We start from the raw sequence: 60948 nt of genomic DNA, 5'->3' as shown, positions 1-60948 counted from the left end.
GATACTACCTACCTAGACTTTATAGAGCCTTCACTTCCTAAGATGTAAGCAAAGAGGAGGAGTCACGCCGGGAATAAGTGTCGCAATTATAGTAATAGTATTGAAATGTATAGTTGTCAAGCATTTCTAGAATGCCTATTATTATTTCAGCATTAGAATGTATATTGAAAACAAAAATTTAATTATTCTAAAATACAAAATTAAATGTAATGTTACAAAATAAATACAAATTTTATTCTTGGTATAATTTTCAGGCACGACATAGACATTAATATGAAAAGTATCTCTCAGATACATTGTGCCTGACTGTGTAACAATAGGGATTACGCTGACGAAAGGTTAAAAACAAAATTACACTTTATAAGATATTAATAGAAACACAGTATAGTAATTTTTCATGGTAACAATTTATTGTAAATATAAACAATACAAGAAATTAGAGTATAGTACATAAACAAAACCTATAATATAATATATTGATGCTATAATGAACTGTTTGTCTATTACAGTAAGTATTCTAATGTTAGACAAAATTAAAAAGCATTATTATTATTCTTTCTTAAACTGTAAAAGTTAATAGACAGTCATTTTACACCAATAAGTAACACTAAGTATAGTAACAAGTATTTACTTTTCTGGCACTTATGTTCACTTTCATGTTATGAGAGACTTCTTCTCATACACATATAAGAAAGAGTAAAAATAGTATGAGAGTGAAAATAACATTGTGCAAAGCACTATCCCTTACACCATGATATTTGAAATAACTGTCTTTGGTCACTACATACACACACAGTTTCAACAAAAATGATAACATTTATCTTTGATATATTAGGTTATCACAAAATTTACGTGCGACATATATGATCACAGATTAAAGAAGAGTCACGATAATAAACACAGAGATTAGTATATATTTACAATGTAACAATTCGCTCATATGCATTCTATCTTACAAGTGCTTGGCCAAGTCGCTTTCATTCATAATCATAATACACATCGGAATTACCCTTACATGAATACTTGTCATAATACGAGATGGAGTACACAATGGTGTGTCCTCAAATCTTATTTTAAATGTTACCATACTACTGCCAATGGTAAAGTTGATTAACAGGAATCTTTGGTTAAATAATGACAATATTCTTAAAGCATTTGTACACAACACTTCATAGGGTATCTTGAAATAAATTGACAAACCATTTAAAAGCAAAGAAATTTGATTTGGAGGTTGATGGTCCTCTTGTGGACTTTTAATTGTTAAATCTTTGGCAACTGTTGAAATCATCATTATCACGGTAACAAGTTTGTATCAGTTCGTAAAAATATTGTACTGGAATTCATGAAATTTCAGTAGAGGATATGATTAAATACGTACGTATTACTTTAAATGTCCTTGAGTGTGTTGGTTACAAACATAACAAAAATCGTCAAACTTCAATAGACGATATGAAAATAAATCTTAAAAATATCTCCTTATAGAGATAGTCAGTACAGGGATTAAAATACATACATTGGCTATTTTTACAATTACGGATACGTAACTCTGATTCATTACATTAATTCTACATCTTAAAGATTTCAGTCAAACTCCCTGGTATTGAGTACTTGTTTCAGAGACGCGAATATTGTACCAATAACAGGATGTGGTGTCTCGGTGGTTTAAAGCAATGTACAATTCAGGCGTGAAATATATACAATTATGTTCAACATTCTTTATGTTGATTGATATAATATAATGTAATATACTTCCACTAGAATAGGTAAACAAAAGTCAGGTATATAATTAAAAATTATTCCATCTTTGATCTTTAATTACATACTTGAAATAAATATGGGGGGAAAAAAAAGACATACAAATTTATATTGTTACATCTGCCTTCTTTTTGGCAACAGAATAAGCCACTGCCTGCTGGATCGCAGCCATAGGATGCAATCCAGCAGGCAAGTGAAATGATCTTATTCAAAGACTCTTGGCAGTGCGGTGGCTGAGAGGCGGGTAATAACTAACATAACTAATGACTACAACAAATGTAAGCTTATTGGTTTACAAGAGGTGATTACCACTCGCAGATGAACCATGGTTCCTAGCTGAATGCTTCAATTATATCCTTCATATCATTAGGTTCTTATTTGAGCAATGTGTTCTTTAAGAACGACATAAATAGTTTCTCAAAATACTTTCATTCTGGAGAAAAATGATTATATATGTAATGCAGCTGAAATGTGGGAATCATGATTCACCTTCTCATGCAAAGAAAAATTGAATTCACAGAGCAATATCATCTCATAATTGGTATTGGTAGTAATTAAATTATGGTATCCATAAGTTAATTAATGTTTGAAAATTGTCATGGTAATCAACTTCAAATGTCACATAAAATAGCTTAGAATACTAAAGAAGACCTTACAAGAAAGTAAGTTGACATATTTGAAGCAAAATTTAGTTCAAAAGCTTCTGAATATCTTAAAATCCCAAGTCTGATATGACAAGAATCTGGACTCGTCATTAAACGAACCTGCTTCATTACAGGTATTGAAAGCATTACAAGGGATTGGTGGGATTCAAATAAAAGAACATATGTACGGAAGCAGGTGCAATTCCATTACAAATACTTTTGAGTGAAGAGTACTGTTCCATTACACTCACGTTTCATCGCCTTATGAAGTAGAATTGGAAGGTGTCATTGGGCAGTGCCAGATTTCCAATTGGCACTTGGTAGCTGTGTCCTTCCACTGGCAGAATATGATAGTTCTGCAGGAGGGATGCCAATGTCACAAAAGACAAGAGCTGCACCATCTTGTAACCCATACATGAACGGCGTCCACCACCAAAGGGAAGAAAATGCTCAGGTTTCACAATTCTCCCATTCACAAGGAAGCGTTCAGGCTTGAAAGCTTCTGGTTCGTTCCACAGTTTCGGGCTCATGTTCAGCTCATAGTTGTTCAGGAAAATAAGTGTGTCTTTCTCAACTCTAAAACCTGAAATGATAAGAACAATGAATTTCAATTAAATAGTCTTAATTGATCTCTGTGGAAGATGAAAAGGTGTTATTTTCAATTCCAGAGAGTTTTACTCAGGGTACTCCCTTTTCCCTCTATCATTCCTCCACTTCACCTATACTTCCCCTCTTTCATCATCATTAGCTCTGTTTCTTTCCCCCATTTCGGGCTTGCAACCAATTCAGAGTTGGCTGCAGATTGCCACCGAACTTGGACTCTGTGGTAAGTGGTAATTAGTTGCTGGTGGTAGTGCTATGTACCGTGACTCTCCCCTTGGCTCATGGGACTGAGTTGAGTGACCATGGTGATGTCTACATGGAAAGATAAAGGGATTCTACAGTTTGGGCTGTCCATAGGGAAATATGTACAGTGGGAGGGCCTGGGCATGCACATCATTTCATTCTGGTTAGCAGAACGGGCCCACTGAAGTGGCCTATGTGTTAGGACATTCCCAGCCCTAAGGGTGGCTGGTGTAGTACCGGTATTACATTATTATCAGCATACTAAAAACAATAATCCTGCAATGGCTTAAAATGAATAATTCTTATTTTGTGCCGCATAAACTTCTACAAGTTTATTTTTAAATTCTCTGATAATTTCTTACAAATCCTTGCTTCTTAAAATTATATTTCCAAATGTTAGGTTTAAGGGAAGACTGTTATAAACTTATTTACTTATACAATATACTCAAGTCTAGTACAAAGAATGCAGTACGTCAGAATTCCAAACACCTGTACTGTTCTTTTGTATGTAAAAGAAATATCATCATTATTATCAAATCCTCCAAGACTTAGGCCTTTTGACCTGTTCCGCCTTCATCAAAATTGGTCTCGCCATCATTTAACTGGTCTTCCTAGTGACCTTCCTCTTGGATTATAATCCATGGCTGCTCTAGTAATACGTGTAGTTGGCTTTCTATGTATGTGTTCTTTCCAGTTCTATTGTTTTATTCTAATTATTTTTATTATACTTTGTATATTTAATTCCATTCTTACACCTTCATTCCTCTTTCTATCTAATAAAGTATAGCCAGCTACATATCTCAAAAACTTCATTTCTCCTGCTTCGATTCTTTGTTTGTGGTCTTCACAACCGTACAAGAAAGCAGAGATTGCCATGGCTTTTTAAAACTTCAATAAAGTTTCCTTTCGCACTTTTTTTTTTTACCTAAAGTACGGCGAATTATATTACAAATAGTTAAATATATTTAGTTTATTATGAATTTCAAAATTTTTTTAATACGTTATAAAGCAACCCAGGTATTTAAATGTATTAACTTGTTCTATTATTTTACTATCTATAACTATTTTTGCTCTAATTGGGCGAGATCCTAGAAAAGGCATTGTTTTTGTTTTATTTACAGATATCGTCATGTTAAAAGTTAAAACTAGTCTCTATTTGATTCAACTTGAAAATGTTTTTTGTAAAGTGTTTTCATTTTCATTTATGACAACCTGGTCATCAGCAAATAGTACAGTTATAAGACTTATTTAATTTATTTTAAAATTGATTAAATCATTCTACCAAATTTCTATGACTTCGTCCAAATGTAAGTTTAAAAGTGTCGGTGATAATGGGCACCGTTGTCGGATTCCTTGATTTATTTCTGCTGTATCATTTCGGAATGTTTTTATTTGCATTGTATTATATCTATATCTATTGCAACTTAAATGTACGAGGTAACTCATTTAGTCGCAATGCAAAAGGACAGGGAACCTTTCAATTTGCAGTTTCAGAATTCACGGCGTTTCTCTGACGACCTTCACCTGCCTTGTCATCGAACAACAGATGACAGAGTCTTCTCGACTCCACTTGCACTGCGAAATGGCAAAGCCCCTTTCAATGTGCAAGATAACACCTGCCATCCTAACGGCAAACGAGTCTTCCCGACTCTACCTGCACTGCGAAATGACACAGTTCATTTCAATGTGCAGATTACACCAGCCATTTCCTCCTCGTCCTGTCCTGTAATCACCTTGATCACATTTCTGTCCCCTCGCGTATGTGGTACCTAAGAGGTTACGTCCATTTTCGGCTTTCCCCTTCAAAATTTTGTAGAGCTCCTTCAGTGGAGCAATGTAATCCAGAGTGAGACAAGTGGCCAACAGGCTTGGAGCTCACATATTTAGTTTCTTTCAGCCCCGAACCCCTTGCAAGGACGTGTTTTGCGTACCTTTTAAATTTCTCCTCCCAATTCTCCTCTTTCAATTCAATTCAATTCAATTCAATTCAATTCAATTCAATCTATTAAGGATCTGTATAGCTCTTATTAGATGAGATAGAATTCCTCTATTTATAAAATATATCGTCGCCTGAATGCAAGAATAGGTAACTCGAAATTTGCATTTTTTAGTTACCTCTTTTATAGCATAGCAAAAATCGCACAAAATGTAATCCAGGATCTAGGTAACTGATCGAATGAAAACAGCGACATCTATTTTCCAATATAACAAATAGGTAAAAGAAAACGAGACATATTCCTTAGTGCAATAAATAAGTAAATAGGCAATATCACAAAATATGAAAAATCACGTTAATTAGTTCTTGCATTCAGGCGACAATATAATCATACAACTTATACAGTAATAGAAACTTATAATAGATAATGAATTAAACAGGAGCAATATTTATAAACAATTTAAAAATAATTTTTATGTATGTTAATTTTTTTTGTGTGTTTAAGGAGTCCAGCGTCTGTCAGTGTTAGAACCATTTTTATCAAATGATTTGGAACTCACCAGCAATGGAACTGTCCTGGTTAGCAACATGAGGCACTATTGGTGATGCGATGAGTCTGACTGCTTCCAGGATGACAGCCTCAGTGTATGGCATTGCTGTTCTGTCTGGGAGTGTCACAGGGCGAGCACAAGCTGTAGCAGAATCAACTTCCGCCTGTACATTTCTCTGCACTTCCGGTCTTGTAGCCACATAAGCCAGCACCTGAAACAAATAGTGGAATATCCCATTACAGTAAGCTGCCAATGCTAAAGTTACATCAGCGTGGCATATAACTGAATATTTTCAAGTAAAATTAAATTAAATTCAATCTTATTGAATTTGGTATTCCCAAGAAACTAGTTCGATTAATTAAAATGTGTCTCAGTGAAACTTACAGCAGACTCCGTATAGCCCAGTTTCTATCTGACGCTTTTCCAATTCACTGCGGGCTAAAGCAGGGAGATGCACTATCACCGTTACTTTTTAAGTTCGCTCTAGAATATGCCATTAGGAAAGTTCAGGATAACACAGAGGGTTTGGAATTGAATGGGTTACATCAGCTTCTTGTCTATGCGGATGACTTGAATATGTTAGGAGAAAACCCACAAACGATTAGGGTAAACGCGGAAATTCTAGTTGAAGCAAGTAAAGCGATAGGGTTGGAAGTAAATCCCGAAAAGACTAAGTATATGATTATGTCTCGTGACCAGAATATTGTACAACATGGAACAATAAAAATTGGAGATTTATCCTTCGAAGAGGTGGAAAAATTCAAATATCTTGGAGCAACAGTAACAAATATAAATGACACGCGGGAGGAAATTAAATGCAGAATAAATATGGGAAATGCCTGTTATTATTCGGTTGAGAAGCTTTTATCATCTAGTCTTCTGTCAAAAAATTTGAAAGTTAGAATTTATAAAACAGTTATATTACCGATTGTTCTGTATGGTTGTGAAACTTGGACTCTCACTTTGAGAGAGGAACAGAGATTAAGGGTGTTTGAGAATAAGGTTCTTAGAAAAATATTTGGGGCTAAGAGGGATGAAGTTACAGGAGAATGGAGAAAGTTACACAACACAGAACTGTAAGTATTGTATACTTCACCTGACATAATTAGGAACATAAAATCCAGACGTTTGAGATGGGCAGGACATGTAGCACGTATGGGCGAATCCAGAAATGCATATAGAGTGTTAGTTGGGAGGCCGGAGGGAAAAAGACCTTTGGGGAGGCCGAGACGTAGATGGGAAGATAATATTAAAATGGATTTGAGGTAGGTGGGATATGATGGTAGGAACTGGATTAATCTTGCTCAGGATAGGGACCAATGGCGGGCTTATGTGAGGGCGGCAATGAACCTCCGGGTTCCTTAAAAGCCAGTAAGTAAGTAAGTAAAATTAAATTAAATTATGGTAATTTTTAAATCAAAATGCGCAGAACTGGACTCACCTTTGTTAAGAGGTTGGAAATAGCAGAGTGTCCACCCACAATATCTTCCAAGGCAAACATTGCCGTGTCCCAAGTCATGGCCGGCTGCTTCTCACGTTGAACATGGTCGACAAGAGCATCAACATAGTCATCTTCTTCTAGTTCTGGTGTCCAGTTATCGAACCTTGTGGAGATGATCTCCTTCATCATAAATTCTCTGATCTCGTGACCCCATTCTTCAATTTTTGCCATGTGACGGCCGTGAAGTGGAAGCAACCACGGCATGAAATCTGCGGCATAGCCTTGATTGACCTCATAGAAAATCTGGTCGAAGTTGTGTACCATTTTTGAGAAGCCAACATTATCCTTTTCAAACCGTCGGCTGCAGAAGTATGAAGTGAAAACATTGCCCATTGCATGGCTTAATAAGGGTTTGATGGCCATAGGTTGTTTGCTTGCTTGGTTAAGTTCAGAGATCAAGGTGTCCATCTCTGTTGTGACAAACGCATCTAATTGGTGGAATCTAGATGAGAATGCTCGAGGAAAAGTGTGTGCCGACAACATTTCTCGTCGAACCTTTTGAACTTCGGACCAATCACAGAATGCCAGAGCTGCAACAAAAGAAATGGAAATAGTTTCTGTAAAATCATGCAAGTTATTGAGATATGTAAAAAACAAGACATAAATATAGAAGAAATTTATTATAGGTAGTATTAAAAATAATGTCAAAAATAATATTGATAAATTTTATATTGCATACACTGAAGTTCTGTTAAGTTATTTAAATAAACAAGTTCTTCATTGTGTTAATATTAAATTATGTTGATATTATACCTTAATTGACCAGTTTCGATGTGGTGTGCATTATCTTCTGAATTCTAGTAGGTTTTTGTGCCATCTTCCGGTTTCATGTTCATGTCTTGGTGGGGTTTGTTCATGATGTATCGAAAAGGTGAGTTCTGAAATTTAGTTGAGTGCTGAGGATGAAACCGGAAGATAGTGCGGGACCTGACTGGAATTCATAAGATGCACACCATATCTAAACTAGTCAATTAAGGTAAAATATAACATACTGGTAATTTAATATTAACACAGTGATGTAGTTGTTTATTTAAATAACGTAACAGTTCTTGATCAGATTTTTTGTATTCGACAGATAATGGAGAAAAAATGGGAGTATAAGGGTACAGTGCATCAGTTATTCATAGATTTCAAGAAGGCATATGACTCGGTTAAGAGGGAAGTATTATATGATATTCTTATTGAATTTAGTATTCCCAAGAAACTAGTTCGATTAATTAAAATATGTCTCAGTGAAACATACAGCAGAGTCCGTATAGGTCAGTTTCTATCTGATGCTTTTCCAATTCACTGCAGGCTAAAGCAGGGAGATGCACTATCACCTTTACTTTTTAACTTCGCTTTAGAATATGCCATTAGGAAAGTTCAGGATAACAGGCAGGGTTTGGAATTGAACGGGTTACATCAGCTTCTTGTCTATGCGGATGACGCGAATATGTTAGGAGAAAATACACAAACGATTAGGGAAAACACAAAAATTTTACTTGAAGCAAGTAAAGCGATCGGTTTGGAAGTAAATCCCGAAAAGACAAAGTATATGATTATGTCTCGTGATCAGAATATTGTACGAAATGGAAATATAAAAATTGGAGATATATCCTTCGAAGAGGTGGAAAAATTCAAATATCTTGGAGCAACAGTAACAAATATAAATGACACTCGGGAGGAAATTAAACGCAGAATAAATATGGGAAATGCGTGTTATTATTCGGTTGAGAAGCTCTTATCATCCAGTCTGCTGTCCAAAAATCTGAATGTTAGAATTTATAAAACAGTTATATTACTGGTTGTTCTGTATGGTTGTGAAACTTGGACTCTCACTCTGAGAGAGGAACATAGGTTAAGGGTGTTTGAGAATAAGGTCCTTAGGAAAATATTTGGGGCTAAGCGGGATGAAGTTACAGGAGAATGGAGAAAGTTACACAACACAGAACTGCACGCATTGTATTCTTCACCTGACATAATTAGGAACATTAAATCCAGACGTTTGAGATGGGCAGGGCATGTAGCACGTATAGGCGAATCCAGAAATGCACATAGAGTGTTAGTTGGGGGACTGGAGGGAAAAAGACCTTTAGGGAGGCCGAGACTTAGATAGGAGGATAATATTAAAATGGATTTGAGGGAGGTAGGATATGATGATAGAGACTGGATTAATCTTGCACAGGATAGGGACCGATGGCGGGCTTATGTGAGGGCGGCAATGAACCTTTGGGTTCCTTAAAAGCCATTTGTAAGTAAGTAAGTAAGTAACAGTTCTTTAGTGATCTATAAATGTTAAAAAAGCGTATTAAATTTAATACAGTTCAGTCTTTGCTATTAATAACTTTAGATAATTATGTAATCTAGCAGTTTTGCTTACTGCTTTAAAAATGGAAGATAAATCATTATTATTGATGGTAACCTATCTACGTTAATTTTATTACATATAATATATAACACAATTTAAATTCAAATAATATGCATTTGAATGTTTTAAATTCAATTGATATTGTATTAAGTACTTTCAAGAACTATTTGTTTTCTACTAATCCTCAATAGACTGAAGTTATACATTAAATAAATTTTAAATAAGCCCAATAGATTTATATTCATTGCCATTACTTAAAATAAGAAATAACAGTATGAAAATTGCCACTGTTTATTAATAACTACATATATTTGCTCATTTAGTTTAAGCTTTAGGCTGTGTGCAGCTTCTACAATTTTTATGAATAGAGTTAAAATGTGTGACTCTCGGTTTTCTGAGAATTAGTCTACTTATTCTGTAAAAATATCTTTCAGAAAAAAAAAAAAAAACATAAAAGAAATTGAAATAGAAACTTTGAAAATTCTGATTATAACAAGTGAAATATTAATACAGTTCAAAAATTGTCAGATACACTTACAGTTCTCTTTATCACCGCAGAAGAGCTGATGATAGCGCCTAAAGTTGGGTCTGCCATCGAAGTGCGCTCCCTTTGTCATGAGCACCTCACGGATGTTCTCCAAACCGTTGACTACCATGCAGCTGACGGAGCCCAAGTCGAGTTTCACGACTTCACCGTAACGACGTCCGAGATCGCTGAATGCCTGGTATGGGACTTTATACCCTCCCAAGAGATGGAGAGAGCCTATGATTGGCCAGGATTTAGGGCCTGGTGCTTCTCGCATCACGGACTTCCCTGCACTCCTACTACTATGCTTGTTTTCTGCCAAAAGGAGGAAGATAACCAGAAGAGTCGCTGAAGCAAGAATGTATGTCAGGCCACTGAGTACGAAGATTGGTTCCATTTTGTTTTGTCTTACTATAATTTCAACTTAAAAAGAAATTTGTACAATATTTCTAATTTGGTTATCTTCCAAAGAATCTGCCTTTGATTATAATGTTGTATGCCTGACGAAAAATATTTTTAATTGAACAATGATTAACTGAATAAATGGCCTAGAGGAGCAAAGTTTGACTATATGTCCAAAAAATAAAGAGAATTTTGGAACGGACTTTAGCTGATTAGCTTTGAGAAAGAAGTATTCTTTACTCTTGCTAAAACGAGCTTTCAGTCTCGTCTGACGTGGAGCTGACACTCACAGCTTTATATAGTGTATGTCAGTATGGCATTAATACAGGTTTCCAAGTCAAGCTGTCCTAATCCATAATGGAGCAGCACCAAACACGTTTTGTAGGACTTCAGTGCCAAACAACTGACCAATCAGAATGCTTGAAGTGGTTAGCATATCTTAAATCTGTCAGGGGAGTAGTTGACAGCAAAGATTGTGTATGTTGGGTTACTAAAAAATGTGTTTAGATGGAAAGATTGACTTTTAAACCTGTAAATTTTGTGACTTGTTTGAATAACTTGAACAATTCTTAACTGAAATATCTTCGTAAATACTATTCGAATATTACTGATAGCATGTGTCATTTTCAAAGTTTGAATATTGAATTAAGTAGTATTTTATTTTTTCGCTGGCATAATTGGGAGAAAATTCTTTACACAGTTATAACTAACTGTGGTCTGTAGCTTGCAGTAGTTTTTTAATACTGCATTTGAAAATGTAAAAAATTTATGTCAGCTTTTTTCTTCTGGTTATGTATTCACATCCATTCTAGTGGTTTTTATTGGATGTAAAGTTATTAAGGTATAATTAAGAAACAGAATAATCATTAGACTCATTAGTGTAATATATTATAGACGAATGTTATCGATATATTAACAATTTTTAATAGCAAGGTTAAGAATTTCCAAAGTAGACGGAATGGGAATAAAATAGTACCATACCAGTAATGGAAAAAGTTAAAGTAAAAAAAAAACAATACTGCAAGAAATAAAGAAACATAGTTGCGCGTTATGGATATGTCATGAAAATGTTAAGACAGAAGACTGACAAGAAAGAGCCTATACTGAAGCCCACCCGGATGAAGAAAGAAGAGGAGACTGAAGGTCAATTGGAACAATGAGATTGACATCAACATGAAAAATCGAAATTTGAAAGACAATGATTGGATGAACTGTGTTGTGGAGGTAACAAACTGGTAACTGTGAACAGTTGAACTGGGGAAACCTCTGTATATGTGGAATAAATACTATATATATATATATATATATATATATATATAGACACACACATATACATACATACAGGGTGTTTCCGAGATGGTGTTACAAACTTTCAGGGATGAGTGCGCTCCTAGTATAATGGCAGTTGACATTGGATTCACGTCAACATATATGCCTAACTTGGAGTCAAGCCACAAAGGGAAACATCGAAGGAGAAAAGTTCGATCCGGTGCTGTGGATTGAATTCGGCGTAGCTCAGTGATCAGAGCACTTAGTACATAGAACCAAGGACCCGGGTTCAATCCCTGGCGCCGGAGCGAATTTTTCTCCTAAAATATTAAGTGTCAATATTACAGATAAATTCTGTAGGACAAATTAACATATCTATAATATTTATTTAACGACCCTCGCAACTGCAGAGGTTATATCAGCGTCACTGGATGTGCCGGAATTTTGTCCCGCAGGAATTCTTTTACATGCCAATAAATCTACTGACATGAGCCTGTCGCATTTAAGCACACTTAAATGCCATCGACCTGGCCTGGGATCAAACCCGCAACCTTGGGCATCGAAGGCCAGCACTATACCAACTCGCCAACCAGATCGACCCTGAAACAGATCCTTGTATTTTATTTATTTATAAGATCTGCACAACAATATGATGTGAAACATAATTAGTATAACATTTTCTTCCTGCCAGCGATGTAATATTGTGTTATGCATACATAGTGCAATAATATAATGTAAAATTATATGAAACATTATTATTATTATTATTATTATTATTATTATTATTATTATTATTATTATTATTATTATTATTATTATTATACTTACAGTCGGCTATATATGCTTATATTATTGTATATAGGTGCATGGCAGTTATTTAAATATGTTGATGTGATGCCATTTTACATGTATCTAGAAAAAGGATAAATTAATTTTGTACTGGTACATCATTTATTAAACCACCTAAAAATAAGACATGGAATGTGATAATGTTGCTTATACGAAACTATATTAGGATCTAACCTGTCAAAACGTGGAATGATAGCATATAAGTGGATGAAAAAATAAGACATTATTAGTGTCGTAATAACTTCACTGGTTACACATACTGAACGTAATTATTTTAACATGGAAGGACTAGCAAATAATTTGAGCTAAAATATTGTAATTAAAATGCAGATTATTAAAACTTCAATGCAGAAAATACATCACTGGGCAGGAAGAAGACAATATTACTTTAATTACGTTTCACATTGTACTGGTACTGCTGTGTAGAGCTTGTGGATTTTAAAGTTACTGTTTAAACATGTTATATTATACATATTCATATACAGTATTGTGATTGGACGAAACACAACTGTGAATAATAAATTTGTAACTCATTCCTGGTCTTCTCACTGCCTGATGTCAACTGCTCAGACATGCACTGAAATGCAGTCTTTTGTTCCACATTGTGGAATTCTCGTGACGTAGAAGGATGAATAAAACATATAGCTGTCACTTCTTCTCTTCTCGGTGATTAACTTAAATAAACTTCTATCCGTGCATACTATATAAGTTTATACTGTAAGTTCAATGCTAGAACTGTAGGTATCTTACCTTGAAAAAAAAAAAAAAGACATGGATATAAAATTAATCATATTTAAGTGAAAGTGTGCTTTCAAGATTACAGTACTATAACATCATCCTACTTTATACGAATCCAGAGTTTCATTTACTGTTATGGAAGTTGCAACTTCAAGGAAAAGAAACGGAAGAAGATGAGATGATTTTCTTGCAAGCTGCAGAGGCATATAAACTTGTGGAAGGAGAGGGAAAAAAGACAATAACTAGGAATCGAAAATAAACTAAAAGATTTTATGAAGAAGCATGACCAGAACTAGCAAAAGAAGGGCACAAAATTACAGAGACAAAATAAAACAATGAGTGCTCACATATTAGATATCAAAATTAAAACTAAGCTAGAAGCAGAAATACTCCATAAATACAGTAGCATGCAAATTAATCCGAACAACGTAATTACTTATGCAAAAACACTCAAACGGGATAAAAAAAAGGATCTAAGACATACCTCAGTAATCTATGTGGCCTCCCTTGTTCCTAATAACAGCTCTGAGACGATTTGGCATGGATTCCACTGATTTCCCTCAAATATTCTTCATTTCTTCATCGCGAAACCATACAGCAATGAGGGCAGAAATCATCTTCTCCTTTGTAGAACAATCCATTTTTTGCATTCTTCTTTTGCAAATTGACCACAAGTTCTCATTGGGGTTGATGTCGGGTGAGTTTCCTGGCCAGGGGAGTACCTGAATATTCTTCTTGTTGAAGAATTCTGTAGTATTTCGAGACGTATGGCATGGTGCCAGGTCTTGTTGGAACACACCTCTGCCATCCGGAAATGATTTTTGCAGCTGGGGTACGATTCTGGTTTCCAATAAGTGAATATATTTGTCAGAATTCATCATTCCCTTGATAGGTATTAATGCTCCAGGCCCTTCATGTGTAAAACAACCCCAAAACATTACTTTAGGGGGGTATTTGGGTGCTTGTTGGAGATGAGCTGCTGTTACTTTTCGGATCCTTTCCGTACGTAAGAAACACGGTGGCCGTGGACCTCGAAATGAGACTCATTGGAAAAAAGTACATTCTTCCAGTCATTCACTGTCCAGTGTTGATGTAATTTTGCCCACATTAAGCGTTTTTTGCACATAACAGGGGTTAGCAGTTGCTTCTTAATAGGCTTATGAGCTCTTCGTCCAGCTTCCAAAAGCCCACGCCGCACTGTTGTGACGTGAATATTCGCCCCAGTGGTAGCCATTAACTCGCGGGTTAAGTCGACAGCAGTTAGTCTAGGATTTAATTTACTTTTCCTGACAATTAAACGATCATGTGCAGGTGAAGTATTCCTTTTCCGGCCACAGTTTCCTTTTTTCTGGGATGTGATGGATCCAGTCTCCCTGTATCATTTTATGATCGAATTAACAGTAGCCAAACCGATGTGACATTCTGCAGCAATTTGCCTCTGTGTCATAGAAGAATGCTCTGGTAATGTTATAATTTTAGACCATTTTCGTGGAGTTGTATCCATTTGTGAAGACGACAGAATGTACACAGAATTGCAGTATTAAGTCTTCAACACAACTGAAATGCTTATAAGTACAAAACGACAGGCAAAATGTCACATATTATAAAAAAAATAATGACAGACCTTCAACAATGGAATTACACGTACTACAGATGTCAATTAAAGCGGTATGAGCAGCTGTGAGGCCAACAATGACAGAAAATGTAAAAATATGTCGTGTTCAGATTAATTTGCATGCTACTGTATAATCAGAAATCGCAAGGAAAAAAATGAGCAGAAATAAATAAACTTCGGAAGACATACAGCCTAAAACCCAGAAAGGAAACCGTAGCTATTTTCAGGCTGAATACAGGATATGACTGCCTTGCATCACATCTTTGCAAAATTGGAATTTACAAGACAAAAGAATGTCCACTGTGCAACATACTGTCGGTGACTCAGGAGAAGACGAGAGCGGACTGAGGAGGAAAGGATGTGAACAGATAATGTACGACAACACGGGCAATATTTGTACTGCAGTAAGCGAAAACATTAGGTCTCCTTCTGTTCAACTTAGCTTTAATTTCCATACGCATTGTTACTCATGTTTCCTGCACGAGTAATAACCTGGCTACTGGGATGCTTATCTGAGCGATGTTTATAATAATCAGCAGTGATAGTCAAGAAGGTCACATTCTTTCTGCTCGTCTTCTCCTGAGTAAAGGACAGTACCAGGATCATCAATGAACAAAGAACATCTGCTTCAATGCACTAAACTGAAGAAAGAAGTGCAACAGTGTAGAAATTTGAGAGCTCTGTGCTTGGAGGCAAGAAGCAAATGGGTTAAGTGATCCAAAAAGCACCATTGAAGAAAAACAACAACGGATTTTATTAAGTGTAGCCAATATTATATTATATTATATTACATTATAATTATATTATATAAAAAATGTGTTGATAATGGATGTACACCGTTAAGTAAGTTTTTAATTTGTTATGGGGGCTCTTGAATCTCAGGAGGAACAAATTTTATTTTACAACAGCGCAACATAATCTGCTTGGCTCATCACCCAATTTTTTTGCATTGCATTTAATGCATATGTATTTTATGTATTTTAACACGATTCAATTGAGCATAGTTAAAATTTGGATTATAAAATAATGGAATGCTAAGCTAACATATTATTACTGCATACTAAATCAATACACTCTTGTGGTTCGTTAATTCTCTGAGATAAACATTATTTTAAGAAATACAGGAAACGAATACACAGAATAGCCTATCAAGTTGTTTGTGCATAAGAAGCTATTTTAATCTTACCTGTCCTCAATTCACTCCGAAGTTACTGTAATAACATTATAGCATTATGTCCATATAGAGAAACTACACTTTCCAATGGTGAAATAATAATTAATTACACAAATCGGTTAATTTAGCTTCCGATATTACTTCATACAAACACAGAAACATTCTCTGTAGGCTATAATTCATAGCTTTCGATTGTTGTTGACCAAGGCCCCTTATAGACGAATTCATTTGTTTATTTCATTACACCACCTTAGATGGCAGTTATTTTAATTTTGAAACTCATTTATCTCATTAAATATAATAGGAGCCAAGCATTAAAACTCTTATTACAATCTAAATTTTCAGATAAAAGAAAAATAGCTAGATCATAAATGAAGCCAAAACATGTCACAAGGAGTTAAGGTGTGAGGAAGAAAAAGGAATGTCGGTGTGGTATTATTGCTGCTGTTGGTGATGACAATGTTAACAATACCGGTAATAATAATAATAATAATACTAATAATAATAATAATAATAATAATAATGTAAAAATATAAAAGTCATAACACAATTCTTCAATACTTCGATTTAGTTATGCAGAAAAATAACTGTGAGAGGTGCGATGGACCGTTGTACTTCAAGTTCCCCCCCCCACCCCCATAGAATTATGTTTTATATGGCGTGGTCGAAGTGATGGGATCACCATACCTGATGTATATGTATAATATACAAATTGTGAGAGAATGCAATGATGTTTACAGTGTGCACGAATGAGAAAGAAATCTAGTTTCATAATATTTATTCAATTGATGAAGCTTACAACTACAAATAAAGAAATATACACAAATCAAGAGTTATGTATTTTTAAATTTAGAATAACGTTATATGTTTTTTTGGGTTCTCAGTCGTCCCTTCTTTCTCTTCTGGTTGGCTTGCTGCTTTTATTTCACTGATTTGCCAACCATTTTGATTTTGTGACCATCTGAAAATTAAATTAATTAAATTGTATATTTATAAATATTTTTTATAATTCAAATATTAATTTTTTTTAAACGATACAGGCATTCATCACCTACGATTGTTTTTTTTTTTTAGTTTGTTGAGTTATGTTTACCCATTTCTAGAGGTTGCTGCTGCACACAATCTAATATTCACAATCAAATTGTATATAATAATATAATAATTCGCTATTTTCCCACAAATGTAATCTCTTTTGACAACGTCCCTGTAATTCTTTAAATACTAAGCAATGAAAATTTAATGAAGTGCCTTATCCTCTCCAGTAGCTATGTCGTGGGAGTCGGGAGCTCATACATATTCCATATTAGTTATGTATTGTAAGGAACACCATCTTCTTTAATATTTCATAAGACAAGACAAAGTAAAGTTAGATCAGATTGTATCCGAACTGAACATCATAGCCAGCCCATGTTTCTGTAATGATTCGCATCAAACATGGATGTCAACAGGAACATTTGTCAGAAGGGACACTTTATAACTTAACTTTGATTGACCGAGAAACAGCACGGACTAATGTAAGATAAAATCTCAAGTACGTAAATTATTACAAAACAGCATATTCCTTGTACAAATTGAAGTTTATATACAACTGAGTCAGAATGTTCTAATATCTTCTTTTCATTAATTTTATTATTTTATTCTTATGAAAGAACTGCAGATTGAACCGATTACGGAATACCTACAGAAATACGGACAAAACTGGAGATCACATGTCATCAGAAACAATTATTTTATTCTTATAATAACAATAATAATAATAATAATGGTTTATTTTAACTGGCAGAGTTAAGGCCATTCGGCCTTCTCTTCCACTCAACCAGTGCGATACAAAAATACAAAATTACTATATTACTAAGGAGCAAAACATAATTAATACAATTCAATACAATACATAACAATTCTTTTACCTTCCCAACACTCCAATGAAATAATTATGTACTAATAATAACATTAATAATAATAATATTCATACCTATATATAATTAAATCATTAAACTCGATTATGATTATAATTACAACTTCAATTTGTCTGCGTCAGTAAGAAATTGTTTAGCTTTGTCTTGAAGGTAGTTATTGTCTGAAAGAACTGCAGATTGAACCGATTATGGAATACCTACAGAAAGACAGACAAACCTGGAGATCACATGTTATCAGAATGCCTCGTTCTAGAATTCCACGCCAAATTTTAAATTATCATCCTGTGGGCAAGAGATCCTTGGGCAGACAGTTCAAGCATTGGCAAGAGACCGTAACGGGCCACTAGGCCCAATACATGCAAGGATGATGATGATGATGATGATGATGATTCTTTTTTCTCTGTATTTTTTTCTATCTGTATTTATATTTTTCATTTTCACTGTCTACCTACCTTTAGTTCTTTCTTTATTTTTATTTTTTTTTCTTCAAGTGTCAAATTAATAAAATGTTATGAAAAATTCATTATCTGACGTCACTTGCTTAGCAACGGATCAATCTCTTACATTATTATGATGGAGAAGGAAAGACCTCTAACGAGAAATTCCAAATTGTAGAATTTGATACACCTCCACAAATGCTATTGCTTTGTATTTTGACTTTGCTTTGCAAATGTTTTGAAGTATAGTCCCGTCGCTCTAATTTCCGGCAGCCAATCACATTGCAGATCGGCTACATTTAAACGTGTGCGTCTTGTGATTCACTGATGAAGACGTTAAGTATTTCCTAAGGCTGGATAAATACTTAATATAATCGCCCGCCATTTTGGTTATTTCATTGGCGTTCGCAGGAAGCACACGAGGACGTTATTTGCTGCTCAATTATTTGCTGAATTACAGTGCGTTTGATTTATTATCATAGGAGCTACGACATGATAATGTTTAACGGTGTAGCAAATAGATTCCTCATGTGGTTACTCGGCAACGAAAGAACAAAAATGGCGAACGATACTACCTACCTAGACTTTATAGAGCCTTCACTTCCTAAGATGTAAGCAAAGAGGAGGAGTCACGCTGGGAATAACAGCGTCGCGACTATAGTATCATCTACTCAGCAAAATTGTCAATTGATTTTGCTTTTTCTTTTGGCTTACGCCTTTTAATTTTGCTTTTGCAATATTTCTGACAAGATTACCGCTCCATGACTTCTTCGTCATGCTGATGAGAACCGAATAGTTCGAAACCAGGGATTTGCAAACTGGGTAAAAAAATTTCGTTTCATTTTGTGTATCACAAGCCAAAAGTCTTTAGAAAATTCAGAGACTGCAAAGGATAATACCAAATGCAATCAAAGGATTAAATCTTTGGCAATGATCCGCGAAAATACAAACTTGTTTTAGAGAGTGTAAACTCTTTGTGTGATTACAAAAATTCTGCCGACCACTACTCTAGGACAGAGTGGAGAAGGAAAGATCTCTAACGAGAAATTTCAAATTTGTAGAATTATAATGGTGTTTGCTAGAGGAATGTACTTACTTGCGTGAGTCACTGTATATGTATTTCTCTTATCACAGACACATACCAATAGCTCTCCATCAAACCCATTCAGGTGAACCACAATAATTCCATTGTAAATACTTGTACAAATATATATGGTACATATTCAATGTAAAAATAAAGAACAAATAATAATCATCAATAATAGGCCTACAACACATAAATTGCATTAAATTTATTTTACTCTCTATTTTATTTCCAATCCTTATAAATAAGAACTAATTCTTTAAAAATCTATATACGGTAATCATTACATTAACAGCCAATTCAGAGCATAAACATGTTTGCTTCAGCTTACTTTTGTGAATCTTTATTCTCAAACATGAACTTCGTAAAGAATAAATAATGTAGAACTAGGCTGATGAACATTTGCAATCGTGTTTAATTCAATCTTATCAGTTACTGGTATTCATCAAATATCAAAACTATTGTTAAAGAATGTTCCTGTATAGTTTCACACTGAGTAACTACAGTATATATTAGCCTAATAACCTTTAGTTGCTCACAAAAAGCTCAATAGGCCTCTTTGCAATATTTTATTTTTGAAAGTGTTTAATTCTACTGCGTCAAACTTTTTTTTTTTTTTTTACTTATGCAAAGTTAATTGAATTTCCCAACAATAAAAAAAAAAGAGTGTGGTAATTGTGATTATTATAGTGGTAGATCATTTCAAAATGTGAAAACTTCTCAGTAGATCTCAGAGCTTCGAGGTGACTGTTGGTTGCCAACATTTTTTTAAGAAAATACGAGAGATAAAGGAATTGACAAATTGTTCAGTTAGTAAAAATAAGTTTACATTTTGGTAATCATCAACAAACAGTCCAGGATCTATAGTCCTGACGCTGTTATTTCCGGCGTGAATCCGCCTCTTTGCTTACGTCTTAGAAAGTGAAGGCTTTATAAAGTCTAGGTAGGTAGTATCGTTCGCCATTTTTGTTCTTACGTTGCCGAGCTACCATACGAGGAATCTATTTGCCACACCGTTAAACATTATCATGTCGTAGCTCCTATGATAATACATCAAATGCAAAGTAATTCAGCAAATAATTGAGCGGCAAATAATGTCTTCGTGTGCTTTCTGCGAACGCCAACGAAAGAGTTAAAATGGCGGGTGATTATATTAAGTATTTATCGAGCCTTAAGAAATGAATCAGCGAATCACAAGACGCACATGTTTAAATGTAGCCGACCTGCAACGCGATTGGCTGCCGAAAATTAGAGCGACAGGACTATAGGCTTGTCACTTTGGTATGTAAGCTTAACTGAAGAGCATTTTGAGACAGATTTTGTGTTGAGTGAAGGTAGGCGCTCACCGGAAATAATTTGTTTGATGCATTGGGATTTGTAATACAGTATCGCTCACTTGTCTGCATTTCCGAATTATTATTATTATTATTATTATTATTATTATTATTATTATTATTATTATTATTATTATTATTATTAGGGCTATTATTATATACAAATCTGTGAGCACAATAATGTGTCTTGATTAATAGTCAAATATAAATGAAATAACATCAAAACATAATCATAAGTAATTATCTCATAAAATTACCACACAAACAAATAATTAATCATCAGATGGTTGTAATTTACTGCTAGAGTACATTAATTCATTGTAGTGTTCTGAACTGAATCTGGAAATAAAATAAATAGTTCTGCAACTTAAACTCTAGAGAACATACCCCGATTGATTCAATATTTTTCCAATCTCATCCATATCTTGTTTTTTTCATATTACATTGCTATAATCCTAATTTGATAAACTGTAAAGCTCTTCATACTGTTGGGCTAAGAAAATAAGCTTCGTGTCATCCATTTAATTTATACCTTCAATATTACTGCGATTGGAATTGGAGTCATTGCAATCAATATAATTTTCATGACATTCTTTATTTCGATCTTGGCCCATACGGACATCTGTTTAGAATTCTGGACGGAATCCGATCATGCGGACAGAGGCATTACGGTTGGGAAAAACCTCGGAAAAAATCAAACCAAGTGATCAGCACATGCTGAAATCGAACCCATACCCAAGTGCAACTCCGGATCGGCAGGCAAGGGCCTTAGCTGACCGAGCTATGCCAGTAGCCTATGATGATGATGATGATGATGATGATGATGATGATAATAATAATAATAATAATAATAATAATAATAATAATAATATATCTAAAACTGGTTTAACAATGTGTACGCAAACTCCAGTGCCCAATATCACAGTTTTTTAAAATAATAATAATAATAATAATAATAATAATAATAATAATAATAATAATAATAATAATAATAATAATAACTGATTTTCCATCGTTGAGCCTAATTGTCCATTTCCTTCTCATTAGACATTTAAATGTAGCATGACTCTTTAATAAAGGGTTAGCGAGACAACTAAGTTAATATAGTACAAACAGTAAACAAAGAACTTACTTAAGCCTGTTCACGCTCTGTAAGATGGTACACCTTCACTTTTCTGATGGAACTTGAACTCGGGTCCACTACTGGTATATTTGTAACCGGAAATGCTATTACATGCGCTACTAGGAGCAGACAATATAGTAATAATAATAATAATAATAATAATAATAATAATAATAATAATAATAATAATAATAATAATAATAATAATAATAATAATAATTGTACGAAATCGAAATATAAAAATTGGAAATTTATCTTTTGAAGAGGTGGAGAAGTTCAAATATCTGGGAGCAACAGTAACAAATATAAATGATACTAGGGAGAAAATTAAACACAGAATAAATATGGGAAATGCCTGTTATTATTCGGTTGAGAAGCTTTTGTCATCGAGTCTGCTGTCGAAAAATCTGAAAGTTAGAATTTATAAAACAGTTATATTACCGGTTGTTCTTTATGGTTGTGAAACTTGGACTCTCACTTTGAGAGAGGAACAGAGATTAAGGGTGTTTGAGAATAAGGTGCTTAGGAAAATATTTGGGGCTAAGAGGGATGAAGTTACAGGAGAATGGAGAAAGTTACACAACACAGAACTGCATGCATTGTATTCTTCACCTGACATAATTAGGAACATTAAATCCAGACGTTTGAGATGGGCAGGGCAAGTAGCATGAATGGGCGAATCCAGAAATGCATATAGAATGTTAATTGGGAGGCCGGAGGGAAAATGACCTTTAGGGAGGCCGAGACGTAGATGGGAAGATAATATTAAAATGGATTTGAGGGAGGTGGGATATGATGATAGAGACTGGATTAATCTTGCTCAGGATAGGGACCAATGGCTTGCTTATGTGAGGGCGGCAATGAACCTCCGGGTTTCTTAAAAGCCAGTAAGTAAATAAGTAAGTAAGTAAGTAAGTAAGTAATAATAATAATAATAATAATAATAATAATAATAATAATAATAGAATAATATTATTTATTAGCAGTCAGCAGACTTGTTTTTTTTTCCTTGGTTATTTAACGACACTGTATCAACTACGAGGTTATTTATCGTTGATGAAATAGACTTGTTGCAGTACAAGTTTCTGACATTGTAAAAGTCTTAGGGCCTTATTCATAGACATTTTTAGCGCGGGCTTCCGGTGGATGATCAGCGAAACTAACGTTTTTCATATTCATAAACCAATGTTAGCGATATGAATAATTCGTCCCTCCTCTAGCAAAGTCGGGGCTAGTTTAGCACGCTCGTAGCGGGGCTAGCGAAATGTCTATGAATAGCACCCTTAAAAATTAAATATTAATAGATTGAAATTTTATTATACAAAATAATTAAGAATAACAGGTACAATTACTAGGTGCAATCTCATCATGCTGTGCAAGTGATACGAGGCATTAATACAAGCCTTCATGTAAAATGGTTCACGAAGTACAAACAGGAAATAAATAAATTAGTAGTGTGTGAATGAGAAGGAAGCGTGGGTTTATAAATATTTAGGTGCTCCATGATGCACGACAATATGAAAGAAACATGTAAGAACAAGTTTCAACTAAGACTGAATCTAGTTTCGACTGCGTAAATTAATTTAAACTTGTTCACATCCAGTTTGTTATATAGAAGAGTAAACCAAGTAAATTGGAAAAAGACATATTATGTCTGACTTATGATAGTTCTTGTCAGATATCCACTTCGATCCTAAATGGTTAATGGTTGTTTTAAGTTTTATCACTGTATGATTGCTTGGAATTGAAAACTAATACAATATTATATCTAATAATAATTGCTTGCTATAGCTGTGTGTTTCAATTTTTCTGTTCATCATGGCTCATTATCTGTTAAGATTGTCATCTTATTTAAAGTAGAACACAGTAATTTTGGGAAAAATATTTCACTAGATTTTATTATCCTGAAGGGGAAGGGTGATTCATAATCAGGCTTATATTTACGCATTGGTCACATGAACAGAAAATTCATAGGAGCGGTAAAATTTTGAGAGAGAAAAAAACAATCGAACCAGACTCAGGAGCATTTGAATCATTTGATTATACTAAGAATAGAAAATTATCTGATTGTGAAATTTAACTTTGAGAATGTGATACTAATAACAAGGCATGAAGTAAACCATTCACACCCACTAAAATCTTTGTTGCCTGATTGATTAATTTTGTTGCTACTGTTATGTTACATTGTTTGTGGTTTTATTTATTTATTTTATTTTATTGGGTTATTTTACGATGCTGTATCAACATCTAGATTATTTAGCGTCTGAATGAAATGAAGGTGATAATGCCAGTGAAATGAGTCCGGGGTCCAGCACCGAAAGTTACCCAGCATTTGCTCGTATTGGGTTGAGGGAAAACCCCGGAAAAAACCTCAACCAGGTAACTTGTCCCGACCGGGATTCGAACCCGGGCCACCTGGTTTTGCAGCCAGACGCGCTGACCGTTACTCCACATATGTGGACTTGTTTGTGGTGATCAGTATGTATTTTCTATCCTGAATTTTGGATACACTGCAATCAGCATGACACTTGATTAAGAACAATATTCCTAATCTGGTTGATGTCATCACTTCAAGGTGATAGGCTGATGGTCAAGAGCTCTAGACCAAGGAGCAATTGCAGAAGCATTTCGATAGATCGAAAATAAATCGGAAAATGTTTAAACACGCCCCAATGCAGTTGATAGGGGGAAATAACATAAAATGTCAGTTAATTTATTAAAAATATATCCATATAAATTCAGGTTTAGTTTAAGAGGACACCACTGAAAACCATGAATATTTTCCAAGAAAAAAAATTATTGGCTCTTTCACTTCTTTAGAATACCGTAATTATATATTTTCATATCCCAAATGAATTTAGTTCAATTCAGATTACAAATATGTTTAGATTTTTTAAAATTAAGGCTGTAAAGGGGCATGGCATTCAAAGAGCTGTCAAAATTATTTTTTCATCAAAGAATTTCTTTTTACAAATTTCTGATTACAAATCTAGTAACTTTTTGTTCTAAAGTTGGCTCCCTGAAGTTACTAGATGAATGTAGTGGAGGAGAATTTTAATTTACATAAAATATATTCATTTTACTTTCAAATCCATTTGTCTTGATTCAATACCAACTTTTTTTATGCCAAAATCTAATCAATCTGAATTAAATGTTTACTGCAAGTTTTTATGAGGTAGCTGCATGCTTCTATGCATTTATTTTGTAAGAAATGCTGCTAGTTTATTTTATTAATATTTTTTTGTCGTGAATTATAACAAAAATAACATTTTTAAAATTTCAAAAAATATTTTTAAGGTGAACATATAAGATATTTTATAAAATGAATGCATAGAAATGTTTATCTATGTCTTGTGAATGTAACCAAAAGAAACGAAGCTTAGAAATTGAGATCTTCTACTAAAAACTTGGATTTGAAAATATTTCTAAAAGGAATAGAAAAAAAATCAAGAATCAAAAGGTAAAAACATTTGGGAGTTCAAAATTTGGATTTTGTTAGTCCTTTACACAGTAAACATGCTCTCAAAGTTTGGTTGAAAAAAATGACTAGGAAAAAAGTTGTCATTTTTAGTAGAGTGTCCCCTTAAAAAATGCACTTTCGACTGGGAGTGAATTTGTGTATAGTTTAAAAATAATCTTGCGCTTTCTCTGGCATTAATGTAACAAAATTAATAATTATATGTTGGTAAACACAATAAGCAATCTCTAGTTTCATAAAGTAACTGACTACCAGCTGTTTAGAGGAAAAGGGAGTAGACTATAAAATATACTTTTTCTTTCTCCATGGCTCTTCAATCCATGAAGATTCTTGGCTTCCATGACGATTTTGATTCATGTCTTTCTGCCATCTGTCATCCTGAATGCCTTCGTTTATCCAGGTGTCCTTCAAAGATTTTCTCCACACTCCTACTTTTGTCCTTTCGGTGTACATTAAAATGTTCTGGAAAATTTAAAAATGAAACACATTTTAATGTTAATAATTACTGTAATGAAATGATAAATGTGAATATTTTTGCAATATCAGTCTCTCAAAGTTGCTTAAGCAATGGCACAGCCAGAAATTTAAGATTGGAGAGGGACAGGTTTTGGGAACATCACTTGGCAAATTTGCCTGTAACTTACATGCAATATATTTAAAAGATAATATAGTATGTAACAGGATCTCATTGACAAACTTTGAGGAATGATAGATCATACAGAAAGGATAATTTCTTATTAAAGAACATATATGCAATAGCACGTCTTCATGAGTTATGCATCCTTTATAGAAATGCATTCTGCATCAAGCATTTTGCCATAACTGTACGCCATAAGTCCTTATTATCTTTTTTTACATTGTAGTAAGTTTGTTTAATTTTGTTGTTCTGTATAGTGCTCCTTCAGTTCATCTTATCATCCAACAAATTCAAAGCAACCCTGCCATGCTCGACAGAGTTGGTCGATCAATGCATGGAAAATTTAATTGCATTGCTGAAAAAAAATACTGGAGATCTGACTTTCTGGATGAGTAACTCCCTAAGGACATGTCATCGAACATATGGTTCCTTTAAAGTTTGTCAGCAAGATCATGTTACACCCTACATTATTGTTTAATACTATGAAATTTAAAATCAATTTAGATTCCTCAAACGTTTTTATAAAGTAAAATCCATTCTCCATCATTGCAGAGTGAATACATAGATGCTCACTCTAAATAAATCTAGTTATTGTTTGTTTTGAGAATTGTAGCTTCATAATTTCTTTGAAGATCATTGATCAATTTAAAACAACCTGTCAGCAGAAATATAAAATATTTATTATTCTAAATATTGGTAATTGTCGGTAAAATAATCAAACAATATTTTCCTTTCTCGCAACGCCAATGGTGGATTGTTTCTTTATGGTTTTAATCTAATATAATTTTAAAATATTTCTTGAAAAATGGGTGGGAGGAGGTTTCAGCCCGGTGAGACCTACCCCCACTTACGAGACTTTGGTTAAGTAAATGGAAATTGCATTTTTACTATAGATTTTACGGTTTCTACTTTTTTTTTTTTTTTTTGGTACTTTTACCTCCACCGCAACTTTAGAAGCAAATATTCGACCGAAAGAAATGCGTTTCAGCATTTATCTTTCCCTTCATCTAACTCACCCTGACCTTGTCACAGTCCTCGAGCACTTGTACTTTGGTCCAGGGTAAACACTCGTCTTTATTCACACGTAATATTGTTGCAGTTTTGGTCCAGGGAAAATAGTTTTTATTCACACGTTGTTTTACTGTGTTACCATCTATGAAATGAAAGGTTAGAAATAATGTTGATAGATCGCATTGAAGGAAATTTTCGTTGGCTATGCTAGCAGACGATTCTTTACTGTATAGCAGCATTGATGGTCGTGCAGCAAATGTAATGTTAGTTTAACGTTTTTTTTTTTAATTAATAAAGGAAAACAAATAAGAAATCGCTAGATTATATCCCAGATTACATATAAGAGATTGCTTAACCTTATAGGCTTTGACGGCAACAACTTTTATCTGTTTCACTATACTGCTATCTAGCTACTTGCATGGAGCAACTGTACTTCCATCTAGCGGTCATTCCAATCGACGATGGCGATCCTGGTGGTTGTTCTCTTCCAGATGTTACCGTTTTTTAACATGGAGTTGGCCAATCTGTTATATATTTATGTGATCAGAAGTTATATGTGTAAGAAAGTGGCGGGGCAGGTTCTCCATCGATGCCTTAATATATAATTTGTAATTTTGTATTATCTGTGTCCATTAACACTTATCAAAAACCTATCTCCTTGTGCTTGCGCGCGACCATCTTTTCGTGTCAGGTAGTGTTGTCAACATATACGTAACTCTGGGATTTCTTCAGTTTTTTTTTTTCGCTTGTTTGAAGTGAGATGTGTTGGCATGCATGATATTTCAATTTTTAGCGCGAGTTCACCAGTTGTAGCGTCGTCTTGATTGTTAGCTGTCGGTATTTCTGTGATTATAATATTATTGTGTGATGTGTGCTGTTGTTCGTAAGATTATAGTGCCGATTATAGTTATTTAGCGAATTATAAATTAATCCAATGGATGATTTAGTGTGTTCTTCCTCCATATATCTTTTTTTTTCTATGGAAAGAAGACAACAAATATAATGTGTTGAACAGACGTTGGTTGACTTATCACCAGTGCTCAGTTTGGAAAAAATGTGTAGTAATCAAAGTGTTAGTTCTGGCTGTGTGACAGTAGTTATTTCCAAAAGGTTTATTTTTGGCAATGTTTACTAATCGGCGTTAAAAAGGGCACTTGAAACTAATGTATATTGGCGTGGCAAATTTGAACAATATTACATTATCATTTCGCAGGCACGAATCTTTTTAGAGCATATGAAGAATTCTGTCGGGTTCAAAGAGCTGGAAAAATACTCGAATAAAATTGCAGATGCATTAGAGAAAGCTTACAACTGCATATTAATGTACCTAGTACAAACATTAAGGTGAGTTTTATTTTAATTGATAAAGTAGTTTGAAGTGGGAAACAGTAGTAGAAAACTCGTTTCTTGGTGACATGCTTCCCCCTCCTTTAAACTGGAAAGGATATTCAGAAGTAAATGAAATTATCAATCTGTTGAGCCGCAAATCTGTTAATATTAAGACTGAGAAACCAAAGCTTGTTGACTTTTTTCATTTTTATTTTTTTGCGCCATCGCTTATCCAGTATAGTTTTGTTATCGAAATTTGTAGTTCTCTTTGTTGCCAGCAGATGCCCATAGTAATACTAATCCAATGTTAGTAATGAAATTGAAGATGCAGTCCTTTTACTTGAGAAGTGTGTAATTAAATAATAATTTGTGTGCAGCTACCAGTATACATTAAGTAGCCGAGAGTACACATGCTGGATAATGTAAGTTTATATTGACATTATTATTAAGATAATTGAAGTTAAATATTAAAACGTCCAACCTGTGGAGTAACGATCAGCGCGTCTGGCTGCGAAACCAGGTGGCCCGGGTTCGATTCCCGGTCGGGGCAAGTTATCTGGTTGAGGTTTTTTCCGGGGTTTTCCCTCAACCCAATATGAGCAAATGCTGGGTAACTTTAGGTGGTGGACCCCGGACTCATTTCACCGTCATTATCACCTTCATCTCATTCAGACGCTAAATAACCTAAGATGTTGATAAAGCGTCGTAAAATAACCTAACCTACTACTACTACTACTACTACTACTACTACTACTAATATTAAAACTAAGAACAATGATCAAGTATCAAATATATTGCGTAAGACTCATAGATGCAGCTAACCTTGACTTGTTACATTATAATTTATTTAGTTGAATGGTTGTTTTTTATTGACACCGTTTATCTAAGACATCGTTGACGTCAATTAGTATACCAGGTAACACAGATAATGTAATTCAGAGATGGAACACATTATTATTATTATTTATGACGTGTTGTAAAGAGGACTGCCCTCATTGTTACGGAACTATTACGTAGACCTACTAGCTCTTTCTTTTCTAGACTATACTATCTATAGTTTGATAAATTAAGAAATAAAATTCAACTAACTTAGAGAAATCTAGAAAAAAAGTACACACAATAATATATAATTGGTATTAAATTAGTTGTTCATAATTCAGTTTACTTATGAATTAAGGAAACAAGAGATGATATAATATTAGGCTATGCATTATGTCTGTGTCTGTCAATCCTTCCTAAAGGTTTCGTTATGCATGAACTCATTTTCTTAAAACTTATTCCTCATGTAATAATCATGAATGACATCTCAACGACATACGTCCGGTCTCTTATATATACAGAATGATTTACGAAGTTATATCTGTACTTATGGAACTTATTGTTGACGTCATTAAAAATAAGAAACGACTTCAGAATACCGCGTAAGTACAGTACATATCAGCCAGGATCTGTCAAAGGATTATGTAATGGATATACGTAGGCCTACTTATTTCATCACAAGTGTTATGTCCGGAAACTGAAAACTTATATATATATATGTGTGTATATATATATATATATATATATTATGCGGAACTATACGTGAAAATAATTAAAAAATGATAAATTTCTCTTGATAGCTAGTTTGTGAGATGGGAAGGGAAAATCAAGTTAAAAACATAGGAATGCTGTGGTTTATACAATATACACTAAAATGTTAAAGTCTCGTCGAATTATAATAATGAATGACTATTGGTATTAGGGTACTAATGAAAAAGTTTAGATTAAATGTACACTGATATGAAGAGTATGAAGTACAGTATAGGTAAGAAATGGGTTTTTATGTTGTAGTTGTAATAGTATGGGTTAGGTTAGTTTCTATCTGATACTTTTCCAATTCACTGCGGGCTAAAGCAGGGAGATGCACTATCACCTTTACTTTTTAACTTCGCGCTAGAATATGCCATTAAGAAAGTTCAGGATAACAGGCAGGGTTTGGAATTGAACGGGTTACATCAGCTTCTTGTCTATGCGGATGACGTGAATATCTTAGGAGAAAATACACAAACGATTAGGGAAAACACGGAAATTTTACTTGAAGCAAGTAGAGCGATCGGTTTGGAAGTAAATCCCGAAAAGACAAAGTATATGATTATGTCTCGTGACCAGAATATTGTACGAAATGGAAATATAAAAATTGGAGATTTACGAGTATCCTTCGAAGGGGTGGAAAAATTCAAATATCTTGGAGCAACAGTAACAAATATAAATGACACTCGGGAGGAAATTAAACGCAGAATAAATATGGGAAATGCGTGTTATTATTCGGTTGAGAAGCTCTTATCATCCAGTCTGCTGTCCAAAAATCTGAACGTTAGAATTTATAAAACAGTTATATTACCGGTTCTTCTGTATGGTTGTGAAACTTGGACTCTCACTCTGAGAGAGGAACATAGGTTCAGGGTTTTTGAGAATAAGGTGCTTAGGAAAATATTTGGGGCCAAGCGGGATGAAGTTACAGGAGAATGGAGAAAGTTACACAACACAGAACTGCACGCATTGTATTCTTCACCTGACATAATTAGGAACATTAAATCCAGACGTTTGAGATGGGCAGGGCATGTAGCACATATGGGCGAATCCAGAAATGCATATAGAGTGTTAGTTGGGAGACCGGAGGGAAAAATACCTTTAGGGAGGCCGAGACGTAGATGGGAGGATAATATTAAAATGGATTTGAGGGAGGTGGAATATGATGATAGAGACTGGATTAATCTTGCACAGGATAGGGACCGCTGGCGGGCTTATGTGAGGGCGGCAATGAACCTTCGGGTTCCTTAAAAGCCATTTGTAAGTAAGTAAGTAAGTTGTAATAGTAGGCCCTAGTGATAGTAGTACAAGAGGCTAGAATTAGCCCTCTTGTTGTAGTAGTAATAGTAGTAGTTCTTGTTTGTTCACCATATAAATTTTTACAAATCTTGGCTTCATCAAGCTTAATTCTAGGTCTTAATCTAGTTTCTAATCATTAGAGCTGTGGCTTTGCCCTTTTTGCCTATTTTGTTCCTTTATTCAAAGCTAAAGACTCTTTAATTAATTTATCCATTATAGAGGCTTAGGATTAGGATATGGAAGTTCTATAGTGCCTAAAATGGCCTATTTAGGTGATGAGTGCCTATTTCTGGAATTGAAGGCTACAAAATGCCTATTTCGGTCTTTTAACTTTTCATAATTTAAAATCAGTGTTACCTCGATTCCATTATCAATGAGGGAAGGAAGAAAGGAGTATGATTGAAGGAGTATTGTGGGTAAATATTGTGCCTGGTGTTTAGCGCGTTTCTACGGCAAAGAAAATCACGCTGTTTTAACACTGCGTCATAGTCAGTAGCTAAGTTTCTAGCATATGGCATGACTGTTCTCTTGGAGATGTTATTAAAACAGCAGTTCATTGTAGTCTGTTTCATTTCATATTCTCATTATTATTGAGAGTCTTGTGAACCAAACAAGTGAGATTGGTACAGAGAATATTATTTAAGCCGAAACAACGGGCAAAACGAGCATTGTCTTTTTTTTAATTTATTTATTGGTCCTAATTATGTCAGGTGAAGAATACAATGCGTGCAGTTCTGTGTTGTATAACTTTCTCCATTCTCCTGTAACTTCATCCCTCTTAGCCTCAAATATTTTCCTAAGCACCTTATTCTCAAACACCCTTAACCTATGTTCCTCTCTCAAAGTGAGAGTCCAAGTTTCACATCCATACAGAACAACCGGTAATATAACTGTTTTATAAATTCTAGCTTTCAGATTTTTTGAGAGCAGACTGGATGATAAACTCTTCTCAATCGAATAATAACAGGCATTTCCCATATTTATTCTATGTTTAATTTCCTCCCGAGTATCAAACTATTTTGCGCAACTACTAAATGTACATAGGCCAAATAGAAATGATCGGGACGAAATTGAAATACAAACTGCTGAGCCATTTATACCTGAACCCACACTTTCAGAAGTCGAAATTGCGATAGAAAATCTGAAAAAGTACAAGTCTCCAGGTATCGATCAAATTCCAGCAGAATTAATACAAGAGGGTGGAAGTGCATTATATAGCGAAATTTATAAACTTGTAGTTGCTATTTGGGAAAAGGAAATTGTACCAGAACAATGGAAGGAGTCCATAATTGTACCTATTTTTAAGAAGGGGGACAAAACCAACTGTGGTAACTTTCGAGGAATATCACTTTTGTTGACGTCGTACAAAATTTTGTCCAATATTCTTTTGAGAAGATTAGCTCCGTACGTAGAAGAAATTATTGGGGATCATCAGTGCGGTTTTAGGCGTAATAGATCGACTATTGATCAGATTTTTTGTATTCGACAGATAATGGAGAAAAAATGAGAGTATAAGGGTACAGTACATCAGTTATTCATAGATTTTAAAAAGGCATATGACTCGGTTAAGAGGGAAGTATTATATGATATTCTTATTGAATTTGGTATTCCCAAGAAACTAGTTCGATTAATTAAAATGTGTCTGAGTGAAACATAAAGCAGAGTCCGTATAGGTCAGTTTCTATCTGATGCTTTTCCAATTCACTGCGGGCTAAAGCAGGGAGATGCACTATCACCTTTACTTTTTAACTTCGCTTTAGAATATGCCATTAGGAAAGTTCAGGATAACAGGCAGGGTTTGGAATTGAACGGGTTGCATCAGCTTCTTATCAATGCGGATGACGTGAATATGTTAGGAGAAAATCCACAAACGATTACGGAAAACACGGAAATTTTACTTGAAGCAAGTAAAGCGATCGGTTTGGAAGTAAATCCCGAAAAGACAAAGTATATGATTATGTCTCGTGACAAGAATATTGTACGAAATGGAAATATAAAAATTGGAGATTTACGAGTATCCTTCGAAGGGGTGGAAAAATTCAAATATCTTGGAGCAACAGTAACAAATATAAATGACACTCGGGAGGAAATTAAACGCAGAATAAATATGGGAAATACCTGTTATTATTCGGTTGAGAAGCTTTTATCATCCAGTCTGTTGTCAAAAAAATTTTAAATCTTATAAAACAGTTATATCACCGGTTGTTCTATATGGTTGTGAAACTTGGACTCTCACTTTGAGAGAGGAACATAGGTTAAGGGTGTTTGAGAATAAGGTGCTTAGGAAAATATTTGGGGCTAAGCGGGATGAAGTTACAGGAGAATGGAGAAAGTTACACAACGCAGAACTGCACGCATTGTATTCTTCACCTGACATAATTAGGAACATTAAATCCAGACGTTTGAGATGGGCAGGGCATGTAGCACGTATGGGCGAATCCAGGAATGCATATAGAGTGTTAGTTGGGAGACCGGAGGGAAAAAGACCTTTGGGGAGGCCGAGACGTAGATGGGAGGATAATATTAAAATGGATTTGAGGGAGGTGGAATATGATGATAGAGACTGGATTAATCTTGCACAGGATAGGAACCGATGGCGGGCTTATGTGAGGGCGGCAACGAACCTTCGGGTTCCTTAAAAGCCATTTGTAAGTAAGTAAGTAAGTAAGTAAGTATCATTTATATTTGTTACTGTTGCTCCCAGGTATTTGAATTTTTCCACCTCTTCAAAGGATACATTTCCAATTTTTATATTTCCATTTCGTACAAGATTCTGGTCACGAGACATAATCATATACTTTGTCTTTTCGGGATTTACTTCCAAATCTATCTCTTTACTTGCTTCAAGTAAAATTCCCGTATTTTCTCTAATAGTTTGTGGATTTTCTCCTAATATATTCACGTCATCCGCATAGACAAGCAGCTGATGTAACCCGTTCAATTCCAAACCCTCTCTGTTATCCTGGACTTTCCTAATGGCATACTCTAGAGCAAAGTTAAAAGTAAAGGTGATAATGCATCTCCTTGCTTTAGTCCACAGTGAATTGGAAACGCATCTGACAGAATCTGACCTATACGGACTCTTTTGTACGTTTCACTGATACAATTTTAATTAATCGAACTAGTTTCTTGGGAATACTAAATTCAATAAGAGTATCAAATAAAACTTCTCTCTTAACCGAGTCATACGCCTTTTTGAAATCTATGAATAACTGATGCACTGTACCCTTATACTCCCATTTTTTCTCCATTATCTGTTGAATAAAAAATATCTGATCAATAGTTGATCTATTACGCCTAAAGCCACACTGATGATCCCAAATAATTTCATCTACATATGGAGTTAATCTTCTCAAAAGAATATTGGACAAAATTTTGTACGACAAAAGTTATATTCCTCGGAAGTTACTACAGTTAGTCCCCTTCTTAAAGATAGGTACGATTATGGACTCCTTCCATTGTTCTGGTACAATTTCCTTTTCCCAAATAGCAAGTACAAGCTTAGGCCTATAAGTTTCGTTAGATAATATGCTTCCACTCTCTTGTACTAATTCTGCTGGAATTTGATCGATACCTGGAGACTTATAATTTTTCAGATTTTGTATCGCAACTTCGACTTCAAAAAGTGTGGGTTCGGGTATAAATGGCTCAGCAGTTTGTATTTCAATTTCATCCCAATCATTTCTATTTGGCCTATGTATATTTAGTAGTTGCCCAAAATAGTTTTTCCATCTGTTCAATATTGAATGAGAGTCTGCAAGTAAGTCACCATTCTCATCCTTGATCACGTTTACCCTTACTTACTGGCTTTTAAGGAACCCGGAGGTTTATTGCCGCCCTCACATAAGCCCGCCATTGGTCCCTATCCTGAGCAAGATTAATCCATTCTCTATCATCATATCCCACCTCCCTCAAATCCATTTTAATATTATTTTGCCATCTACGTCTCGGCCTTCCCAAAGGTCTTTTACCCTCCGGCCTCGCAACTAACATTCTATATGCATTTCTGGATTCGCTTATGCGTACTACATGCCCTGCCCATCTCAAACGTCTAGATTTAATTTTCCTAATTATGTCAGGTGAAGAATACAATGTGTGCAGTTCTGTATTGTGTAACTTTCTCCATTCTCCTGTAACTTCATCCCTCTTAGCCCCAAATATTTTCCTAAGGACCTTATTCTCAAACACCGTTAACCTATGTTCCTCTCTCAAAGTGAGAGTCCAAGTTTAACAACCATATAGAACAACCGGTAATATAACTGTTTTATAAGATTTAAGATTTTTTTGGCAACAGACTGGATGATAAAAGCTTCTCAACCGAATAATAACAGGCATTTCCAATATTTATTCTGTTTTTAATTTCCTCCCAAGTATCATTTATATTTGTTACTGTTGCTCCCAGGTATTTGAATTTTTCCACCTCTTCATAGGATAAATTTCCAATTTTTATATTTCCATTTTGTACAATATTCTCGTCACGAGACGTAATCATATCACGTTTACCCTTAATATTTTTAAATATCGTATTCTGAAATACGCTCTTTCCAGAGCTAATTTCATTTCTGACATTAACTGTGCAGTTGTTATACAGTTTAACATAATCGAATTAGTTGTTATACAGTTTAACATAATCGAATAACATCGATTAATGTCACCAATCTTATGGTAATTTATTTTTCACAAATTATTATGAAAAAGTTATTTCGCATTTTGGGACTATTTCTGATAATTAGAGACCGGATTTTAAAGGGAATCCCCCCTTTTTTTTTATTTCAACATGAAGCGTGAAATAAGTAATTACGATATCCAAAACTATCTTCCACCAACCAAATTATGCGGTTTTGACTTCCCTTTTTTCTCCTTTTTTTAAAAACATCTCTTATTTTGTTCCTTTTTTGGCAGAATATCGCAAACATTTAGATAATTTCTTATATTTTTTCCGATAGGCCTATAACTTCCTGAACAAGCGAAAATAAATATCATTCTTCTCCTGATTCCAGACATTGAAAAAATAATAAAGTGTGCTGATTTAGAGTTCAAGATAAAAAGGAAATTTTCACCTCTGGTTTCAATTGATGTTGAGCGATCATTTGCTGTTTATAAATACATTTGCATTTAAAGAGGCAGAATCATATTGAAACATTAAAATGTTGAATGTGATCAAATACAATACTTTCCTTATGTTGTGAAGCGATAAATATAAGCTTGTGTGTGCTATGTGTATCCATGAATGTGCTGAAGTGTGTTTTCAATTAAAATAACGCCCTTTTGAGGGAGTAATATAGTCCTTTTTTGAAGTCCTTTTTTGACCATATCAAATACAACACTTTCCTTATATTGTGAAGAGATAAATGTAAGATTGTGTGTGCCATGTATATCCATGAATGTGCTGAAGTGTGTTTTGGGGAGTAATAGAATCCTTTTCCAAGTCCTTTTTTTTGGCTATAACTTTTCCTTTTTTTGTCCTTTTTTGATGAAAAATTTTTCCTTTAAAATCCGGTCTCTACTGATAATATTTTAATCTTTACAAAACTAATATTTAAAAGTGATATAAATATTAAAATATAAGTGATTTATAATGTAATTCAAATTATAGTCTTTTATTTCTGAATAACTATTAGTAGTGTGAAATCAGACCCTTGAAGTGGAAATTGTAATAGTAATATACGTTACAAGAGCGGTATGTTGACGTTTTCATGTTCGAGGAAAAGATTGAAAAAGCGAAACGTAGTTGAGCTTTTCTAATTTCCGAGAACATGAAAACAAACATACCGCTCATGTATCGTACATTATTTTGTGCGAAGATCGTTTATTACATACCTGAAAGAGGAATTTCTAATTAGTTGCAATGAAATCTCCATGTTGGTTTCTGTTTAATGACGGCAACTTCGGAAAACCAAAATATCTTTCTTCAACATTGTTGCTATAAAATGTTTTCTGTGTTTACTATACTCCAGCAGGCCGTGTTATACGTCTGTCTTTCCCCCCCCCCCCCCCAGTCTATAAATGCGAACTTAAAACAAACGGTAAGGTTATGTAATTATTTATTTTTCATTTTAATATTTTAACAATATTATTTATATAACATATTGCAGCAATAACATCGGCATCTGGAATCTTGTTGATTTTTTCACGGCTTCCTTAATGTTACTTGTATCAGGAATGCAATAAGTTTCGTGGAGTAGTAGACTTTACTTAATTTTTGCAAATATTTAAAGACAATAATTAACATTGCAATTTAGGTGAAATTGCAGTGGTAAGTTTCCAATTTATAATTATTACTATGTTAAACGTCTCTAAAAATAATATGTTAAAAGCCTAAAGAAGTAAAATGAATGTCGCGCTTAAGCGGTAAGAAGAGGGAAATTGTTATGTGTGTTAAGTTGGGAATACTGAATGTGGTATTTCACACTTACCGCGTATTGGTTCTGTGCGGAAAACAAGCAAATACGCACGATCTCGCACAAAAATAATTGGTTCTCGTAGCAAAAGAGATTTAGAACTAGTGACTGATAGTCTTTTAATAGAGAGAGATCCTGCCTACCTGCACTTTGTGTGATGTTTTGTGATGATTCTTCTGTGTGGTGGTTGAAACTTTGATGAGAAACACAATCGAAAAGAAAATCCGGTAGATACCGATTAATTTCTCAGAACAAATACTTTTACTTTGATAGGAGCTGTAAGTTAGTTTATACACCGTAACAAAAACAACTTCGGAAAGTAATTTGCTCAGATTTGGAATAAATCGCACTTCCGTGTTGTTTATTTTAAATTAAGGTCCAGTGTTCATTTGCGAAAAAAATATTATATTTTATGCACATAATAATCCTGATATACATACTCGTAGATACTGGTTGTGAACAAAATCCGTTTAATAATTCAGAAGAAATCACTACATATAAACAGACGGCATACAAAAAAATACTTTCTCGATATCGAGAGTGCTGAAATTGTGTATTTCTACGAATCACTCTGAATTTATTTCTTTTTGCAGCGAAAAAGTAAAAAGTTCTATGTACTACTTCTTTCACAAAGTCATATCTCTTTTTGATACAGTACATTCAGAGTGGCAAAAACACTGATGCATATGCCGATTTCCACTTCCTTCCCTCAGAAAATATCCTCGACTCAGTGATCTCATGGCTCTCGCATACTTTATAAGTTAAATTCTAACACCTCTGCATTGTAATTAAAAAAATTACGTGTATGAAAAATTATTTTCACGACTGACTGCGTAAAAGATGAGGGTTTTTGTAACTGTTCAGAAACTATTTCACCTGTGAATGTTTTACTTAGTGATATGATTTGCTTTAGTTAAACTTAGCACCAACAAACACGAAGTACGAATCAAGACTGAATTGCATTAAGAAGAGACAAGACAGAGAGAATACTTTTATTATGTTGCGCAACTCAGATCCCATCTGTTCTGTCGAGGAAATTATCGCATACTACAGAGAACAAGGAATATAGACAATATATCCATATAACATTACAGGAAAATTTACAACCTTATTATTCGTTTCATATTATATCATCATATGTACCATACAACCTACAAACAAGGCGACATTCGTAATTCAGGTAGTAGCTTGTCATCTTTTGATCCAGGACTACGTTCGGGCGTGGGTTCGAACCTCACTTGGGCTAATTTCCTGTTTTTTTTTTTTAGATTTTTTTTTCCCAACTGGAAGGAGGATGTCGGGTCTATGACGAATTCTTGAAATTATTTTGCCAGTGATATCTCGTTTTCACAAATTCTGTCGATGCTAGATACTTCGCAGTTGATACAACGTCGCTAAATAACCGATTTTTAAATGTCATTGATTGCATGGCAACATGTTTATTTATTGGGTTATTTTCCAAAATTTAAAATATGCATTACAAATCCACAATTTAAATGTAATAGAATATCTGAGGTTCTCTATAATAAAATACAAATAAATCGAATAATTAAAGGAAGAAAATCTCATCTAAATAAGAGGACTCGGGGAAGGACGCCAGAATACTTGTAGCATTACCGCGCTGAATGGCGATACCAATGCGCTGACGTAGATATTGACTGCTTCGAGGGTCCCCAGAAAGCTGCACTAAACTTCTGCCTATGGTGGAGATGAGAGCTTTGGCTTTACTACACCATGATCCAAACGTTTCAACCGCAAAAGGGACAAAAATATAATTATCTGCAAGATTGTTTATATTTATGGTGTTTGCTGACAGCGGCACTTTCTGCTGCAGATCCTGGTTTGTTAGAGGTTGAAGACAGATGAGAAGGGGCCAGTGTATCCACACATGTGTAATCCCAAAATAAGGATTTGCCTACACGCCACGGCTTGAGAAGCTTTTGTCATGCAGTCTGCTCTCAAAAAAGCTGGAAGTTAGAATTTATAAAACAGTTATATTATCGGTTGTTTTGTATAGTTGTGAAACTTGGACTTTCACTTTGCGAGAGGAACAGAGTAAGGGTATTTAAGAATAAGGTGCTTAGGAAATTATTTGGGGCTAAGATGGATGAAGTTGTAGGAGAATGGAGAAAGTTACAGAACGCAAAACTGCACGCATTGTATTCTTCATTTAACATGATAAGGAACATTAAATCCAAACGTTTGAGATGGGCAGGTCGTGTAGCACATATGAGCGAATCCAGAAATGCATATAGAGTGTTAGCTAGGAGGCCGGAGGGAAAAAGACCTTTGGGGAGGCCGAGACTAGATGGGAGCATAATATTAAAATGGATATGAGGGAGGTGGGATATGACTGTAGAGACTAGATTAATCTTGCACAGGATAGGGACCTATGGCGGGCTTATGTGAGGGCGGCAATGAACATCCGGGTTCCTTAAAAGCCATAAATAAGTAGGTGTTATCTTATATAAATTATTTGATTTTGATAAGAAAATTATGAGAATTAAATCATACTAATATATCGTGTTGTATATTAATATTTACTGATACTATGTTATAATTTTGTGTATATATGAACAATGCTAGATTAATTTACGTTGAGAAGCGCTTGACTAATGTTTATAGGGGAGAGTCGGGTAGTATCGGACAGTGCGTTTCTTTCATCTATCACCATATGGTAGAACCTGAATGACATGGTTACGTTTCTCTATGCGACATCACAGAAACGTAACCATGTCACTCAGGTACTATCATCGTGTGGTAGATGAAAGAAACTCACTGTCCGATATTACCCGATGTCCGATACTACCCGACTCTCCCCTAACTATAACTTATTGGAAAATTAAGCGCACTGTAATTTATAGGGTGAACTGTAAGTAATGTCATTAATTTCAGGGGGTTATTCTTTGAGATATTTCAAACAAAAAGTTTAATGCAATTTTGCTCGTGTTTGCTTTCTTTTTTAGATAAAAATTGTTTTATATGAAACATTTCATACTTTGTTTTGGGAAAGCCATTAATTTAATTCCCAGTATTCTCAGTCAGTTTAAGAGAGAAGTGTATTATGATAATACGAGTACATTATTGAAAGAATTTTAGTTTTGTCTTTTAACTGTGCAGAAATTTGATCCGAACAAATGTAACTTTTCGTTCTGCAAAGGAATTTTAAAATGTTACATTTGTTCGGATCAAATTTCTGCACATTTAAAGGCCAAAACTAAATTTATTTCAATCATTTATTATCATAATACGCTGCTCTCTTAAACTGGCTGATCATATTGAGAATTAAATCAATAGCTTTCCCAAAACACGCTATGAAATGTTTCACATAATACAATTTTTTTCTCGAAAAGGAAGAACGAGCAAAATTGTATTGAACTTTTTGTTTGAAATATCTCAACGAATAAACCCTTGAAATTAACGACTTACGGTTCACTCTGTATAATTTTAAATTACAAGTATTGGTTATGTAGGCCATATAACAAGAGAATCGTCTTCAACATCAAGTCGAAACCTCTTCGAGAATTTGAGAAGAACGAGCTACAATTACGAACTGTAACACTTTACAAAATTTTAAATATAATGCAAAATATTCCGTTTTACTAGTACTTAAGTAATCTTTTTACTTGTCATTAATGAAGTGTTGAAATGCATCGCATCTTACATTACAGCGGAGACAGATTAGTGTAATTACAATTAAAGCCGTGTCTTTGGCTCAAGCGCTACATCGCAGCAAGCCCGGAATATGGGAAAGAAATTAAGATGATTATTTTATTTTATTTTAAATCCACCACCAACAGAAGCAGGCTTCCAATTACAGGTGGCTTACATAGATATATATACAAAATACATAATAAGAGAAAAAAACAACAAAACACACAACACAAACGAAAGAAAGAAAACACATAACGGTAATAGATGCTAGAATATAATATTATTGCAGATAATATAGTGCCAAATGTCAATATAATGATGAAAAATTATTTAAAAACTAGAGTAAAACATTATAATACACTTCTTCATAATTTAAATATCTAAGGAAATACAATTCTTTTTAATATTGTATGAATTTTTTCAATTGTTAAACTGAAATCCAATTGAGAATCACAGTTTAAAGACAGAGAGTTGTAAGTATTACACATAACAAACAATGGAGAGTTCTTGAAGAAAACAGTTCTGGGAATAGAAATGATAAAAGATTGCCTATGACGTAATTCTGTTCTTTTTATATTGAACTGAAGGAATTTAAGAAAATCACAGTTATTCAATATACCGTTAACAGTCTTATAGAGTAAAATTTGGCTATTTATTAATCGTCGAGATTTTAAAGTTTTATAATTAAATTAAAAAAGTAACTGATTATATGAAATTTGCTTGTCATAAGACGACACGTGATGTTTTTAAAAATATAAATAACGTAAAAATCTTTTCTGTATCCTTTCTATTTGCATCTGATGGGACTGAAACTGAGGTGACCATATTGCAGACGCATACTCTAGCTTACTTCTAACTAGAGTTTTATATAGGGTATCAATAGTAATTTATATTTTTCATTCTTTTGTATTTCTGATTATAAATTCTAATTTTCTATATGCATCAATTACCACGTGATTTAAGTGCATTTTAAAACATAAGTTGTGTGTAAAATAAATACCCAAATCCTTAAATGATTCTACTCTAGGTAACTTCACACCATTAATTTCATACGAATTTTGAGCAACTGTCTTATTTTTAGAATATGTCATAAAGCAACATTTATTAAGATTTAACAGAAGAAAATTATCGATACTCCATCTATATAGTCTGTCCAAATCATGCTGTAGATCAAAAACGTCTTGTTGTTTGTCAATGACTTTATACAATTTAACATCATCAGCATATAGTAAACATTTAGTGTGCAAAATCTGTTTAGGTAATAATAATAATAATAATAATAATAATAATAATAATAATAATAATAATAATGTTTTATTTTCGCTGGCAGAGTTAAGGCCATAAGGCCTTCTCTTCCACTCAACCAGCCTTAATCAATACAATACATAAATTTAAATTACAAATATTTTCACTACACTTAAAAGGTTCTCCAGCAATAATCTTCACTACACATTTATTTAAATTTAGATAAATCTATAAGGTAAAGTAGTAACTTAATTTATGAGCTAATTTAATTCAATGAATTATAATTAATTTAATATTTGAGATAGCTAGTAAAATGATGAAAATTAATTTAATATAAGCTTACTAGGACTATGTTACAGGGAGAATATATATATTTCTATTTCTATAATGAGAATATTAATGTAATTGCCATTAGAGGTTTTGTAAATCTATTTAGAGAAATTAAAGATAATAATAATAAGAATGGACAGATGTTAGTTTCATTATAAGTAACAAATATTAATCAGCAATTCATCTGTTAAGTAAGAATTTATGTAATTTTGACCTAAATGAAGCTATTGTCCAACAACCCCTTATATCACTCGGAAGCGAGTTCCAATTTCTAGCAACTGAAACTGTATAGGATGAAGAAGGTAAGTCATTATTATAAATTAAAGTGAAAGAGAAGAAGTGTAATTATGACGACGAAATTAGTCCGAGGTCGAACACCGATGATTTCTCACCAATTGTGCTTCAATTGGTTGAGGGATAATCTCAACTTGTCCCAAACAGGATTTAAACCCGAGCCCGCTCGTTTTACAGTCAGACATGCTGACCGTTACTCCACAGCGAAGGACTGTGTAGGTGATAGTGGTATTCCAGATTGCATAAGATTGTGAGAAATTTGAAGGTTCAGAGCCAGTAATTTCATTTAAATTATGTTGAATTGTAGGCACATAAGATTATTTATGGAACGAATTTCTCTTACCATTCATTATTCAGCATGTTTATATTCTTGCTAGGTTTAGAATTTTTGTTAAGAGTGTAAAAACGCGCGCGCATATATTGTGTATAATTCGTTTTGATGTAGCCTTCGTATCTCCAAACAGAGTATCATAGTTTATTGTTTGAACAGAAAATATTTACACGAAATAAAAGTGAAGCAAATGAGAGTTCTAAATTCTCACATAAATTGATTTCTTACTGTCGGGGGATTTACTGGAACGAAATAATGTTTTACTAGTTCAATCCTGCATTTGGTAATTTCACTTAATTGAATTGCTTAGGGCCGTATTCATAGACATTCTTAGCGCGGGCTTTCGGTGGATGATCAGCGAACTAACGTTTTTCGTATTCATAAACCAGTTCCATGCATGAATCTTTCAACCAACGTGATACCGTGGAAACCAAAGGATGAAGCTGCAAAATATCTTGGAGTGCACTTAGATCGCCGTCTGTCATGGAAACATCACATCAACAACAAACTTAAATTGGCCTACTCAAGACTCGCTAAATTATATCCGCTCCTCAACAAGAAATCATCTCTACAGCTACAAAATTGCATGCTACTTTACACATCTCTATTACGACCTCTACTGCTTTATGCCTGTCCTGTCTGGGCAGGAGCTGCAATAAGTGAAATTAAACACATCCAGTCATTTCAAAATAAAGTCCTACGAATTTTACTCAATTCTCCTTGGTTTGTCCGTAACAGCCAACTGCACAGAGAAACTGGCATTGACACAATCAAACAGTTTATTCATTCACAAGCTAAGAAGTTCTATAACAACCTAGAAAATGTTCCAGGCGCCATCCATTACTCTCTCGGAAGGAAGTCCACATTTCCCACCAGAATCAAGAGCCGATTTCCAATGGACCTCATATTATAATCAAAATTTATCATCACACCAACCTATGTAAACAATTATTCATTAACAATTATTTTTGTTCATTGATGAGCCCAATCTAGGCTGCCCTCAATTCAGTGTCATATATTGTATTTATATTTTTTAGAAATGATCTGTATAGCGCTAAATGCGCTGATCGATCAATAAATTGTTAAAAAAAATTAGTGTCAGCGATATGATATGATATAAATCCTATTTAGCACGCTCGTAGCCCGGGCTAGCGAAATGTCTATGAATAGCACCCTTAGAGTCTACCGCTTGATTCTGTGAACAGCGTACGCACTTTCTATCCGAGCGGTCCGTGGTTCGATTTCCATTGTGAACAATGGAAGACATTTATCTCTCGATCATGGGAGTGGGTGCTGTCCCTTGGCATGTAGGCTACTGTTCTGTGTAGTCTGAGCGATGGCTCTGTGCCGTGCTGACCACACTATCAGGGAGGCCCGTAATATGTGCCAGTCCTAGTCAAGTGCTGTTCACACCTGTCCACACCTGTGGAGTAACGGTTAGCGCGTCTGGCCGCGAAACCAGGTGGCCCGGGTTCGAATCCCAGTCGGGGCAAGTTACCTGGTTAGGGTTTTTCCGGAGTTTTCCCTCAATCCAATTTGAGCAAATGCTGGGTAACTTTCGGTGCTGGACCCTGGCTGAACCCTGGACTCATTTCACCGGCATTATCATATTCAGACGCTAAATAACCTGAGATGTTGATACAGCGTCGTAAAATAACCTACTTAAATAAATATATTATATCTTCCCCTAAACCTCATTGTGAGTTGGTACAAAGATACAACATGAAAAACAAAGAAGAAAAAAGAATTGCTTAAGAAAGGGATTTATTTTATTTCGTTTATAATTAGTGATTTAATGTATTGAAGGTATTTTTATTTTAAGCCTTAAGGGTAGAATATACATGAAATGCATGTACCGTTAGTGATCCTATTTAAATTATTACGTTGAAATTTTACACTATATTTAAAACAGAAATATCTCCCACAGGAGTCGAATTGCTTTCACTATGCTAAATTGTAATGCAGATTTATGTGTTCCAGTTATGAAGACGTTGACCTCTAAGCTTAGTCTATGCCTTTTACCCTCGTTATATAACGTCGGAACTCTCTCTGCACCGTTATTTGACCCGGAGATTATTGTTAGAGTCATATTAGGATGAGAGAGATCTTGCGAAACAAAGAACTCAGTTCCTTGATGTCAGAATCTGGCATACATAAAAAGCTACAAGGCATCATTTTATTGACGTCAGAACTAAAAAGGCTATTTACACTTCCATGTTCTTTGTGTTGGAGTTCGTACGCATAACCCAAATTATGGTTAGTCACCTGCAAGAAGCAATTCATCATCGCATAAATGATAAGACGAAAATAATACGGAAAGAAATTTTGACGTTGGCGAGAAATGACCAGCAAATTTTCTGTCGAGCTTTTTTATTCAGGGGCAGGCTTCTTCTACATGCCATCAATCTAGGATTCTAGGATACTCTCATTCGAGCTTCACTTCTCTTTGAAAAAAAGACATTTCGAATATTTTTCTCTAAAGATTTCATGGCTCTCTTCTGCGGATTTGAATCGCGGACTTAGCACAAATGGAAATCTTCGTAACCACTAAACCACCGTAGACGACTGGAATTAAAATTATGGATAATTTAATGAATTTATTATTTTAGAATCTTACTAAAAATCAGCTAATCGAGTCTACACCAACATGGAAAAAAAAACAGCTATTATTTTAGTCGACAGCAGAAAGGAACGATGATATTCAAGAATCAAATAAGCAAAAAAGTGGAGCAGCAGTATAACAAAATATAAATGACACTCGGGAGGAAATGAAACGCAGAATAAATATGGGAAATGCCTGTTATTATTCGGTTGAGAAGCTTTTGTCACCCAGTTTGCTTTATATATATAAAAAAATTGAAAGTTAAAATTGATAAAACAGTTATATTATCGGTTGTTCATTATGGTTGTGAAACTTAGACTCTCTCTTTGAGAGAGGAATAGAGGTTACGGGTGTTTGAGAATAAGGTGCTTAGGAAATATTTTGGGTTACGAGGGATGAAGTTACATGAGAATGAAGAAAGTTACACAACGCAGAACTGCACGCATTGTATTCTTCACCTGACATAATTTCACTCATTTAGTGTTCTGCCCAAGGGCAGGTCTTTCACTGCAAACCCAGCCTTTTCCAATCTTTCCTATTTTCTGCCTTCCTCTTTGTCTCCTCATATTTATTTATTTATTCTATAACAGGGCAAAGCCCCAATTACAATAGACAGTACAGATTTGTTAAAAAAACACAGAATTGCATATAACATGAAAAAAGAGATAAAACAGAAACAAATGCAAGATACAAGTGTAATTACAAATTAAAAATTAAAAATGAAAAAAAAAATAGATACTACCTAAATAAAAGACACAGATATAGATATAAATGAAAAATACCAAATAAAAAAAATTAAAAAGAGTTAAGTATAGATATCATAGCCAAAAATGTAAAATGTAGCTATAATTGGCAAATTACAAAGTAAATATAACACTGTTAATAAATTCAGTATACAGTATTATATAGTAGGACTAATAGGCTATATATCTTAATCTCGTCTATCATCTGATATCTTCTTCTGCCCCAAACTCCTCTCCCGGTCACCCCAACATAATTAGGAACATTAGGAACGTTTGAGATAGGCAGGGCCTGTAGCATGTATGGTCGAGTCCAGAAATGCAAATAGACCTAGAGTGTTAGTTGGAAGGCCTGAGAGAAAAGACCTTTGGGGAGGCCGAGACGTAGATGGGAGGATAATATTAAAATGGATTTGAGGGAGGTGGGATATGATGGTAGGGAATGGATTAATATTGCTCAGGATATGGACCGATGGCGGGCTTATGTGAGGGCGGTAATGAACCTCCGGATTCTCTAAAAGCCATGTGTAATTAAGTAAATAAGTAAGTAAGCAACAGATAAACCTATTGACTCATAAAATGTCCAGCGGAGTAGTACAAATTATGTTACTTTGCTCATGGACGATTATTGAGATGGATGTGAGGTGTGAAGAGAAGAGAGAAACAAAGAGAAAAATCTGTCTTGAACTTGTAACACATTTAGTTCAGACTACGTCAGATCCTTTCGGAAGCTCTGTTATGGACGTCACAAACTGTGATCGCATTGATAATATTCTAATCATTGTGCTCTACAGGGCGTTAACAAACAACACCGAACAAAGCTATAAGCATTATTACAGGAGTTATATAACTAACACAAAATTATTCATGTTTCCAAAGTTCTACCCACTTATTGGAATTAAATTCATTATGTGATGATTATGCAGTCAAGGAAAAGGTTCAGACATGCAAAATTTATCCTGTAACATTTGCCATTGCATTAACGTCGCACGATATGAACAATGGGATAAGTTAATTCAGCAAAATGTGCAACAATATGATGACGAACATGATGAGGAAGGAGATTAATTAAAAAGTATTGTAGCTGTCGATTCTCTGCAGCATAAAAACATGTGTAAAGTTACAGTCCCGTCGCTCTTATTTCCGGCAGCCAATCATGTTGCAGGTCGATTACATTTAAACGTGTGGGTCTTGTGATTCGCTGATGATGACGTTATGCATTTCCTAAGGCTCGATAAATACTTAATATACTCGCCCGCCATTTTGGCTCTTTCGTTGGCGTTCGCAGAAAGCACACGAGGACGTTATTTGCGCTCAGTTATTTCCTGAATTACAGTGCGTTTGATTTATTATCATAGAAGCTACGACATGATAATGTTTAACGCTGTGACAAATAGATTCCTCGTCTGGTAGCTCGGCAACGAAAGAACAAAAATGGCGAACGATACTACCTACCTAGACTTTATAGAGCCTTCGCTTCCTAAGGCGTAAGCAAAGAGGAGGAGTCACGCCGGAAATAACAGCGTCGCGACTATATGACTAACTACGAAATCCCTGATACACTTATAAATAGAATCCAAAATGTGTACGATGGATTCTTCTACCAAGTGATACATTGTGAAAGAATACAGGTAACTTAACCATTTCAAAATTACCAGGATAGATCGACAGAGATGTATACTCTCACTACATATTTACATTAGGCCTATTGTTGGATGATATCATGACAAAAGTGTGTGTGTATCTAATGCCTACCCTTCACTTGGGCGATTCGGGTTCCACATATTGTCGATAAATAACAGGACTGTGACCCATTTTTCAAGTTGCACGCCACTTCGGCGGGCCATGTTATACATGATGTGTATCTGTGAATAGTTATGTCGTGTCCTAGAATAAGTGTACGTGTAAGTGTAGTGTAGAAAATGGGTGAGAATGATGATGAAGATGAGAAAGGAAGAAGCGGAAATCTGGTGCCGGCACGTAGCCTACTCCTGTTGAATATCACCGAGGGGACCGCCAGGCTTAACGTTCCCATCCGACGGACGAATCACTATCAAATTTTACATGAAACTTTCTGACCCCGCGAGTTTTCCCTCAACCCAATGCGAGCAAATGCTGGGTAACTTTCGGTGCTGGACCCCGGAATTATTTCACCGGCATTATCACCTTCATATCATTCAGACGCTAAATAACCTATATGTTGATACAGCGTCGTAAAATAACCCAATAAAATAAAAAAAAAAATTCTGACCCCGCCGGGAATGAAGCCCGGGCCGACTAGTCTGGAGACAGACGCACTACCACAGAGCTAACTCGGCGAACTTCATGACAAAAATTATATCCGATAAAAAAAAAGAGAGGTATTAGAGAGGATTTAGTAGACATTCTGAAGGACTAGGAATATGTTGATGATGTATGTCTTCACACCGATTTTTAGACATGCAAGAATTTGCGAGAAAGCTATATCTGCCTTTGTTCAACCATATCTATTATCGAAAAGTTCAAATATATCTAGTAAAACTGAATTAAAAATTTAATAGCAATGTTCAGTGAGTCCTCTTTTATGATGCTGAAACTTGGAAATAAAATACACTCATCAAACAAAAAGTACAGGTTTTTATTGAACTACGTCTCAGGAAAATTTTCGAAATTCGCTAGTCAAAGGAAATAAAAAATGAAACTTTACTGGCAATCGCAGGCGAGGAACCAGCTGAAATAGAGGTTCGAAAGAGAAAATTGCCATGGATACTTGTAGACCCACTCAGCCTACTTACTTACAAGTGGCTTTTAAGAACCCGCAGGTTCATTGCCGCCCTCACATAAGCCTGCCATCGGTCTCTATCCTGTGAAAGATTAATCCAGTCTCTATCATCATATCCCACCTCCCTCAAATCCATTTTAATATTACCCTCCCATCTACGTCTCGGCTTCACCAAAGGTCTTTTTCCCTGAAGCCTCCCAACTAACACTCTATAAGCATTTCTGGATTCGCTCATACGTGCTACATGCCCTGCCCATCTCAAATGTCTGGATTTAATGTTCCTAATTATGTCAGGTGAAGAATAAAATGCGTGCAGTTCTGCGTTGTGTAACTTTCTCCATTCTCCTGTAACTACATCCCTTTTAGCCCCAAATATTTTTCTAAGAACCTTATTCTTAAACACCCTTAATCTTTGTTCCTCTCTCAAAGTGAGACTCCAAGTTTCACAACCATACAGAACAACAGTTAATATAACTGTTTTATAAATTCTAACTTTAAGATTTTTTGACAGCAGACTAGATGACAAAAGCTTCTCAACCGAATAATAACACGCAGTTCCCATATTTATTCTGTGTTTAATTTCCTCCCGAGTGTCATTTATATTTGTTAGAGTTGCTCCAAGATATTTGAATTTTTCCACCTCTTCGAAGGATAAACCTCCAATTTTTATATTTTTACTTCGTAGAATATTCTGGTCACGAGACATAAACTGTAGATCCATATTTTGAGAAAACATAATTCTGTGATAGAAAACAAGCATTGGATGGGAATCTTAAGGGATTTCATAAAACATGACGACTTAAATCTTTATGCCAAGAAATTGGAGATCAGAGCAAGACATGTAGTATGATGAAGACAATGGAATGAAATTGTTTGCGAAACGAATATTCACAGCTATATGAGTGAGCTACCGACTGTCCAGCAGCATTATATCGCTGTGCAATATGGGCGAATGAAAGATGCGTAGATGAGGTTACAGATTTCTTCAATGTGATCCTGAGATTGTTACAGAGTTAAAAATACAAAGGAATATAAAATGAGGACGTCAGAGAACAACACACTTTAACTCATTAATAAAACAGAATACATGAACATTAAATAGATGAATCAAATAAGTAGAACGAAGGAAGGACTGTACGTCAAACAAATTTTAGACGATGCACGTATTACCCGATAAAGGACAGTACAACAGAGCCAAAACTTCTGAAAATTTGCGCACAACTAGAAGCCGTTAAACGTATTCCCGATTCTTAGGCCCGGTTGCAGAAACACCGATCAAAATATGATTGGCGATCCAGGCGGGTTTGATTGGCCATCAGTTCTATTTCTGTTGCAGAAAGAACAGTCTTCCATCAGATTTGATCAACAGATTTTTGCTGGTTAAGTGACTGATCATTGATCAAGTATTTATGTTATCCTTTTTATAGTGCAGTTACTGCAATTTATATAGTAAATAGTTATAGCGTTACAATATTGTTTTTGACAAAATGGATTCTTCTGATGAAGAAATTTTAGAATGGAAAAAAATATTATTAAGAAGAAGGCATTTCCGTCACAGACATTAATTGTTTTTTTATGTATAATGACAGAGAATTTGAGCAAAGATTTAGGTTAAGTAAGGATTCTTGTGTTCTGTTACTTTCAAAAATTGGAACAAATATATGCAGACAGACAAATCGAAACCGGCCACTTTCTTCTATGAACCAAGTTCTAATAACGCTGACATTTTATGCTGTTGTAATTTTTCAGGCAGTCTTGGGTGATCTTGTTGGAGTCCACAAATCAACTATTTGCCGAGTAGTTAGGAATGTTACTTATGAGAATGCTTTGTTATCGCAGGATCTCGTAAAGTCTCCAAACTCAGACAGGGAACGATTTGAAATCCAGAGAGAATTTTCAGCCATGTCAGGATTTCCAAGAGTAGGCCCTAATTGGTTGTATAGACTGCTCATATCCCCATCCAATCACCTGGTTGAAATGATGCCGCACTTTATCGAAATAGAAAAGGTTTATTTTCTGTGAATATACAGGCAATATACATTGAAATTCTGGAATTTTGTAGCCCGTTGGCAGGGTTCTACACATGACAACACAATATTTTTATACATCCTGATTACACAACTTTTAACAATATTTTTAATGAATAGGTTACGAGCTCAATTTGTAAGCAGAGAGATGGTAAATGGAATTATTTTGGGCTATGGAGGTTATGAATATTCCAATTTTTTGTCGACTTCCCTAGCAAATCCTACAGCAGAAGTCCCCTCACGTTTTTTTTTTTTTTTTTTGTTTGCTTAAATTTTTTTCACTATATTGTAGTCTATATACAAATAGAATCCGCCTGTTTCCTTTCAAAAAAAAAAAAAAAAACCAGCAAAGCATTCACTTGTTTTCCCTAGTCACCGCCCACTTGATGCATTCGTTTCGCGACTTTTAAACAGCATCAAATTGGCTGTGGTTACTAAATAGCGCTGTTGTCAAATGCATTTCTTTCTCAAATCAGCAATTAGTAAATCGGAACAAGTTGATTGGAGATACACGTTTGTGCAACTCAATGACCAATCAAATAAATCAGACATCAACTGATTGGTGATCAGGGACTGATTTGATTTGCGTTTCTGCAACCGGGCCTAAATCATTAGCTCGTATTGGATCTCTCTCCACTGTTGTCACCTATTCTAGAATGATCATTGCTTTTTATTTTGGTTCATGTACCGTGCTGGAATTATTTTTATCACTAACTAAATTTTAGTTATAGTTTGTGCCATATTTAAAACGCTTTCGCCTATAATCAATAAATCTATTATGAATGTGCTTAAGATAACGAATCCATAATAACTTCCGAATTCATCTTCGGGAAGTGCAAGAAATGTATGCAATTGACTGTGGTGTATTATGTCTTTAAGCAATACGACGTTGCCACTTCTTGTGGATGACTATGACCTCAGCCTTTTTTTCGTAGGACTTTTATTTTTTGTTTTGATGCATACTACCTCCTCTCTAAATATTGGAACCATTTTTCAGAACACTCTGTACAGAGAGCAGAATGGGCCAGTGCAAGGATTCATCCAGGGTCCGACCCTCGAAAAGCAAGGCGAAGTCAAGGCTATAAGGAGGCAGCCCCTCCGCTAGACATGAGACTAAAATATCAGAAAGAATGATTTATATGACGTAAATATTTTCTCAGCTGTTTCCACTCCTAATATATCAAGACCGTAATATGACTCCTGAATAAGTAAAGCACTATGGTTCATCGAACTCCGAAGGACGTCGAAAGAAAGAATCAAAGGCCTGTTATAACTACACTTGATTTTGAAACTAATATTTGAAAAAAAAAAAAAAAAATATATCTCGGTATATATTGAACTACGAACGGTATATTATCCGTTTCAAACCTGATATTTAAAAATGTAGGAAATATATTATATACATGTTTACAGGCTGAAGGAGGTAGTAACTTCACTATACGTGAGACAAAAGTATCAACATAATTCATTTGTATGACGTAAAACAGTTTCCCAACAGCTTAATCTTTTAATCTTGCGACTATATTGTGATTCCTGCGTTAGTAAAGCATTAGCCTACGGTTCATCGAACGATGAAGGATGTCGAGAGGAAAATATAGACATACCCAAGAGAACAAAGACCCGTCAATGGAATTTTGAAATATGCAATTCAAATAGACCTACTTCTTTCATAGTATCTCTCAAAATTAATTCGGCCTGCCTTTGGAACTAAATATTTAATGGAAATTCTCTATAATAATATATGGAACTCTTAGTGAATTAATCTTCATTGTAAATTCACCATTTAAAAATCAAAATAATAAACACTTATTTCATTTTTAAAAATTAAACATTTGAAGGAAATAACATATTTCTTGCTTGTCTAAAAGCTATTGTCAGGTGATGCATGAAGGGAAACTCACGGAACCTGGAGTAACTAGTGAAGTGAGACAAGGGTGCATTTTATCCCCAATCATCTTTCATTATTGGATGATGTAATTAGGAAAACAATATTTGGTGGAGGATGAGGCATAAGATTGGGCCTGTATGGAAGGCTAGAAGATTCAGAATATGCAGATGACATTTACCTCCTCTCTCATAGTTTTAAAGGTATGGTTGAGAAAGTATTTTAAGTATAAAACTGAAGCAGCTGAAGTCGGATTAAAAATAAATAGTAAAAAAAACCAAGGACATGCGAATCAATTCGAGAACCGCTACCAAAATACAAATAAATAAGAATGATCGAAACAGATGAATTTATTTACCTAGGAAGCATAGTGACAACAAGTGAAGGAGATCCAGAGTATATTAAAATACGCATAAAAAAGCAAATGGGGCCTTTGTACAATTGTATACAGCATGGAAGAACAAAAATATATCTAAGAAAACAAAGATTCGAATATTTAATAGCAATGTTAAATCACTTTTGCTTTATGGACGTGAAACTTAGAAAATAAATTAACCAAATTACAAATAGATTACAGACATTCATTCATACATTACTATTTGAGAATAATAATTGGTACAAGACGGCGTAAAGTAATAAGTAACTCTGCACTGTGGGAAGTTTGTGGTGAGAAACCAGTTGAGGATGGGAGGTGGATAAAACATACTGTGAAAAAAGAATATGAATCTATTGAGAAGTAGGCACTGAACTGGAATCCACAAGATGAACGGAAAATAGGAAGACCTAAACATACTTGGAAAAGAACAATCATAGAGAAGGCAAAGACAAGGCACGGAATGAGGTTAACATGTTGGCAAGGAACCTAGTTAGATGGAGGTGTTTCATAGATGTCTACTGCTCCTGATGGAGGGAGAGGATATACTACTACTACTACTACTACTACTACTACTACTACTACTACTACTACTACTACTACTACTACTACATCTTCGCTCCCGAACCCAGCGGACCGGGGTTCGATTCCCCGCTTGAGACGAGTTGCCTGGGTGAGGTTTTTTCGGGGTTTTCCCTCACTCCTATGGCTGAATATCAGCTAACTTTATCAGGTATAAGGAAACCCACTCATTCTCGCCACTTCCTTTCCTCCCTCATCATTATGGTTGCCTTACTTGGTTTTCAGATCGCGCCTGCGGCGGCTCTCCAAAGCCGCTGACTCTCTCAGCCGGTCTCCGTGGATATGTCAAGCATGGTAGCTGGTGGCCAGCAGCGGAACCCACTCCCCTCCAGACGGGAGAGGGGGCTTACACCTCAGACCGTTGAGGAGACGGGAGAGGAGGCTTACACCCCAGACCGTTTGAGAGGGGAATGTGGGGGCTGTTGGGGTGGAATGCTACACGGATTTGGAAGGATGGCGGGACTGGTCGTTAGGATGTTGGCGGTTAGATCGGTTCGGCGTAGGTGGGGTCGGTGGGCTTGCAACTCATCCCAGGGACGCACAATAGATCTCAGGTGCGGTGCACAGGGATGTTTCCTCTCTCCCTCATAGAGAGAAAAGAAACTACTACTACTACTACTACTACTACTACTACTACTACTACTACTACTACTACTACTACTACTAGAATATATAGGAGTAAGCTCTTCATTGAGTCGAAAATATCAACAGAATTATATGCGACGTAAAACAATTTCCCAATCTGATTCCTGCATACGAGTAAGTAGTGTACTGGGATAAAGGATGTCGAGGAAAAGGAGATAAAAGCAAGGCAATGATATTATGAAACTAAACAATTCATATATTTATTTCTCAACACCTTGGAGAATGGTAATTCAGATGGATTTCCTTAACAAGTAAACATTTCGTAGAAAATCTTAATATGTGAAATTATTAGAGGAATAAGCTTCATTTCAAATCATACATTGAAAAATACTAATAATAAACACGATTTATTCTCCTTTTTTTAAACATTGTGTGGCCTTTCAGACGAAGAGTTGTTATTTTTTTCTAAACTAGGTTTTCCCAACTGCTTTACTGTCACGAGCCCCTTAAAACTCATACTCCATTTTGACGGACTCAATACGCTGTTTTGCATAATTTAGACATATAAACATGTGCAGACATAAAAAAAAGAAAATGGGCCGCCTAATTTTACTGTTCCAGATGAAACGCATTGCGCATGTGCAGTAAACAAGAGCTCCTAAATATATGCTATTTGTGGACAGTCTTGCGAAGCTTGTTGCCTACATTCAGGAGGACTACTACCAAGATTCGGCCCACATTTTATTTCCGTATCTGTGTTACTCATTTAATACTGCTTAATGTAGAGAATTAGATATCCTTAATCAGTTGGTAGCAACTTTAAATTTTAGTTTCAGTTGTGAATACTATAATATTAATGGGTTTGTTGGTGTTGCCTTGCAGTTTCCAGCTTTGCGAAGTCTGGCTCAATTGTAGATATTCTAAGTCGCAAGGTCAGATCAACATTAAGTTTACTTTTATATTTGTTCAAGAAGACCAAAACAGGAAATTAATCGTGAATTGTAGAAACAATTTTTCTCAAATTCAACTTTTCATATGGTTGTAACATTCATACATAGACCTTTCGAGAGATGCAAAAATTCCACACGTTCACTGCTCTGTGTACATTTGACAGCTGCAACAAGTTACAGTGAATTGCAATAACATCATAAATCCAAGGCATTTGGAATTTTTTAGAAACTAAAAAAAATTCAGTTTTCTTGCCTTTGTTTATTATAGGTTTAAAGGAATTATATCCTCATGAGTTCTGAGCGCATAGCATAAGTTACTATGCCATACTTTTTACATGATTATGATCTAACGTTCAGAGCACACTTCAATCATTTAGCAACTAAATCCAGCAAGTTGTTATCTGGACTCTCAATGGCTTCAAGACCCACATGGGGTTTGAACTCGGACATACTACGTATTATATACAGAGGAGCTGTAGAACCTTCAATTCTATACTGCGCATCTGCCTTCCAGGACACACTACATAAACAATGGGCCAAAACAAAATTAGCAAAAATCCAAAGAGGCTTTCTACTGAGGATTACTGCATTTAGATTGGCAACAGGCCATGACTGTTTGGCCAAACACCTACATAGAATTGGAATATATCAGTCCCCTAACTGCCCACTGTGCAACTCAAGCCAAGAAATGGATTCGGAACACCTCAAAATCTGACCATGGTAATATCTCTGAAAAATATTGGAGTGCAAGAGGTCAAATGACTTTATTGTCAAACGCCTGGCATTAGAAAACAACAACAACAACAACATTTAAAGTTCTTTATAAGAAATGAAATTTTGTTGAAAAGAATTGGTGAAGAAAGAATGATGCTGAAACTGATCAGAAAGAGAAAAAGAAATTGGTTGGGTCACTGGCTGAGAAGAAACTGCCTACTGAAGGATGCACTGGAAGGAATGGTGAACGGGAGAAGAAGATATCAGATGATAGACGAAATTAAGATATGTGGCTCGTATGAGGAGATAAAGAGGAAGGCAGAAATTAGGAAAGACTGGAGAATGCTGGGTTTGCACTGAAAGACCTGCGCTTGGACAGAACACTAGGAATGAATGAATAAGGTAAAAAAGTCCTCGGTCTTCTTTACGTAAAAATTATTTTAAAGAAATAAAATGATTGTTACTAGACGTGAATTGCAGAAACCCCATTTGTTCAGGCAGTTCATTTTTTCAGGAAACAGTAAAAAAAATACAGTTCATGTATATCAAACATTAGACCTTTTTATTATGCCTTAATAAAATATATTAGTCGCTTCAAAATACCAAATGCCTTTGAAGATAATCAGTTTTTTTGTGCTTCTTGAAAAATTTACTCAAATGGAAAGATGGGACTTCTGCAATTCACTAGCCAAAAGTACAAGTGCTATATTGAAATTCAGGAAACATCGGGATACATGGGGTTGTGTATGCAACCAAGATTGCAACAGGGACTTTGTAGGTGACACGATTTTTAAGATCGAATCAAAAGACAAAGGTCCTCTTCTTTGACGGGCAAACTAGTTTTGTCACAAAGAAAGAGATTTTCATTCAATTGTTTCTTCTATCACAGGAAGGAAATTAATTAATTAATTAATTAATTCATTCATTCATTCATTCATTCAGAGTTTTATACCCGAGGGAAGTTCTTTCTCTGCAAACCCAACATTCTCCAATCTTACCTATTTTCTGCCTTCCTCTTAGTCTCTGCATATGATCCCGTCTATCATCTGATATCTTCTTCTACCTCGAACTCTTCTTCCGTTCGCCTTTTCTTGGGAACGATAAGTGCGGTAACTTACCATTGATTTCCGCACACCACACTCTCTTTCGCATCTTAAAAGATCCCAGGGAGCCCCAGCGTGGAGGAGAGGAGAGCGGATTTGACTAATTAGGCTCTCCAGACCTCACCGAAATTCACTGCAAGGGTTAAATATCAGTTCTGACAGGGTTTTTGACCCGATCAGAGACCATAAAATCCGAATTAGCCTTTACCCCCTACAGGAAAGAAAATATTCCCTTAATTTTGAAGTTAAGGAATCATTTTTTTTTTTAATATTTTCAACGTTATCGGACGAGAGTTCATCATCATTAACGCAAGAAAGTCACTAGAATGGAAAATGAATCGAATTCTTGATTGACAACTCAGGCGACCACAAGTTTAATTTCTTTATTGTTGCAATATCTTAGGTCGCTAAGTAATTGGCAACTAGGAACACTGCGTTAAGTAATGAACGGTCTATGCTGCATCACTAATTAGACCGTGTCAAAGTGACCTCTGCAACGTGCTAACTTCTTGACATTTTGTCCTCACATGCAGGTGGACACAAACGGTCAGTGATCTTGACTATGCTTTCTTGGGCAGTATCGTTCGGGATGTTTCTCAAAACTGTGGATTATGTTGGCAATTCTTGAGGTAAATTAAATAATTTTCGTGATAATTTAAGGAGAGATGATAATGAAATTTGATTTTTTCGTAATTAATGCAGTTTTCACTTTTTGTGTGCAGAAATGTCATTGCTGCAACAACTCAAATTTGGGATTATGTTATTTTCATGTTTTAAACTGGGGCTCAAATTAAAAAAAATACGAGGTTATAGTAATTCTCTAAAATGAATATGTCTGAGCTATTTTTAAAGATAATTATAAAATTTCTATGACATTTTATTCCTAAAAGCACGTTCTTCAAAATGTCTGGAGCAGAATTTTGTCAGTGGCTTCGAAAATTTTAAGAATGAATTTTAGAGCTACTTTAGGCATATGTAGGGATATTTTTCAAATTAAAAATAACAATTTTCTATAAGAGAGAAAAAGTTTCCTAATAGTCTGAATAATGTAGTCCATGTACCAAATATCATGCACTTAGCCTCCCTATCGATATAAAAAATGAAACTCAAAATATAAGATTATTTAGGGCCAAATTAAAGAAGTGCCTAATTTTCACGCCTTCTGTTCTGTAGGTGAATTCATGACATTCAACAACGCTTCATGAAATTGCCACTAAAATTTTGTGTTGTACTAGTAAACTATATTGTAGGTATATATTTAACTTCGGAAAACGTATTATGTGTCTTTCACGTGTTAAATTTTACATTACCTCGTTAACATGTTTCAGCCTTCTATTGGCCATCTTCAGAACTGGTTATTGCTGGTCTTGGCGCCTTTTGTTTGTGTTTCCTGTGGGGATGTGTTTGTGTAATGTAATGTGGAGTCAAAGAGTGTGTGTGTTCTGAAATTGAGTTGTGTGTTGAGAATTTCATTTGGATGTGTTTTTGTGTGTCTGTATAATTCGTATTGTTCTAATGTGTTTAGTTTCTGGCTTTTTGTTTGGATGTGTAGAATTTCCATGTCTGTGTTGATGTCTCTGTTATTATGTACAGTAGAACTTTGTTATAACGACATCCAAGGGACCTTAAACATTATGTTGTTATAAACGAGTGTTGTAGTAACCGAGATTCACATTATCAATCTAGTGAGGTGGAAAATGAAAAATAACAAACTTAATTAGACTTATTTTAGATTTATGTATTGACTTTTATGTCTACAATGAACATAATAAAATACACGTAGGCCTAGAATTATTTATACAGTATTCTGTATTAAAACAGTTTCTTAGTACACACCAAACTAGTTTACTTTGAAGTGAAGTAATCAGTCGTTTTACTCTGTTGTCTTCTACTTGCCCAATACACACTTTCTAGGGCTAAATTACGTTCTATGTTCATAATTTCAGTTGAAATTTCACTGCTCCCTTCCCTAGCTTCACAGAACATGTTCATAATTCTAATGGCTTCTAAAGCGTCACACTTCTTTTAGTGGCCATACTGCATTAAAATGCGTGCACTTAGTGAAAACTTCCTGTCGAAACTGATCTAATACCGCATGAATTCGGGCAGGTTACAATGGGTTGGGGAGGGAATCCGCCTGCATTCCAGAGATTTATGACAGAAGGAGACTGTAAAGAATTTGACAGGGTCAGATTTCAACAAAATATTTCTTAAAATACTTTGGTTCTTAGAAAATCTTATTCCAAACTGAGGTTGAAAGTGACGTTATGTGCGAGGTAGACGCATATACGTTTGTCGTACTAAGCAAGGTAGGAAAGCAAATGTCTTATGGGGAATTAGTTGGAACCACAGAATATTTGACGTTATAGGCGAGGTGTCGCACAAAACGAGGTCGCTATAACCAAGTTCTACTGTATTTTCTTTTCTTTTTATATGTTATATATTACGCCTGATTTCTACAGACCTACTTCAGTTTTGTGTGTAAAATTGTGGTGTACTTTACGAGTACTTTGTAAACTTGTACTGTTTTTTGTATCGCAGTTTTACTCCTGGTTGAGTGTTAGAGAAGGCGGTATGGTTAAATAAACCATTATTATTATTATTATTAAATTTACGATAGATTTTGAATCCGTGACCCTGAATTCGTAACATGTCTACTGTTAGGACACTACTAATTGTAATACAAGACATCATTTTATTGACTATTGTTTCTCGAAAGATCCTTGTGGAACTGTGTTGCAGGTGCTGTTATATGTTTCATAAATCATAATGTAAGTTCTAGATTGGTTGCCACACCGACGTTGTAGTCTGTGTGAGACTGCACGTATAGCAATGCGAATGTGACCTCTGAATGGAAATTTCACGTGCAGGCTCGACTGTTCACGCGTATTCCTTCGTCCCAAATATCAGTTTCGTAACTAGGCAGAAGAATATCCGTCCTCTTGAGTGTTTTAAGTCGAAGTTGTAGATTAAAAAAAGGAAGTCTTACGTTTAACAA

General features: G+C 34.9%; 1 protein-coding gene and 1 long non-coding RNA gene across 3 annotated transcripts; both read right to left on the bottom strand.

The window, feature by feature from the left end:
- Positions 1-419: 419 nt before the first annotated feature.
- LOC138696900 (cytochrome P450 307a1-like) lies at positions 420-11820 on the bottom strand. The gene is made up of 4 exons (XM_069822376.1): positions 10122-11820; positions 7174-7763; positions 5742-5943; positions 420-2982 (listed from the first exon to the last, which is right to left on the bottom strand). Exons 1-4 carry the CDS (start codon positions 10504-10506, stop codon positions 2654-2656), a joined length of 1506 nt encoding a protein of 501 aa, XP_069678477.1. The 5' UTR covers positions 10507-11820; the 3' UTR covers positions 420-2653.
- A 5117-nt stretch (positions 11821-16937) lies between these two features.
- Positions 16938-38712, bottom strand: LOC138697166 (uncharacterized). Of its 2 annotated transcripts, none has more exons than XR_011331549.1 (3): positions 37918-38712; positions 25821-25990; positions 16938-17117 (listed from the first exon to the last, which is right to left on the bottom strand). It is a non-coding gene; the product is annotated as an uncharacterized lncRNA (long non-coding RNA). The 2 variants fall into 2 exon arrangements; XR_011331548.1 differs by lacking the exon at positions 37918-38712 and adding an exon at positions 27182-27853.
- Positions 38713-60948: the final 22236 nt, after the last annotated feature.

This window comes from Periplaneta americana, chromosome 3 (assembly GCF_040183065.1).
Source record: "Periplaneta americana isolate PAMFEO1 chromosome 3, P.americana_PAMFEO1_priV1, whole genome shotgun sequence".
Taxonomy (NCBI): domain Eukaryota; kingdom Metazoa; phylum Arthropoda; class Insecta; order Blattodea; family Blattidae; genus Periplaneta; species Periplaneta americana.
The sequence above is the reverse complement of the archived record's forward strand: the minus strand, read 5'-3'. Positions and strand labels throughout refer to the sequence as shown.

Excerpts from the sequence above, each read along its gene's own strand:
- LOC138696900 (XM_069822376.1), bottom strand. The coding sequence starts at position 10,506 with ATGGAACCAATCTTCGTACTCAGTGGCCTGACATACATTCTTGCTTCA. Across the intron at positions 5,944-7,173 it reads TTTCCAACCTCTTAACAAAG|GTGCTGGCTTATGTGGCTAC; the intron begins GTGAGTCCAGTT and ends TATTTGTTTCAG. Across the intron at positions 2,983-5,741 it reads CCAGGACAGTTCCATTGCTG|GTTTTAGAGTTGAGAAAGAC; the intron begins GTGAGTTCCAAA and ends TTATCATTTCAG.